The 71563-nt window shown below is 40.9% G+C and overlaps 3 protein-coding genes across 18 annotated transcripts in view; all 3 read left to right on the top strand.

Annotated features, from left to right (window-relative positions):
* Positions 1-18474: 18474 nt before the first annotated feature.
* Positions 18475-28987, top strand: LOC103701493 (GATA transcription factor 20-like). 2 transcript variants are annotated; one of them, XM_008783567.4, is made up of 7 exons: positions 18475-19265; positions 19389-19475; positions 19579-19691; positions 23568-23696; positions 24223-24328; positions 27666-27737; positions 28378-28987. In XM_008783567.4, the coding sequence occupies exons 1-7, from the start codon at positions 18849-18851 to the stop codon at positions 28393-28395; spliced, it is 942 nt and encodes a 313-aa protein (XP_008781789.1). In that variant the 5' UTR covers positions 18475-18848; the 3' UTR covers positions 28396-28987. The 2 variants fall into 2 exon arrangements, with proteins under 2 accessions (XP_008781789.1, XP_008781787.1); XM_008783565.4 differs by lacking the exon at positions 28378-28987 and adding an exon at positions 27889-28242 and having other exon boundaries at positions 18476-19265.
* A 1383-nt stretch (positions 28988-30370) lies between these two features.
* Positions 30371-45431, top strand: LOC120103917 (mannosyl-oligosaccharide 1,2-alpha-mannosidase MNS1-like). 4 transcript variants are annotated; one of them, XM_039128765.1, is made up of 14 exons: positions 30371-30679; positions 31237-31284; positions 31479-31667; positions 31759-31871; positions 35235-35300; positions 35490-35661; positions 36481-36570; positions 38397-38521; positions 38742-38807; positions 39045-39153; positions 39244-39342; positions 40933-41013; positions 41106-41276; positions 41438-44452. In XM_039128765.1, the coding sequence occupies exons 1-14, from the start codon at positions 30524-30526 to the stop codon at positions 41462-41464; spliced, it is 1512 nt and encodes a 503-aa protein (XP_038984693.1). In that variant the 5' UTR covers positions 30371-30523; the 3' UTR covers positions 41465-44452. The 4 variants fall into 4 exon arrangements, with proteins under 4 accessions (XP_038984693.1, XP_038984687.1, XP_038984684.1 ...); XM_039128756.1 differs by lacking the exon at positions 41438-44452 and adding an exon at positions 44779-45431 and having other exon boundaries at positions 30373-30679; XM_039128767.1 differs by lacking the exon at positions 41438-44452 and adding an exon at positions 44779-45431 and having other exon boundaries at positions 30558-30679; positions 31458-31667.
* Positions 45432-50225: 4794 nt separating this feature from the next.
* Positions 50226-71563, top strand: part of LOC120103918 — a 21816-nt gene continuing 478 nt past the window's right edge. Inside the window, exons 1-5 of one of the 12 annotated variants that reach the window (XR_005512741.1) lie at positions 50240-50721; positions 50845-50943; positions 53104-53178; positions 57935-58019; positions 71550-71563. The exon at positions 71550-71563 is cut by the window's right edge and continues 478 nt beyond it. Coding sequence is in view for 6 of the 12 variants with exons in the window: in XM_039128740.1 (XP_038984668.1) it covers positions 50495-50721; positions 50845-50943; positions 57935-58019; positions 58268-58321 (465 nt within the window). In the remaining 6 variants the exon portion in view is untranslated. Of the gene's footprint in view, positions 50722-50844; positions 50944-53103; positions 53179-55965; positions 57191-57934; positions 58596-66242; positions 66284-71549 lie in introns of those variants that run through there. The other 11 variants (XR_005512739.1, XR_005512737.1, XM_039128732.1 and 8 more) reach the window with 11 other exon arrangements.

Here is a 71563-nt window from a genome sequence, read left to right as displayed (position 1 = left end):
TCCTCTGCTCGGTGTCCGTTCTTTGAGGACGTCGGCAGAGAGAAATCCAAAAGCGGAATAGATAATGTAAAAACATTAAATAAATGGGTACCTTGTACCGTGTGCGTCCTTGCGCCGAGGCGACTGAAGACGCTTCTCTGCTCGGACTCCGTTCTTTGGGGACGTCGGCGGAGAAATCTAAGAATAGAATAGATAATATAGAGACATTAATGTAGAAACATTAAGTAAATGGGTACCTTGTACCGTGTGCGTCCTGGCGCCGAGGCGACTGAAGACGCTTCTCTGCTCGGACTCCGCTTTTTGGGGACGTCGGCAGAGAAATCCAGCGATGGAGAGCGAACCGAGCTCGTTGGCTGAAGCCGGCGGACAACGAGCCGAGCTCGTCTTGGTCTATGAAGACCGCATCCCGATAAGTCGGGGCATCTCGACGTCTCGAGGCATCCCGGCCGAGGTCGGGGTAGGAGAACGAGCCGAGCTCGTTGGCCGATGGAGCACGAGCCGAGCTCGTCGGTGGAAGTCGATGGAGAACGAGCCGAGCTCGTCTGGTCAGAGAGGACCGCAACTCATATCTCGACGTCTCGAGCTTCCCTATAGCCGGGGCATCCCGACGTCTCGGGGCATCCTGACCGTGGCCAGGATAGGAGAACGAGCCGAGCTCGTTGGCTGATGGAGCATGAGCCGAGCTCGTCGGTGGAAGTCGATGGAGAACGAGCCGAGCTCGTCTGGTCAGAGAGGACCGCAACTCATATCTCGACGTCTCGAGCTTCCCTATAGCCGGGGCATCCCGACGTCTCGGGGCATCCTGACCGTGGCCAGGGTAGGAGAACGAGCCGAGCTCGTTGGCTGATGGAGCACGAGCCGAGCTCGTCGGTGGAAGTCGATGGAGAACGAGCCGAGCTCGTCTGGTCAGAGAGGACCGCAACTCATATCTCGACGTCTCGAGCTTCCCTATAGCCGGGGCATCCCGACGTCTCGGGGCATCCTGACCGTGGCCAGGGTAGGAGAACGAGCCGAGCTCGTTGGCCGATGGAGCACGAGCCGAGCTCGTCGGTGGAAGTCGATGGAGAATGAGCCGAGCTCGTCTGGTCAGAGAGGACCGCAACTATATCTCGACGTCTCGAGCTTCCCTATAGCCGGGGCATCCCGACGTCTCGGGGCATCCTGACCGTGGCCAGGGTAGGAGAACGAGCCGAGCTCGTTGGCCGATGGAGCACGAGCCGAGCTCGTCGGTGGAAGTCGATGGAGAACGAGCCGAGCTCGTCTGGTCAGAGAGGACCGCAACTCATATCTCGACGTCTCGAGCTTTCCTATAGCCGGGCATCCCGACGTCTCGGGGCATCCTGACCGTGGCCAGGGTAGGAGAACGAGCCGAGCTCGTTGGCCGATGGAGCACGAGCCGAGCTCGTTGGTGGAAGTCGATGGAGAACGAGCCGAGCTCGTCTGGTCAGAGAGGACCGCAACTCATATCTCGACGTCTCGAGCTTCCCTATAGCCGGGGCATCCCGACATCTCGGGGCATCCTGACCGTGGCCAGGGTAGGAGAACGAGCCGAGCTCGTTGGCCGATGGAGCACGAGCCGAGCTCGTCAGTGGAAGTCGATGGAGAACGAGCCGAGCTCGTCTGGTCAGAGAGGACCGCAACTTATATCTCGACGTCTCGAGCTTTCCTATAGCCGGGGCATCCCGACGTCTCGGGGCATCCTGACCGTGGCCAGGGTAGGAGAACGAGCCGAGCTCGTTGGCTGATGGAGCACGAGCCGAGCTCGTCGGTGGAAGTCGATGGAGAACGAGCCGAGCTCGTCTGGTCAGAGAGGACCGCAACTCATATCTCGACGTCTCGAGCTTCCCTATAGCCGGGGCATCCCGACGTCTCGGGGCATCCTGACCGTGGCCAGGGTAGGAGAACGAGCCGAGCTCGTTGGCCGATGGAGCACGAGCCAAGCTCGTCGGTGGAAGTCGATGGAGAACGAGCCGAGCTCGTCTGGTCAGAGAGGACCGCAACTCATATCTCGACGTCTCGAGCTTCCCTATAGCCGGGGCATCCCGACGTCTCGGGGCATCCTGACCGTGGCCAGGGTAGGAGAAATAAACCTGGGATCATGAGATAACCAGGAAAATTGGTGAGCTTGAAATGAGTATGCAGACCATAAGTTTATTATGAAATGAAATTCATAGAATGAAATTCAATAGTTGAATAATGAGGGACCCCTTGGGGTTCTACTGGTGGTACACGCGGAGATTTTCAGAACTCCAGCTCCGCAGAATGGGAGTCCCATCTAGAGACTCCAATTTATAAGTTCCGGGTCGGCGGATGCGCGTGACTCGGTATGGTCCTTCCCAGTTCGGGGCCAGCTTCCCTTGCTCAGTTGGTCGGGAGGCTTTAGCTTTTCTGAGGACAAGGTCCCCTGGTCTGAAAGATTTGACTTTGACCCTGGCGTTGTAGTACTGAGCTGTCCTTTGCTGATACCTCGCCATACGAACTCGGGCGGCCTCCCTTGTTTCCTCGACTAAGTCAAGGTTACTTCTGAGCTGCAAAGAGTTGGAGCTGGCGTCGTGATGCTCGACTCTTGGAGAAGGAATCCCAATCTCCAGTGGGATGACAACCTCCGTCCCGTATGTCAGGTTGAAGGGAGTCTCGCCGGTGGGGACGCGGAACGTGGTCCGGTAAGCCCACAGGACATTGTATAGGTCTTCAACCCATTGTCCTTTGGATTTGTCGAGCCTGGCTTTGAGACCCTGCAAAATAGTACGGTTTGTTACCTCGGTTTCTCCGTTCGTCTGAGGGTGCGCGACCGAGGTGAAGCGGTGGTCAATGCCAAGCTCGGAGCAAAATTCTCTGAAGTGAATGTTGTCAAATTGGCGACCGTTGTCAGAGATGAGGATGCGGGGAAGCCCGAATCTGCAGATTATGGACTTCCAGACGAAATCCCGCATCTTCTGCTCGGTGATCCGGGCGAGGGGCTCAGCTTCCACCCACTTTGTGAAATAGTCGATGGAGACGACCAGGAACTTCCTTTGCCCGGTGGCCAGTGGAAGTGGCCCTAGAATGTCAATTCCCCACTGGGCAAAAGGCCAAGGGGAACTGATTGAAGTCAAGGGAGCCGAAGGTCGGCGTTGAACATTGGCGTTCCTCTGGCACCGGTCACATCTTTGGACGAAGTTCATAGCGTCCTTCTGGAGTGTCGGCCAATAATATCCTTGGCGTAAAATTTTGTGGGCCAATGCTCGCCCTCCCAGATGATTTCCACAAATTCCTTCATGGACTTCACGCATGGCGTAATCAGCCTCCGTTGGACGGAGGCATCTGAGGAGGGGAGATGTGAAAGATCTCCGATAGAGCCTTCCCTCATATAATATGTATCGGGTGGCGGAGCGCTTGATTCGGCGAGCCTCTCGTTCATCGGTAGGGAGGACTTCGTCTTGCAGGTAGCTGGTGAGTTCATCCATCCAGCTTGGCTCGAACTCAGTGCAGAGGGTCTGCTCAGGCTCGTCTGTACTGGGCTTTTGGAGATACTCTAGTACTACCGTTTTGGGAAGCTCGCTCATGCAAGAGGACGCCAGCTTTGATAGCTGGTCGGCCCTGAGATTCTCCGACCTGGTAACATGTTGAATGTGAAAAGAATCCAGGGTCGAGGTGAGATCCCGTACCTTCTGAAGATACTTCTGCATGGTCGGGTCTCTGGCTTCAAAGTCGCCCATAATTTGGTTGACGACGAGCTGAGAATCACTGAAGGCCTTTAAGTCCTTCACTCCTAGCTCTTTGGTTAGCTTGAGCCCGGCGACAAGCGCTTCGTACTCCGCCATATTATTGGAAGCGGGAAACTCGAGGCGCAAGGCTTGCTCGGCGACCACCCCCTCTGGGCTGGTGAGGATAAGTCCCGCTCCACTACCCCCCGAGTTTGAAGAGCCATCGACATGCAGAGTCCATGTCAAACTCGGGGTCGGCTCCGTTGGTGGCTCAGGCTCGGGCTCGACCTCGTCCGGTATGATGCACTCGACTATAAAGTCTGCGAGCGCTTGTGCTTTGATCGCCGGTCTGGATCAGTACTCGAGGTCGAATTTCCCGAGCTCGATGGCCCATTTAGTGATTCGGCCCGCACGGTCTGATCTCTGCAAGATCTGCTTGACCGGCTGATCGGTCAGTACGGCCACTGCGTGGGCTTGGAAGTAGGGTCGGAGCCTTCGAGCTGAGATGACCAGAGCATAGACAGTCTTCTCCAGCTTGGAGTATCGGGTCTCGGCGTCCCTCAAGACCCGGCTGGTGTAATATACTGGCTTTTGGAGTTTACCCTCCTCTCGGACCAAGACCGAGCTTACTGCTACAGGGGAGACAGCTAGATATAGATAAAGAAGCTCTCCCTGTTGAGGCTTTGTGAGCAGGGGAGGGGAAGCCAGTAGATGCTTGAGCTCCTCAAAAGATTGCTGGCATTCGTCCGACCACAAAAAGTTCTTCGGCTTCTTGAGGGCTGCAAAGAATGGAAGGCAGCGCTCGGCCGAGCGGGAGATGAATCTCCCGAGGGCTGCGACTCGGCCTGTGAGCCGTTGTACCTCCTTGACCGTCCTGGGAGGCGCCATCTCTTGGAGGGCTCGGATCTTCTCTGGATTGGCCTCAATTCCTCGTTGTGTAATGATGAAGCCGAGGAATTTGCCGGAGGTGACCCCGAATGCACATTTAGCTGGATTGAGCTTCATCTGGTACTTTCGGAGTGTGGAGAATGCTTCATTGAGGTCGGCTATGTGGTCTTGCGCCACCTTGCTTTTCACCAGCATGTCATCCACGTAGACCTCCATGTTTCGGCCTATTTGGTCTTTGAAGATCCGGCTGACCAGCTTTTGATAAGTTGCCCCGGCATTTTTTAAACCGAACGGCATCACTTTGTAGCAGTAGGTTCCCCCGTCGGTGATGAAGGCTGTCTTTTTCTCATCTTCTGGCGCCATGCGGATCTGGTTGTATCCGGAAAAGGCGTCCATGAATGCCAACAACTCGTGACCCGAGGTGGAGTCCACAAGCTGGTCGATGCTGGGGAGTGGAAAGCTGTCCTTCGGGCAGGCTTTATTCAGGTCGGTGTAGTCCACGCACATACGCCAGTTCCCGCTGGCTTTCTTGACGAGGACCACGTTGGCGAGCCACTCCGGGTAGGATATTTTCCGGATGAAGCCAGCCTCAAGGAGCTTGCTGACCTCCTCGGCTGCTGCTCGTTGTCGTTCAGGGGCGGCGCCTCGCTTCTTTTGTCGCACGGGCTTGCAGGTCGGCTTCACCTGAAGCCGGTGGACCATGACCTCCGGATCTATCCCCGGCATGTCTGCAGGCGACCATGCGAAGACATCCATATTGTCCCGTAGGAAGTTGACGAGGTGACTCCTCTCGTGTTCGCCAAGGCCAGAGCCGACCTGCACGGTTAGCTCGGGAAAGTTCTCTCGTAAGGGAACTTGAATTAACAACTCACCAGGCTCTACCCGCTCTTTCTGGGGGTTGACCCGTGCCTCCATAACTTCAGTTGAAGGCTGGTCAGTTGTTGGGGCAGGTACCTCGGCTGGTCGTCTTGCCTCGTGGGTCGCTAGGTAGCATCGCCTTGCCACCATTTGGTCCCCTCGAACTTCACCGATTCCCTGGCTGGTGGGGAATCGCATCAGCAGGTGGTGAGTCGAGACCACTGCTCGGAGGGCGTTGAGTCCTGGCCTTCCGAGGATGGCGTTGTAAACCGAGGGCAGGCGTATTACAAGGAAGCTCATACCTACGGTACTTTCACGAGGGGCGAGCCCGGCTGTGACCAGAAGGTCGATCTCGCCCTCTACTGGGACTGAATCCCCAGTGAATCCAACTAACGGAGCATTCATCCTCCGTAGTTGCTCTTTTGTCATCCCCATTTTACAATAAGCACTAAAATACAAAACATTCGCCGAGCTTCCATTATCAACCAGGATGCGTTTTATATCAAATTTATTTATGATCATGGAGATGACCACGGCATCATCATGGGGAGTTTCAACTCCCTCTAGATCATCATCTGAGAAGGAGACGGCTTCAGAGGTGCGCGAGCGCTTCGAGGAGGCTTCTTCCCCTGAGGCTTCCCCAGCCGAGGTCCCGCCTCGGATAGTGTTGATGACGCCGGCGATGGGCCTGTTGGCATTTGAACCTTCAGGCTGTGCTGCTCCTTCGGCGGGCTTCTTCCCTTCACGCCGGCCTTGCACAAACCGATCGAGCACCCCTCGGCGGATGAGTGCTTCGATCTCATTTCGGAGCTGGTAACACTCCTCGGTATCATGGCCGTGATCCCGGTGGAAACGGCAATACTTCCGGAGATCATGCCGGATTCTGGTGTCTGGCTTCGGAGGTGGGAGCCGGATGCAATCCCGACTCTCAATCTCCATGAGGATTTCAGCCCGAGGAGCATTGAGGGGAGTGTATTTTTCATACCTCTCCTCGGGTGCACGAGCCCGTAGTGGGAACCTTAGGCGGAGTGGTGACCTCTGCTGTGGCGGTCCCCTCAGTCGGGGTAGACTCTTCGGGCAGGGCGGATTCTTAGCTTGTCGCGGAGACGGGCTTCTGGGCTGGCTGCGCTCCTCGCGGCGTCTCTTCTTGGGGTTCTGCTCAGTCCCGCCCCGCCTAACTACCACGGCCTCTTCCGCCTTGGCGTACTTCCGCGCCCGAGCGAACATTTCGGTGAGGTCCGAGGGAAAACTCTTCTCGATTGAGAAGAGGAACCTGTAAGACCGGGATCCAGTCTTTAGCGCTGACATGGCGATTGACTGGTCAAGCTCCCGGACCTCCCATGTTGCGGCGGTAAACCGGTCCAAATACTCCCTGAAGGACTCTCCCTCCTTTTGCTTAATGTCTAGGAGGGAGTCGGACGTCCGTCGCTGGGGCTGGCTGGCGGCAAAGTTGCCAGCAAACTGTCTGCCGAGCTGCTCAAAGGAGGAGACAGTACTCGGCTTCAGCCCGGTAAACCACAGCCGGGCTGGTCCTCGGAGTGTCGCCGGAAAAGCCTTGCACATCATGGCCTCCGAGGCTCCTTGTAGGGCCATCAAGACCCGGTAGCTTTCCAGGTGGTCAAGGGGATCAGCCTTGCCGTTGTAGGGCTCCACCTGGGGCATCTTGAACCGTAGCGGAACCGGTTCATCTTCGATCTCCGGGGAGAAGGGTGACTTCGTAGTGAACTCGAAGTCGCCGTCACGTCCTGATTTTCTCCCGTGGAGTGCCTGGATTTGGCGCTCCAGCTTCTCGACCTTCTTGTCGAGTTCGTCATTCTGGAAGATCGCTGCAGCGGTTCGTTCGAGCGCAGGTTGCCCTGGAACCGACTCAGCTTCTGAAGGCTGTGGCCAGCCTCCGTAGCCCCTGGCTGGGTGCTCTCTCCAGAGGGAGGCCTGGACTTGGGAGTCCTGACCTCGAAGGGGAAGTCCGCTTGTAGGGGGCTCCGGTTGAACTGGAGCCGGAGGAGGCGGTGCCGTTGGGATGCCCCTGGGCTGCAGGCTTTGGACAGCGGTAGCCAGGGCCTTCACCTGTTGCACCAGGGCATCAAACTGCTCCGGCCGAACTTGATGAACTGACTCAGCCGGAGGTGGTGAGTTTCGGACGGAATGCTCAGGGCTGGGTGGAGGACGTCGAGAGGCGTTGGAAGCCCCTTTGCTTCTTAGCTTCATGGCAGCGAACTCGGTCCCTTCCTCTAGCGCCAACTGTTGCTGGAAATTGGACCCGGGGGCCGCCGCGAAGCCGGGGAAGGAGGAGCTCCGCTGCGGGGAGGGCGGACGGCGGTGCGCCGGCCGGCGGCGTCCTCCTGGAGGCTGTGGAGAGTGGGATGAGCGACGAAGAGGGCGTCCTATCCTATCCTGCAAAAAGAAGCCGGTGGCCGGGCTCTTCGGCGCCGGCCCTCCGATGCTTAAGTCAGAGGGGGCAAATATGTGGAGAGAGCAAGCCAGAGATATGTGGAGAAGATGAAGAGGATATTGTACTCAATTGTGTCTGTGCTGTTTACCTGTGTTCCGGTCCTCCCCTTCTTTCCTCCCAGGCTCCCTTTTATAGAGGGATTTTATGTTGCCCGGGAGGTGACAGGGAGTTTGTCCTCTTTTGTAATAATTGGGCACGATTTGGCCCATTAATGGCGTAGTGGAATATGAGGCCGAATCAGACCGGAACCAGGGAGTTGTCACGGTCGATCGGACCTGTTGGAGTGGTTGAACCGCCGGCCGTGGTAGGCCCGGGGTCCATGGATGGTAAGTGCATTTATTACCGAGTGAACCGGCGGTCAGGGAGAGCCATACGCTTTGATGGTTCAGTGATCCGGAGATCGTCTTGAGCCGTGTTCATTAAATGGCTGAGTGCATCGGAGACTTGAGGGGGTCTCATGCATTAATGGCAGGTCGTGCCAAATACCTGCGGAGATCTTATGCCTTGACGGCTTGGAGATAGCGGCAGGTTGTAGTGGAGTTATCAAGTCCCTCAGGGGGTTAGGCAGGGGTTGAACATCTGGTCAAGGCAATCGGCTCGGCAGGGGTGCCGAGCCGAGCTGGTCGCCCAATGGGGCGCCCTGTGGCGGGGTCGCTTCTAATGCTTCTGGTCGGCGCCCTTTGGTCGAGCGCCTTCTAGCCGAGCGCCTTTATTTCGCGCTCTTTCCTCTCTGGTCAGCGCCCTCTAATCGAGCGCTTTTCTGGTCGGCGTCCTCTGGTCGGCTCTTTCTAGCCGAGCACCCCTCTGGTTGGTGCTCTCTGGTCGGCACCCTTTGGCTGAGCGCCTTTCCGGCCGGCGCTTTTCGGCCGCGCGCCTCCGTGGCGGTATGACTTGGGGTTTTTCCCCCAACATGTGTAATCATCTATTAATTTCTTAGACGATTCATGGACACATACAAACATGAATGAAAAACAAATTGCCCAATTTTATTTATTAATAAGTGTCAAATTACAAATTTGTGCCCCAGATTACAAATATGCGTCAGCCACGTTGGCTTCTAGGGCATACTTCTAACAATCTCCCATTTGCACTAAAGCCAATCAGACATGTATTTAAGTCCTATTTTCTCAAGATGGACTTCTAATTTCTTCTGACTCAGCTGCTTAGTGAATGGGTCCGCCACGTTATCAGTAGAGTCTACTCTGCACCTCTACATATTTTTTTTCGAGGTAGTCGCGAATTAGATGAAATCGCCGCTCTATGTGCTTGGACTTCTGGTGAGACCTCGATCAATGAATGAACTTCCAGCCCTCCCCTGCTGGTCGGCTAACATATGGTGTCCCATGCCAATAGGTGGATACCACCTCTATCTCATCGCCGCCCCCAAATAAAACTACGGAACAACCCGAAAGACTTTTGGGTGTACTTTTGTCTCACTCCACTCCACTCTACATAGCTTGTACTTTTAAATTTTTTATTGTTTTATCAAAGCTCGATCTAACTTACGCATTGGAGAATTTTCTACCAAATTAGATCTGCCAACTTTTGGTGTTTTTTCTTTATGCTCGTGGATTGGATTTTTTTTGCTTCAGGCCGACCTTCTAGTCCAAAAAAATGACAAACCAATCCATCGTCATTCACCAATTCATCTGGTCTTCTCAGGTCGGTTTTTTTTTTTTTTTTTTGTGGCAACAATTTTAAACAATGACATTGTAATTCTTAGGACGCTCCACATTATCTTATCAAGATAAATAATATAAAAAATATATTATTATTATTATTATTATTATTATTATAGCGAATGCTTGTACCACGAGCATTGCACGCCACCTCTCTTGTATCTTCTTTTAAGAAAAATATTTTCAAAATTAAAAAAAAAATCTCAAAATTTCCTCCAAAAATGATGTGATGATCCAAAAAATGTATTACTTTAGATAATGAAAACTTAAGGGCAAAATAATCTTGTTACTTTCCAATTATTCTCCATTATTTCTAAACAGTTATTTATTTTCGTGTTTACTTTAATTTTAAAATTTGAAAAACTATTTGTTGAGACAAATAATGATTTCTGTTTTTTTCATGACTGGCCAATAACAGTTTTGATTGGTGACAGTTATTATGGAATAAGGAGATATTTAAATTGTTGGTTCCGGTACTGCATGGTGCCTGCATGACGTTTTCCTTTGGTCCCAAGCTTTCGACCTTTTAAAAGTCCTAAACGAAAATCTTTCTGCTCCAAAGAAAAAATGTTGGCGCAAAAATCAACTCTCTCGTTCACTGAATTGATTCACCCCAAATGCGGCCCAGTTTGGACCACAAATTGGTCCTGGGTTCCGTTTTTTACCCTGTTTCAGATGGCAGCTCTTTCTCATTTCTCTTAATTCAACGCGTCCCTTTCGCGACTATTCAAACGTTGGGACTTGGGAGGCGGCCATCAAACCACCGACCATCAACGCGATGCACCGATAACAAGCTAATTCACGAGGATAGAATGACATAATTGGATGGCCTCATGAGTACTTAAGTCTGATCTAATAGCCTTGGAGTTATCTTGAGCGGAATGCATGGCTCCCATCAACCCTTGATTTGGTTCGTGTTAGGTGGTTGTCAAATCCAACCATCGTGCATGTCAAACCTATATCATTCAATCTTTTAGATATCAGGTGCAATGGATTGACAAGGTTCATTAATTGTGAAGCTTGACATAACATTACTAATGCCTTGCATTCTACAAGGGATTAATGGGATCCGCGTGCCTTTCAAAGATAGGGGTTTTGTGTTCAAACTAAAGAAATGTTTGCTGGAGTTTTCAGCCATGTGTGGTTCGTGAATTATTTCTTTCAAGTTGAAATCTTCTATGTATGTACATAAGCTTCCAATAAATATTTTCATAGCCTTTTAGAGTTTGTTTCTTGATGTGGAGCTTCAGATGAATGATCTTCTTTTGAGGATAGCTGAAAACTTTCTTCTTTTTTATTTTCTGAAATTTTATCAGTTAAATTTAAAACAAATAAATTAGTCAGCTTTTAACTTAACTTTTTTGCATCATCAAAATCAATCATTTAGGTTCAACAAAAATAAAAAAAATGAGATAATTTTAAAAAACAATGTAGTTGGCTCCTCGACACCTAATTCTATATATTTTTGGAAATAACTAATTCCTTCACCAAGATGCTTTATCCTATCATTAAAAATAAAAACTAATTGCTCTTGTGGATACCTCGATCTCTTTAAGCCATTTAGTTCCATTGCATGTTTAAATTCAAAACTATTCTTAAAAGATACTTATAGGATCTTTCAGCATCAATGCAAATTTTTGGGTGGGGGGGATAATTGAGGGTTATCTTTCCAAGTAGAAAGAAAGAAAGAAAGAAGGAAGAGGGAGAAGAGGGAGGATGCTGGTTGGCGGTTGGTGGTGGGTGCCACTGAATGGCCTTATTGAAGATAAGACTTATTGTTGCAGGGACCACGAGATGCCAAAACCGGGAGCTGCACCAGCTGGCTGATGCTAACTGCCCGCGCGACGCACGAGTCTTCTGTGATCCCAGTTGAGGCCTCGTCAGATTCTGATCGGCTGGCTGACGTAGGGGCGACCTTTGATGCGATGTAAGAAATGTCGTCACGTCACCCTCACGTGGCTGACGTTTAGCGGATTAATAGCACGTGGGCAGGACGGCAAACCGGACCCACACGCGGTTGCCGGAGGATTGTGGGTCCCATCATGTGGACGGGACGCGCCGAAGTGCGCTTTAGGTCAAAAACTGGTCTCCTGTCTTTGAAGCAGAGCGTTTATAAAAAACTGTTTGCTGTTTGGTAACTACATTTCTAAAATGCTGTGGCACTTTAACATATGTTTGGAAAACAAACTGTGAAAGTACTTTTGTGTGACAAAATGGCCATAAAGTATATTACCAGTATTATATAACAGAGCATAATAAAATATAATATGTATTAATACATAAATATATGATACAGTATAATATTAATATAATGTAATATAATATTATTATAATACAGTACTATTTATAGAATAATAATTTAATATAATATTAAATTATTTAAATAACATATCAATGTATTATGATATAATGTAATATAATATTATATTTATAGTATAATATAATAATAAATATATAAAATATTATAATTATTAGTGTAAATTAATTTTTCATCCTTCTAATGACCATTATCTCTCTAATAAATAGAGAGAAAGGAAGAAGAAGATTGAGAGGGAAATGGAGAAAGGAAGAGGCGGGATAAGGATTTTGGGGAAAAAAAGTGTGATTTAAATGGGAGTATTTTGATCCAAAAAATAGCTTTCCGACAAAGCTGAAAACAACATTTTTGGAAAGCTCCCGAAAATTTTACCAAACACCATTTTTTATCTAAAAGTATTTTTAGAGGACCAGAAAGTGCTTTTTGGCCCTCCAAAAGCTCCCCAAATATAGCCTAAATTGTCAGAAAAAGTTCATCATTTAAGATATATATATAATGATTATATATATATATATATATATATATATATAAGGATACCATTTCTGAGGCCTACCTTTTTGAGAGAATTTTCCCATTGTAGCTCTGCAAAATTATTATTATTATTATTATTTTAAAAAATAAAAACTAATGTATCATAAATAATTATTAATTATAAAAATTTCAATTAGTAACTTGTTGAGCAGAGTTATTAAGTGTTAGCACAAAAGGTTTGAGTTGTGTACTATGCATGAGAGGATGATTGTTGTTTTTTTTTTTAACATAGATCATTGGATTGCATTTTGTACAGCTTTGATTACATTTTGAATTCATTTCTACACTTGTCTTAAAACAATTATTATATAATCTAATGGTGGATTTATATAAAGAAAGGTGAAACATTCTTTCTCGTTCAAAAGATACAACTTTTATCCTTCTCCTTTGGAGCCGCCTCCTATCCCCAGATTTTTAAAAGCCACCCATGATCTATCCCAAGATTTTTACATGCCACCTATAGTTTTTGCATTGCTGCGTCTCAAATATATCAGAATTTGACATGGGTGATGCATGCGAAGTCAGAGGACAATGAAAAATAGAGAGACTGCAACGTAAATATTGATTTTTTTTAAAAAAAATGGGCACCCCAAATGCTTTGCGAAATGTAAGTCATAATATTGTCCGGGGAGACGGGTAAGTTGCATTGCTTGCGACGTGAGAATGATTTATTTTGAACAAGTCTGGGGATGCTGTCAATCCAATCCCATACACATTGGGATTTCGGATCTAACTTTTATTCCATGTCCAATTCATTGAAGAATCAAATAGAGTTCAGATTAAGGTAATAAAAATAAGCATTGGATTCAAATTAGGTCTAGGAACCCAACGAATATCAAATGTTTTATCTTAAAAATTCAATCAAACTAAAACAATCCAGGATTTTTAAGAACTTTATTAACGAAACATTCAATGCATGTTTGAAAAATAAATTATGCCAGCAATTATCTAACAAATAATTATATAATAATGATTGCCTAAAAATTGAAAAGAGACACTTTCAGTCAAGTGTAAATACCATAAGATATTTTAACATATCATTACATTTTATTTTATGATCTTGTAAGCTATAAAATTTCAAATGTTAAGAATTTAGAAATTGAATGATATATAAATAACTAATGTTACATAATAATGTGTGTATATATGTATACTTATATGTACATAAGAAATCAGGCAATTACGCAACTTTTATTTTTTGGGTAGTATTTTTGAACGAGGTTCCGAATTATTGCATAATGGTATCAGAGCGGATTTAGTTACTGACTTATGTAGACTAGAGGATATTGTAACACGAGTCCATTTAGATTAATCACGAGTTAATTGTGATATTTGTAGTTGGATTTTAATAAAAAAGCACTAAAATATAAAATTAAAAAAATATAAATAATATATTTTAGCTAGTTTAGTTGGATGAGGTCTAAACTCTTGTAATCCATCATCGACCATATGTAACTTTGATCGGCTGAAAGTAAAAAAAAAAAAATATAAATAATATTTCTTTACCCTTTTTTTTTGATGAGATTTCAAGCTCTTGCAGTCCACCGGCCACATGTAACTCGATCGGCCAAAATTTTTTGTTTGGGAGACAGCTTAGCATGATCGATGCACCTTCAACATCATCTCAGCTGGACTGCAGTATGATCTGAAAGCGCCACTTTGGTCCCCATATTTGATGTACATAAATCACCGACTCCACACTAAAAGACAAGATGGGTGACGTAGAGAGATTCTCCAGCCAAGGACGTTCAAGTACGTGTCATTCCCAGATTTGCCACCACACAGCGGAAAACATTGAACCCAAAAAAAAACGTGACATTCAATGTCCGTAGTCTGACACGACAAGGACTCAAGATTCGGTGAATGACACAAAAAAATCGGCTCAGTGTGAACAAACGATTATTTCGTCCATGGTGTTGGGTAATCGAAAAACCGAGCCGCCCCCGAGGATCACGTTGCGAAGAAAGCAAAATAACTTAGAAGTCCTCTCCAGTCTTTCGAACTTTGCGACAAGCAAATTAAGGTATCTGAGCTAATTCCACCCATATTTTCCGGTTATCTTACGAGGGAAGAAGGACAAGCGGGGATGAAGATGAATTTTCCAATTGTTCTCTCTTCGCTAGATTTTTTTTTTTGGGATTGGAAAGAGGGACCTATCTGCACTTAGTCATAAACTTCTTAATATTTATGAGTGCATCATACTAGATTCAAACAAGAAAGCTTTGCCTGTCCAGCAAAGAGACATAACAATCGAATCAATTTGGTTCCTGACCAGTCAATGAGTTGTTTCAGTTCGTATCAATTGGAGCATTTGATAGGGGTTATGAATTGCTTTTGTATCAATATAGCTCGAGAGAATGCTAGTTATCATCCTCATCAAGCAAAATAGGGCTATTGCTTGGTATATGTTAAATATGCCCCCTTCTTTCTCGATGTATTGATGCCTTATTCTTTTGAGGTTAAAGATACATCGCTGCCTTACAAAATGGCTATAGAAGTCTTTCGTCTATCTATTGCCTCCTCCTCCTTCTCCTCCTATTCCTTATTGGTTATAAAATGTATTGCCTTTAATTTTTGAGTAAGTTTTGGGCACCATAATCAATCTATATTATGGAGAAATGCTAGGATGTTATCGTTGCTTGCTGCGTAGGAAGCACAAAGAAATCTTATTGCTAGAAGATGCACTATATGAAAAAATAGAGTTATTTAGAAATATATTAGGAACATTAAATAAATAAGTTTTTTGTATATTAGTTCTTAAAAAACTTTTATATTTTAATATTAATTATAACTTAGTGCTTATACATCTCTTACTGCTTATACATCTCGGAGGTTGGCCAGATAATAATAAAAATAATAATATTCTATTATATTCTTCTAATAATATTAATTTCACATCATATAGATATATTCTCTATAGTGTTCACACTTCGACAATATTTAACTTATACCTCTTCATTGTTGGTTCCTTAGTGGCCAAAGTCTTGAACTAGACAATGAAGCGAGCAAGAAGAAGCCAAGTCCAAATAGACCTGTTTATCAAGTGGGCTTAGCTCCATCCAAGATATAACCAAAATCTGTTAGGCCCAAGCCACATCCAACACCTACTTGGCTCAGTCTTTAGGCTTATTTTTTTAGGCTCCAGCTGATATTTACTTAGACTTTGAACCAGGTCTTGAACTTTTTTATCTGTTTATTTAAAAAAATATGGAATATTGAAGGAAAAATGGGAGAAAGGGAAGAGGGAGAAGAAGGAAGAGGACAAAGGAGAAGGAGGAGAACAAAGGACCGAGCTCGAACTGGACTTACCAAAGCCTGAGTTTGACCTATTTCGCAAGCGGGTTGATATTTTAGGCTTGATCCAGTGCACCAGACTTAAAATCTAGGCTCAAGCCCATCAAAATACTTCGCACGTGAGCAAGCGGAGCATTCTGTCCGCTCGTGAATAGAAGTAGCCCCAAGTCTCATTCACTATTAAGCTAAAGGGTGTTTTTTTTCTTTTCCAACCTTGGGTAATCGGTCAATGAAAATTATCGAAAAGAATGATTTGTATAAATGGAGAACTTTACAAAATTTTCATACAAATATGAAAAGGTAGAGATTACTATGCGTACATAAAAAAAATTTAGGGACTAAGCTAAACAAATCGTAAACAAATTTATATCCTATTGGTATGAAGTAACCAATATATCATTCTTGGAATATTATGACCGTCCCAAGTCGATGCAATTTACTGCATATTAGAATCATGGTCTATTTTGACTTTATAATTTATTAATTTAAATTTCTATTTATTTGGTTGAGTTGTAGAAATTCATAAAATCACTTAATTAATTGAATTGAAACTTTTTATTTTTAATATACTTTTTAAGTCTGCAGTCTCCATCTCCCTATTAGATCTTTTCATTTTCAAGTCTTACTTGTTTTGTCTACCAATCACCTCCCAAGAAATTCAGCATTCAAAAATCCAAGAATTATAAATTAAGAAACAACACGTTGAGGCACTCTATAGTCTTTATGGGCCCTCCTCTAAAATCAAAATGCACTTGAAGTAGTTCAAGCTTTGCTGAAGTGAGAGAAACAATGGGCATACCAACTAATTTAAAGAATAGAAGTGTATTAAAATTAGATGTAATATCATCACAATCAGTCTACTTTGCATATGATTGCAGGCATTTATGGTGTTTTTTTTTTTTTTTGCTAAGACGGATGGATCATATCTAACGAGTATGGATGCACCCAATAAAATGAAAATACAAAATACCTCGGAGTGCCAGGAGCAACTCTCCATCTCCAGCTCATTAGGTACTACTGGAGTTACTGGCTACATAAGCAGCCCCCCAGTTCGCAGCTCCATTATGGTGCTTTCTCTCATGAATTAAGGTCACCCCTAAGAAACCTACATCATTGAGTGACAATGAAAAGGTGGCTACCAGGCTTGGTTACCATGGAAGGGTGGAAATAACAGGGCTTTCCGGCTTCTGAGTATGAGGACATATTGGACGGCCCTTTGGGCAACCTATGGCACTGGGGCATTTTGCATCCCTAGTTGCTCCTCTTCATCCCCATCCTCTCCGTGGGTTGCTGAAACTTAATTTTGTTGGCTCGATCATGATAGGCGGCTTATTCTAGCGGGTTCGAAGAACTTACCAGCTGATTCAATCACTAAGTTTGAAGGGGATTCTGCAACGCTATATCTTGGATAGCCCAAAATTCTTCCCACAATTCTCTAATCCCTTGCCGCAGCAAATTGAACTTCTGATTTCCACACCTACTTCTTTCAGAGTTCATCATGTTTGCAAGAAATTAAGCAAACTCGGTGGCAGATTACTTATCTGGTTTGAATTCTTCTATTGATTCCAGATCTTCTCTGGATGCTGCTGGTTTACTTGACTTGCATCGCACTTGGTTTGGTAGTTATTTTCCTTTCCCAATTTACCTAAAAAAGAAAAAAAGAAAAAACGTTGAATTGGCCATCACCTCACCTCCATCCATTTTAATCATGCTCTGATATGCCCATAAAAAAAATCATGCTCATGATTAGATTTATTCGTGGACCTGCTGGGCCGGGCACCAGCCGAGCTTTGCCCAAAAGTTAATGCAATTTATTTTCGCTCGTGCCCAACTTGATATGGCCTTCGGGCCTATTTTTTAACCCTAAGCCTGCTCTTTAATCAGGCTTCGGGCTTCAAGCTTCTTAACCAATTTTTTCATTTTTTCAAATACAAATAATATTTAAAAATAATTTTAAAAATAATGCTATTTATGAATAATTAGATATGGCCTACAACCTATAAAATGTTTATTATCCCATTAAATTAGCCAATCAACAACAATTATCAATTAAGTCTTTAAATATGGGAAACATGAATAAACGCTATGAGAAAACAAAAATTAGGTCGAGCTGGTCGTTCTGGCTGGCCAGGCCTAAATTGGTGGCCGAAGCCCGCTCAAAAGCCCGGGGCTTGAGCGGCCCATTAACCGGCAACAAACAAGGGCATTCCCGTAATTTCCTAATAGAATAAGGAAGAATCTATTACAATTTACACCTCCAAATTTGCAATCGAGATGTATAACGTAAACCTGATGTGTCAAGGTAAGGTGTCAATCTTCCCATGGCGCGACGACTTACCGAACGGCAGTGAATTTTATGTCTCCGCATATAAGTTTCTATGCACGCGAGCGCACGCTAGGTCGAGTCGAGATCGTATGAGTACGAGCGGTGACGTCATGACATCTCGTGTCGAAATTTATGTGAGGACGGTGCCTTATAAGTTATAAATTGCCGATATAAAAGTTTTACGTGGGACGTCAGATCTGCCGTCCATGGGTGCTCAGAGCTCCACATGTTTCACTTGAATCCAGGAGAGAAGGACCCGCGCTAAAATGATCGGTCAAGATCTTTCTGAAAAATCCCTGGACGGCAGATCTGGCTTGTAAATTTCTATGAGTCTATCTTAATTATTCCCTCGGGCGGGCGGCTAGGTACGATCTGGTTTTAGGAAACGGGACGGCGGATCATATCAACCGCATACAAATATTTATAAGCGCATCTTCATGTAATATTCTTATGCCTACCTCTTGTGAGTCTTCTCCCCTCTATCCTGCCCAACCCCCGCTCTCTCTAATTCTAGGGTTCCCTATTCGCCGATCTCGGTAACCAATCACTGATCGCCCAATCTAGGATTTCTGCATTGGCTTTTCTTTAAACCCAGTCCGGAAACCTTGATCGAATGCGGTTTTGGAGGAGACTTGCTTCCGTTTTTTTGATTTCCGAGGAATCAATCCATCCCACAAATATATAAAAAAATCCGAATTCGGTCTGCTTTTTTGAATCAATCTTCAATTTGTTGATTTTTTGTTCATTTCTTCTATAAAAAGTTTCTAAATTGGGTAAAGGATCGAGAGTGAGGAGAGAGAGAGAGAGCGCTTTAGGGATGAGCGAAAACCCTAACCCACCAGTGGACGTGAAGCCGGCGGCCGGCGGCCGCTTCCCGGGCCATCACATCCATAAGCCGGTGGCTGCCCACCATGTCCTCCCGGTCGTGGCGATGCCGGCGCAGGTAGACGACGGCCGTGGAGGCGGCGGAGAGTCGCAGTTGATTGCCGCTGCCGACGCGCAGGCTCTCCAGCAGTACGAGGCGGCGGAGCACCACATCGGTGTCGGTGTACATGGGATGGAGGAGGATCGGGATGTGGCCGGGGATGGCGAGGGCATGGAGACGGATGGTCTGGTTGATCCGAGCAATATAGGGGACCCTCAAGCGGTGATTGCCCACCAAGTTGGTGGCAACCAGCTCACACTTTCGTTCCAGGGTGAGGTCTATGTGTTCGACTCCGTCTCCCCCGAAAAGGTGACATTTTTACCACATCTGATGTTCTATACTCGTTGTTTCATTTCAAAGGATCAAACCTTTCCAATTTGGGTACCCTTTGAATATCCCAAACCATTTACTGACTTCCTATCAAAATTTTAGGTTCAGGCCGTGCTCCTGTTGCTGGGAGGGCGCGAGATGAACGTTGCTTTAAATTCTTTTCAATCATCTCCCCATATGCATAATAGGGTATTCTTTTTTTATTTATTTTTTTTGACAAGCTTTTCCTTTGTTATACTGTCAATACTTTGGAAGTTTTTAATAGGTACTGTTTGCTTTTGATGTTCCACAGCGCATAAACTTTCCTCACAGAGTCGCATCGCTGATGAGGTTTCGCGAGAAGAGGAAAGAGCGAAACTTTGACAAGAGAATACGATACAATGTTCGCAAAGAGGTTGCCCTCAGGTAGGAGGACTTATCATATGATATAAGCACTGCTTTCATTTTGCATGTATTTGTCAATTCTTTTTTCTTCAAGCTACTTATTCCCCCCTTCCTCCTCCTCAAGCATCTTCATAAGCTGAGATTTACAATTATGAATGAAAAATTTGCATATGCAGAAGTTCACTTAGGCTATATTGATGCTGATCCCTGGGATCTAATACGTGGTTTACGAATTACTTAATAGCATGCGATTGGCTAGTAATTTGATTATGAAATAAATTCTGAGAAGCCATCTTTCAGCAATGGCTGTCATTAAATATATTAAATGGTTAGTAGCATTTTATTATTTGAAGAGCATGTCTCTCTATGATAATGTCATATATGTATGTATGTATGTATGCAGTTAGGAGGAGATGATGCTTGATATTAGGTGAACAACTGTTTACCAAGTATGAGGACACATATGGCAAGAAAATCCTATTATATATTTTTTAAAACTTTATGCTAATTATTAGGTATCTCATACTTTTACATGTCTAACTTTAGATTGATGTGAGATAAAGATTGTTGATCATCATCTTTCAAATCACCATCACATGCTTCTTGTGGTTAAGCTAGAAATTAGATCTTGAAGATTCTGATGGAATTCCCAAGTTGCACTTTGATGCAAACCGTATGTCTAGGAGGACAAAAATGCAAGAGCCAATACCCTACATGTTTATCTTGACGTTCCATGTCTTCATTAGGAGTCCTGATAGAGTTTTTGACAATATTGAAGACAGAAAGCTTCCTTTCTTGGAGGCATGCACCTACACACGCACACACACACTCTCTCTCTCTCTCTCTTCTATAACCATAATCATCCAGCTTTGTTCAAATTATATAGGTTTGGCTTTATAGATTGTCATCCGCCAAGCATTCCTCCCAAGCTTTTTCCATGTTTGCACAACCTCTATTCATGTAATTTTAGGTCTTTTCCTTTTTTTCTACACCCTTCAACACAAATTCAGTTACCACTCTTTGCTCAAGCACTTCAGATTGTCGTTGTATATGCTTATTAGTCATACCATATACCACTCCATCACTTTGTCTTAAATTAATGAAACTTCCCCAGCTCCTTCAGCATGCTTATTCCTTTCTTTAGCTGTCCTAGTTTTACTAGATGTCCAGCTCAACACAGTTGATGCAGGTCTTGAGCCTAGATGGAGGAGGGTTAATGTTAGGTTGACAATTAGTTGTAAAAAGCATGTTAAAACATAAGATGGCTTGGAATTTCTTATTTATATTATATCAAATTTCTGGGTTGATATGATTAGAAAATTTATGGCCTTGATGGCATTGTGGTTTTGTGGTTTCTAACGCACTTTTTTTTTTTTTTGGGGGGGGGGGGGTCTCATTGAAGAGCTTTAGGGTTTTAGGGACAAGTGACCGATATTTAGGAATTGAGTGGATTTGACTTTGGCTTAGATGGAAATTATCTTTGCGAGTTCTTCGTTTCATGAGAATAAATAATCAAATTTATAGTCAGACTATGGTGCATCTTAATTCTTAAATTTGGAAAAGGAGAGGTCTTGCATTTTTGGCAAGGTTAACATGGAAATCTATTGGATTACAGTAATTGGTTTGTTGAATGCTCATGGAGCCTATTGGTAGGATTTGAGGGATCAATGGATATACTTTTCTTGATGGACATGAAACTCTATGACAAACAGTGGTGACTATAAGAGAGGGCAACCAAGCAAAGGTTTTATCCTAAAACGTTTCTTAACAACTGGCCTTCCCTTTCCATATATTAGAGGCACTGGCCATTTCATACCAGATTTGACACTAGGGCTGCAAATGCACTAAGATGTTCGTGAACTTGCCAGGCTTGGTAGCTATTTCATTCGTACTCTTTTGAGTAGAAAATATGCAGAGCTTTTGTTACATTTAAGACTTGGTGTATAAACAAAGTTCAACCTAGAAAGAGATCGACTTTTATCGCTGAACATAGATTTGGTTTGTTTGCCAGCCCCACTGACATGCGAATCAGTACAGGTGAGTTAGCTCAAAGCCTGAACCAAGCTTGTAAACCTTACTTATATGATTGATAGCCAAAGCTTGGCTTGGCTTGTTTGCAGCCCTATTGGAGCCTTGGTTCTAAGTTTGATAGGCATGCAAAGAAAGGAACAATGCATAGTAGAGAAATGCATGGGTTATCACTTAAATCTGTTTGCATTATGGTTGCTGCAACAATAAAACATAAGCCTCTATGTTGTTTCTTTTGGGAACCTTTTCCCTAGTCCTAATCAGGGCTTGTTATCCATCTTCGTGATGCTTCACCTAACAGGCTGGATCATTCCCTTGAACGCCTTGTTTCCATTTTTGTTGTTATTTTCTACCTTCATTTTTTAATGCTTCAATTCTTAATTATCATTAAGTTGATAGTGTTTTGGAAGATGGTTGCTCAGAGATGCTGAAATTGCATTAATTTCTACCTACTAAAGAGGTTCTTGCCTTGGTTTAGTTTGGAAATTATGTTTTTGTTAGTTTCTAAAGGAGATACTTTCGTGGATTTACTTTGCCAGATAAAATATCGGCATTTCACCAACAGTGATATTCAACTAAGAGCGAAAAAACTCTTACATCGCTGATTTCATTCTTACATCAACTTGATTACAAGATGAGAACCATTCTTGCACTTCTAACAAAAGATATTGAAAAATGTTGTTACTTTAAAGAAAATGGATATCTATAGAGCTCTTTATAGATAACCATGAAAATAGCTTAAGCACATCCCCATAGGCTTCAAAACCAACACAAATAATAATCTGTAGAAAGGAAAATGGACTTGAAAAATTATTAAAGAGATTGCCTCTGAAATAAATCCAAAGGTTATAAAAAAACTCAAGTTAAAAGCTTGCTTTAAGATATTCAAATCAAAGAATTCCATTAGTGGGTCTTAATCTGCCAAGGCATTTGATTTTGAGTTGGAAACATACTTTGACCGGGAATCCTATTTTGAGGTCTAAAAGATAAATAAAATTGAAATATCTAATCTACCTTTGTATGCCTGAATGCATCGTCGAAATTGTAAAACTTGGTGACCCTAAAAGCTTTTCATAAAAGCACTCCGGTTTTGGACCTTTGCTGTGATTAATCCAAGTCTTTGAGTCATTGAATTCAGCAGATCCATGTTTCTTTCTTTTTTTATTGCATTAGGATCTGTTAAAGGAGCTTGGTTTTGTGAATACTTTTCTTTTTATCTTAGGTGTTTTCTATTAGTGATGTTCTTATCGAATGGAAGTTAGTGTCTTGTTAGGTTTGTTGATCTTTGATACTCTTATAATCTTTTGCATTGGGTTGATTGTTGTGTGAAGAAGCTGATAAGTGGATCTTTTCAAGCATAGATGTATATATGATGCTAGAAGTAATGTTTGTTAGAGAAATATTTACTTTTAATCATGATATGATGTTGTTACTAAAATGTTAAAACTTCTTCACGGGATTAGAGCCAGAAATGTTAAGATGACACTGAACTTAATACCTACTCTTCTTCAATAATAACTTATATCGCATTATAATTACCAATATTTGACTTCACAATCCAAGTCAATCATTGATTTGGTTATTTTTAAAAGATTAATGGGCACTGATTTTGATACTTTTTCTCAAGGCCTGTTGATATTGTGATTTACATTTTTAAGTTTTCTTTTTTCTCTTTTGTCATTGACTGTATTCTATTGCTGTCCATCTCTTATTTGTTACATCAAAGGGTCTTGATTTTTTAGAGGTATAGTTGGGCTTTACATTTTCTTACTATTGCATGATAAAGTCCGATGAGCATCCTTTGATGCCCTTTGATGTTACTATACATTTTCTATAGTGAAATTAGCTTCTTTTCCTAATTGATTTCAGGATGCAACGAAACAAGGGCCAATTCATATCATCCAAATCCAAGCCTGAAGATTCAACATCTGGTGTTACCAGTTGGGATACTACCCAGCAATGGGGTTCACAGGAGAATCGGCCGCCTGCAGCATCTGCGTAAGCTTTTGAAACATCATGCATCTTTGACTAGAATGTTCTTAGCAGCATCACAGATACGGCTAAACTGGGAGGTACACAAATATACTTAGACGGATTCCAGAATTATGTTGTATTTGTGGGCTTCCTTGGGCAAGTATCCATTGGTGGAGAACCAAACCTAAGCTGTTTGCTTGGATGCTAGGCGAGACCTGTCAACATCTGACATCAGTCTTGCCATTAGATTACATTTCATCTCCTGCTTCTAAAGTGCCATCCTGATGATTCACTAAATAATAATCAGTGCTTATATAATAGTCCCTTCTGAGTTGATCTTTTTTGTGACTTATGCTACTTTTTTTTTTTGTTTAAATAGGTGTTCTATGTGTTTGCATTCCTATAATTGCCTTTCGGTTTTATATGCATGCATTGTTTTGATTTAATTTTGGAACATCATAATTGCTTCCTTTTTTTCCTGATTTAGTGCATAAAAACAGTGTTATTCTTTCAAGGTCTGATCTTGAATTTTTTTTCTGTATATAATCAGATGCCATCATTGTGGCATTAGTCCAAAGTCTACACCAATGATGCGCCGTGGACCTGATGGACCAAGGACCTTATGCAATGCATGTGGACTAGTGTGGGCAAATAAGGTTGGTACTCTGGACTTTATTCTATATTTGTTCTGCTGGTAATCATTTTAAAGTTGACTTTCTATTTTCCTTTTTGCTCAAGTGTTACTGCTTTTCACTACTACGGCTTTTTTTATTGTTGCAATATGTATAGAGAACTTTTTCATGCATCTTATACTTCTCCAAAGTCCAAATTTGGATTCATATGTAGTGTCACCAAGCATTCTACTTATAAACAATTATTTGCTTTTTATAACTAGACTTCGAGCTGAATTTGGATAAAGCATTTTTGTCTTCATTCGTATAGAGCATTAATACATTGTTTATGACATCTTTATTATTAAAGCATGCATTGAGGTATTTTTTTCTAATGAAAGAGAATAGTTTGGGTAAGGCTTTGATTCAAAATGGGCCCAATTTGGGCAAGCTTCTTTAGGCTCGGTCTTGAAATCCAAAGCTTGAATGAGTTTCGGGCTGGTTCGGGCAATTCTTGGCACAACTTGAATGCATCTAGAAACCAAATCTTGACCGTAAAGCCCAGATCAAAGCTCGACTTAGTATGCTAGCTTGTGACCTAGTTTTCTATCCCCACCCTCATGGCGTGCCCTAGCTTCCTTAGACCTCACACAAACACCATGGTGTACCCTAGTTTCTTCAACCTGTACCCTATGCCTGTTCTTAACCCCATCTCTCCCAGTCTCTACCCTCTCTCCCTTGCCACCCCTACCTGCTCCACCGCCACCTTCCCATCCAACCCCCTCTTCCTCCATTGCTGCCACCTTCCCTCCACCACCTCCAAGCGTTGCCACTCTTTTGCCACATGCCCCCTCTTCTCCATTTGCTCCCTCTACCCCTTCCCCTACATCTGCTACACCCCCTCCTTCTTCCCCTTCTTCCTCGTCTTCCCCATCTCCTTCGCCCTCTTACCTCTGCCACCTTCCCACGATCCCCGATTCCCCTATCTCCTCTCTCTTAAAATCCTAATCCTAACCTTTTCCTCCCTCCCTCCTTCACCCTCCTCACCCTCGTCCCCCTGTGCTTCCACGTACTCTAGCCAAATTGGGCTTGATTCAGGTTGGTCTTGCTTGGGCTTGATTTGGGTCAGGCCCATTTAGGCTTTAAGGGCTTTGGGCTCTAATTGGGCTCAGGCCAGACCTAGTATAATTTTTCCGAGCTGAGGCTTGGAGCCCAAAAAAATTTTCAGGCCTCGCAAGGGGGTGGCAATAGGACCTGTCTTGTAGCTATCCCAAATGGAGATAGCGGGCAATAATATACGATATTATTTTTTTTGCTTTTTAGATGTGGAATTCCTAACTGTGCATATAACAAGATTGCTTGTTAAGGCGGTCAGGGCATTTATCATGTCGTAAAACCAAGTCTGTAAAAATTGTCATCACTTAATTCATATGGTCCTTTTGAAAAATATAAGTTACTGACATGTATCACTTGCATTGCATGTGGGATTGAAGAGATGTACGATTTTGATGCTCTCTGGTTGATAAGTTGGTTGGAATTATTATCACATAATAAGTCCTTGCTTAAAAATTCTATGATGGTCGATGTCATGAACCGGACATGCATATTGATGTTGGATGTATTATGATGACTATCAATTTAATAATATTATTTGGAATCGCCATCGCCATCCCTCAAAACAGAGTCATAAAGCGCATGAATTATTCTAGAATTTTCTTATTTTGCAAGGTATCATTGAACAAGCCAGTTGTTTATCAGATCCGGCTTCTTATGTAACATTTTTCGTTTTTAGTCTTGCATGGAGTCTTAATCTTTGTGTTTAGTGAAAGCTTTTTGTTAGTCGTTCTATTGGAGCTGTTATAGACATCCGTTGAAGTGTGGGGTACCTACGGGAACCCTGCTTTTTACTTTCTGCCTGAAGTTCCCATTTCATGCCTGAAAAAATACAGAGAATCATAAATGGGTGGCAAAAAAATCTTGATTTTTCTTGATTAAAGTAACCATATGCATAACCATAATCATGCAGCCTTCTCCCAACTATTCGAGGCGGCTTTATGGATCCTCATTTGCCAAGAATTCATCTCTCGGGTTACTTCTGAGTTGCTTCATGTCTTTCCTCACTACCTCCATCCTATTATCTTAGGTTTTCCATTTTCTGCTCCTTTTTTTTAAACCTTCAACACAAACTAAATTACCTTTCATTACTGGACCCCCCCCAGGTCTTCACTGTCTGTGCCCATACCATCGTATGATCTTATTTTAATCAAGTTTTCTTGGTAAGATCATCAAATGGTTGCCTCCCTTATTTAAACAACCCATATCTCTTGACCTCCAGATTGGCTATGATTTTTCCCAGGTTGATTGATCTTCACACCTTGGTACAATTGCTGTTTATTACCATGAATATCCTTGTTATGTTATTTGAAGAATAATGGGAAGTTTTCTTCTAACTGAAGACCTTGGTGAGGACAGGTCTAGGCCTTGCAGCAGAATATTAGTGTTGGCTTAAACTGGTAGAGGTTCCTTTTTTGAGTTTGGTTCGTTTGCACAAAGTTCCGGGTTCTGCAGACTCTATTGTGACGTGTTAGCATGCTATGTATATTGGAAAAGATATGTGCGCGCTTATGTATCTTTTTAATTTATGTTAGTACCATAGCTATTGCATCGACCCTTTTGCCAACTATTTGAGGTTGGCTTTATGGATCATCATTGGCCAGATATTTCTATTAGGGCTATGTATGATCTAATATCAATGGATATCAAAATGGATTAGACTAGCAATAGAAGTTAGTATAGGTATATGCTGCAAGTATCTAATTATATTTTACTGTTTTAAAAAAAATCACACATAAATCTGTAAACATCCATAACCATAATGCTGGAACATGGAATAATTTAACTAATACAAAAATAAGCCTATTGAAATTTAAATTCATAAAGGCCATCTATTTTCCATAAATGTCTCTCAGGTGTTTCTTAAAATACTTATCCTTTTGTTATATGTGCTTCATAAGTCGGTCTGTGGTAGCTAAAGACTATGGAGATATCTTTGTTATATTTTGGAGTTTTTCCTGTAAAAGCAGGATTCTTGAGCTACAAGGATTCAAAATAATTCTATGGCATTTTTCTCCTTTCGAGTAGTGTTCTCTATCTGCTGGCATTTGATGGGTTCTTGATAAATTGATGCACTTATATGTGGGTGTTGGGCCTCGGGGTTGGTTTCCCTACTTCCAGTTGACCAAAGTCCTGCTAGCCAATTTTCCTTTTAAGTGAAGGGAGACCTAAATTTTTCTGAATGCTGGACTGACTGCATGTATAGAGTCTCTGACTGTCGATAACTATGTTTGGATGCATAATATATGCACTTTTTTGGGACCTGCAGGGAATAATGAGGGATCTTTCAAAAAATCCATCTCCAACCATTCCAAATGCCTTAGCAGAACCCAAGGAAGGGGTAAGCTGTTTATTGTCACTATACAGTGTTTGTAGATTTACTTTTTCTTTCCGTGGTCCTTTCTATGTTTGACATGTTCCCTATTTTCAGAATCACTGAATTAGTTTGCCTTTCCCATTTTATTTATCTGAACTGCTTTCCCCCCCTCCAGAATAATTCTGCTGAACCAGGAGCCGCACAACCACTTGCGATGACTGCCAATGGTCATGATTCATCATGAGAAATCCTGTGCTTTTGGCATTAGGGATTCCAATGAAGATATGAATATTTAGTTGGGGAACTTGCCCCTTAATGGCTTCTCAAGATTGTAGATTATTATCATACATGTATGTACAATATTATCAGAAAATTAGATATAGAATTTTTCTCTGTTTTCGGTGATCCTTAAGACTGTAACTTTGATAACAATTTAATTGTTGTGGAAAGATTCACAGTCACACATCTAGTTTCGTCAAACCTATATGTGACACTTCACCTTGTTTATCTGAGGTTAAAAACTACCGTACTAGATCTGTGATTCCTTTCATGAACTTTGAGGGGCAGATTGCTATAGTATGGTCATATTTATTGGAGGGTATTATATGGTGGTGTGTTCAGTAGAGAATAAAACTTTGAATTTATTTGCTCGTATGGTTTTCAGGATTGCATCATCAAGTAATAATGGAAGTACCCGATAATTTTCTTGAAAGGTGCAGTTGCCAGTCACAAAAACTTGTGACTGTAAATCAGCTACAACATTCTTTTCTTCTGAGAAACCATTCCTCAATTGGGATAGCTGTCAGTTTTTGATTTGAGATATTATCTTTGGACCAACTATAGCAGAACTCACCATTGGTGACTGTGTTTGTTGCTGAATGCTTTGTGCGAGACCAAGCTTTGTGCGATTCATGGAGGGTGGAAGGCAGCTAACTCTTCCGAGATAATGGATGGTAAACCAAGCTTCTTGTGCGAGACCAAAATAGAAGCTGCTTGTCTTGTCAAAATTTGCGGTTTGGTGAAGCTGATCTACTATAAGTGTGGTATAATTCGGTGGCAAGGTACTCAAAAGGAAAACTAATGTGAAATAACATGCGACTTTAAGAGCTAGTTTAAGGGATTGATGTAGGATGGTAATGGGAATGATATGTACTATGAACTATGTTGATGACATGGTTGGACTTCAGGCCAAAATCTGTACTTTTTAAGTTAGATATGCTTTGTTCTCGTACAACTCAACATCAATTTGATCATGAAAGGAGCATATTGCTATAGATTTAAGAATTCTTTGTGCCACTCCCATGCAGTATGGACCAGGCATGAGGAAATTAGTTGCCTATTTGATTGTTTGATGCAGATTAGTTGCCCATCTTATCCATTGGACGTGTTAAACAGCATATACATGAGGGATTTGCTGCACCCTGTATCTTATCAATCTTAGGATGGGATATGAGGCAAACGTTTGCATGGGGCAATCAATTGAACAGCAAGCATCAAACCTAGTCCTATGTCATACATTGGTTGATTCTTATGAAGCCTAAGTAGACCATAACTTAAGAAAAGGGCCCATTTTCGCAGGTGGCAATCACTTGACCAGACCATCAGAAGTTTTTTCCGGCTTCTGCAATACCTAACTGTAATGGCTAATCAATCATCACCTAATGATATGAGCTTGAAAGTATGGTTGCAGTCTTCATGCTGAAATAATCAGGGCGCCATTCTCAGATACTTTGTCTCGGCATTCTGAAGTAGGCTCGTATGGTAGACCAACTTTTTTATCTCTTTTTTGACGAGGACCAAGCTGATTGCTAAACAAAAGATGGCTCGTAGATACAGATTCTCCTCCGCCTTGGGTTCTGTGACTTTCTATGGGTAAGTTCGAGGTTGTACGGATATTTAAATACGGCATTGCACTCTCACATATGGGATGTGTTTTTTAGCTCTTAGTGCTTTCAAATGTGTGCGTCGACAGCTTTTCCTGACGTAAATTAATGTGTCGGTTAATTCAGGTGTGATGTCGGAAGTGGAAGTTGTTCCCACTTTGGGACATAACATCAGGAAGCTGGGAAAGCGCCGAGCATCACCATTGCATTCCAGGGTCTAAATTAACAGCTATTATAATATGATGAAGGCTATTGTAACAGCTTCATGCCGAAACAATTACATTAATCTCATGTACTCTTGGATAGCCTACAAGTCTTGTGGACTTTCAAGACAGTTCGGAAATAAAATGGGAGAGATATTTTGGAGCATCACGCACATTGGAGTTTGGGGTTTGTTTTCAGTAATATTTTGAAAAATATTATAATACATTATTTAACATATAAATAATGGCACTTATTTTTATTTTTTTATTTTAAGTAAAAATAATTTTTATAATTCAAAACTTTTGCATCAAAATTTTCTTGTACAGTGTGATAGCGATTATTTCAATAATACAAAATTTGAGGTGATGCTTTTTTTTTTTTTGTGAAAAAAAAAGCATTTTTGAAGTGGATAATGGCTGTTACAACGGTCACTAAGAGTGGAACGCCGAGGGCAGATTTTAATCCCGCATAGTAAGATTTTATGCGCGAGTCCCGATACTCACTTCGTATCTATCAAGTTGCTGGTGGCGGTGGGCCCTGGAGTGGACTACCGGAAAGCGTACTCTTCTCCCTCCGAAGCCGAATTCGTTGCAGATATTGGACCATCGGCGCCGAGTTGTGGCCTCTTCGGTCCTTTGCCCGGAGGAGAGGAGTTCGCGAGGGAGTGAGGAGGACGATTGCTAGGGTTCCGATTAGGGTTTGGGTTCCGGTCGGCGGGAGGCGATGGCCCGGAGTCGATCATCTTCTTCGAGCTGGTGGCGGTACCTCCACCCCTCCTACTACCTGAAGCGGCCCAAGCGGCTGGCCCTCGTCTTCATCTCCTTCGTCTTCATCACCTTCGCCGTTTGGGATCGGCAAAGCCTAGTCCAGGAACAGGAGGTATGCCCCGATCTTGCCCTTCCATTCTTGAATTTTTCTCTGCGCTCTTCATTTTTCTTCGAATTTTCGATTTTTAACTAGACTTGAAGTGGCTGACGTTTTCTGTGGAGTGTTTGAGTGGCAGATCTGTTTGCCCATCATTCATCCACTAGAGACGCCTAAAAAATCGTCTTTTTTTATTGATTTAGATCATCTTTTCTATATTTTGAATCAGGCTATTACTGACAGCAGAGATAGATTAGTTTAAGGCATGGAGAAGGGTTAATCACTACGCATTGATAAAAAGTTTCTTTTTTGACCGACATTTTAATCTTTTCACAGATGTTATAATAATTCAAGTAAACTCGGATCTTTAGCTAGCTGTCTTATGTTTGTGACCTGTAGGGAATTATCATTCAGATGCTCTGCGTTAGTCTCTTTAGTTTTTTGAAAACTACCAGCTTTCACTTCCATTGAAATAGTTCGAAGAGAGTATTACAAGATTTACATAGTTTAGCAGATTTCTTGCTTCTAGTGAAAGGAAGTGACTATGAAGCTCAATATGATCTAATGCGCAGGCTGAGATTTCAAAGTTGAATGAAGAGCTGATCCGGTTGCAAGATCAGGTATAAATATAATTTATTTCACCGTAAGTTATCTAGCAATTTGATTTATCCGTTGTTTTCTTGTGTTATTTCAGTTTAATTAACAATTTGTGAATGCAGACTGTATGAACAATTTATTATTGTTATTTTCTTCATTGTTCTTTTGAGTAATAAGGAATTTCCCTCTCACTTAGAGATTTCTAATTTCCCCCTAGTTGAGGGAAGTAAAGGGGAATTTGGGATATTTAGGTGAACGCATGATTCATACAAATGATAACAAAATCATCAAAGATCTTGTCGACATTGATCCTATCAACGAGGAGCGTAGAGAAAAGGTGAAAGAGGCTATGCTTCATGCATGGGATTCTTATGAAAAGTATGCATGGGGCCAAGATGAACTCCAGGTTTGTCATATTGTAATCTTTTTTCTGAAAACTTAATTAGTTGAATCCAAAATGCTGCTGGCATTATGTGATTTTTTTCTTTTTTGGCCAGCCACAATCAAAGAATGGTGTCAATAGTTTCGGTGGTCTTGGAGCAACTCTTATAGACTCTCTTGACACACTGTACATAATGGGCCTAGAAGATGAATTCCGAAGAGCTAGAGAGTGAGTTATCGCCTTGACATGACAAACTAGTCTTTAGACTTTAGCACATCAAATGCACATAGACATCTCCTTTTATATGGGGTTTTTCTTACGTGCTTTCTGATTTACAACAATTGCGTACAAAAACGTTCTCATTGTAGTTATATTCCACACTTTTTCTCGAGTTCATTAAGTTTACAAAAATATGTTTTATGCATGATTTCTTCCGATCAATATGAGAAATTGAAACTATTTTGCATAATTAATAGATAAATTTAAATTGTGATATACATTTAGATTATGATTAGTAGGGAGCCACCATTTGTTTTGGTGGCCCAATGGATCTCATAGGCAATGTGACAACATGTTGGCATGGCTCATCTCTAATTTGGAATACATGACCTGACTTGACTAAGGCCAGGTTATTTGTGGACCGATAGCTTAGTCTAGTCTTATCTGAACTAGGGAATGTATTTTATGTTTTTACAAACATTTGCGTCTTATTGATATGTTTCATATGCTGAAAGCAATCTTATGTTGTCTTTATTCTTGGTGGACTAAAGAAACTAAGATCCTAATTGGACTCCCACAAAAGGAAATAAAAGATAATCATGACTTCAAATCTCTAGAGAAAAAAGAAAAAAAAAAGAGAAAGCTAGCAATAACTTGCTGACTGTATATAGCTGTAGTGTCTGTCTAAATTAATTCTAGACTGACTAAAAAAGAGGTATTTGTTGGCTGATTGCTAAGATCTGCAAGCTGCAACCTAGATTTTTCTGAGTTCCTGCTTACAGGCAAGATAAAAATGGGGCAATGCTGGTTGGCACAGACTGGCATGTGGCATGGCTAAGTGCCAGCTTGTGCAAACCACGGGCACAACATGCGATATACCATGTGAGTGTCAGGCTGGTACGACAAGGCATGTTGCATTTTTCAAACTTGATTTTGGGCTTAACTGGTGGCTGTTACGTGGAGCTTTATTAGCCGATCTGCTGTTTTATTAGGGAGACAACCAATTGTTTTGGTTCCCTATGCCTGCCACTTCTAAAAGAATTGATCAATGTGCACAATCTTTGTATATGTTGCTACAATAACTATGTTCTGCAAAGGTGCCATAAAAAAAAACACTTCATGCTACAGTAAGTAGCAACTTTCTATAATATTGGAAACCTACTCCCTGTGTTCTTGCTGAAAAAGTACCCTTCCAGATTGGTGCAGAATCTCTTAGAAATCTACTGTTTGCCTTGATAATTTTGTCATATTCACTTTAGCATTCTGTCTCCACAGTAAAGAAATAGCATCATAAATCATTTGTAAGAACTTATTTCCCAAAAAAGGAAAAGAAGCCCTTCTACTTCCTCTATCTTAGTTTGCTGGCATGCCCTGCAGGCAGGAGTTTTAAAGGTCAAATTTGATGATAGAGTTAGCAATGTAATGGCAGGTGTGGACTTTGTTATTAGAGATTATTGTGTGATGGTCAAGGATTAAGTCCCAGTGGAACATTAAGAAGGAGCATTGTCCTAAGTGTCAGGAACGGGCAGGTTGATGGCGCATCCCGTTCCATGGAAGAATCAGGATGACCCTGTCCCACAGGATCTGAATCATTGCTAATGATTGCAGGTTCTGTTTGGTTAAGTGCTTGGTCCATAAGGCTGAGCCTTGACGACCCTTGGGAGGGGAGTTGTGCTGCTATTTTGATCTATGGAGCTGCTGGCTTATGGGACGAAGGAGACTCTTTTACTGTTATATCTTGGATTGGTACAAGGGAGAAGTCACAGTTACCTTATCATCTTCTCCTTCCTGATATATGGAAATTGACATCTCTGTCTATGTTCCCCGCCAGTGACATAGAGAGGGAACCAGGTGGAGGATTGGACAATGCAAATGGCTGATAGGAGGTCTTTCATTGGGAACTCTTTGTGCATCCTACCTCTCAGATCTGAAGACTTGTTATTTGCTGATGCTACAGGCTGTTCCTTTTCTGGGGATCATAAATCTATATCTTCTACATAAAAGAAAAAGAAGAAAAAAAAGTGTCACCTCTTAGCTCGAAATTTAGAAAATTCTGATGTCTGAGTTCTGAATTCCTTTCCTATTGGATGTTTACTAACTCAATAGAAATGCTTGAAGTATAAAAAAATAAAGTGCTAGAGCTAACGAGCTGGCCTGGGCCAAGTTTTGGGCTGTTTCTTTTCTACTCAATCACATCACAGGATGTTAAATCTTCTCTGATGATAGAATGGTGCTTCTTAGTCCACTCAAATGAGTTGAGTCTTGAGCTGAGTCAGCGCAAGGTTATATATGCTTATGTGAAGTGGCTAGTTTATGAGCTTAGCTCATTTATGAGCTGGACTTAGATAAGCGACTCAAGTGCAGCTTGTGTTCCAATTGAATGAGTCATTTATCATGCCGAATCCAAACTGTTCATGAGTGACTCAGCTGATTTGCAGCTCTACAGATTATCAACCCTTTTTGTAGTAATTCAAAGGAGTCTATAGAAGTTTTTAAGGATTATGAAATTTGGTCGCGCTTTTTCCATTTTATACTTTAATTGATTGCTGATAGCCTTGCTGTATAGCCCTGTAACACTACGTAATTCATTGCATTCAACTTCAATCATCATTTCAATTTTTCTCTTATTTATCCCCACCAATTTGGTTTCTTAACTTGTATATGAATGGATTATCCTATCTGACAGTGCAACTTTGTTTTTTTGAAACTGCTCAAAAAAGCATCATGTCCATTTCTGTGTATGAGTTTGCAAGGTGCTCTCAAAATCTCTCTTCTTAGTGAGGAATAAAACCCTTTAGAGCTTCAAATGACTTTATGCTAAAGAAACATCCTGTTAGTTGTTTGCATACCTTTGTGATGTGCTCTACCATGCAATGCATTATAAGCAAGGTACGCCATACCGGCCCGTGTATGGCCCGAATCAGATGGTACGGGGCATAGCGTACTGTACCGTGTTTGGTACCGGTACTCGGTATGGGTGGTGTGTCGATACTCGGTATGCCAAAAAAATTTCGTACCAAACCGTGCCGACACGGTGCTAGTGTGGCACTGGTACGGGGTTCGGTACTGAGATAGCGAACGTTGATTATAAGACTTCCCACGGGCACATCACATCACATAAAATATAAATAAATTAAGCATGGATTTATGCTGTCTATTTGGTCTGTGCATTATAAATCCTAACATAATAGTATAAGACATTTATTAATATCTTATCACTTTTTCAGGATTTGTTAACAACACGCACTCTAGTGTCCATTGATCTTATATCAAGTATCCAATACTTCAAACTAGAGATTGTGTATCTTACTCTATAATTATCAATGCAGTTTTAATATGCTTATCTAAGTTACGATTCCTTCTTTATGGCAGATGGGTTGCAAACTCTTTAGATTTCAACAAGGACTATGAAGCTAGTGTTTTTGAGACGACCATAAGGTTGCGTTATAAGGTTTAATTTTATGGTTCTCTTCATTTCATAGATATCCTAAATGTTATTCTAAAGACTTCTGACAGTTTTGGGGGATAGGGCTGTCCGTTGTTTATTTATTTATGCCATATCATTATAGGGTTAGCCTACTTGGCTAGTTATTCTAAAGATGTTTGTATGCCTATGTTAAATTTCAGAGTTGTTGGTGGACTACTCAGTGCATATGATCTATCCGGGGATGAAATATTTCTTGAGAAAGCTAAAGACATTGCTGATAGGTTGCTACCTGCATGGAATACACCATCAGGGATCCCTTATAATAGAATCAACTTAGTTCATGGCAATCCACATAATCCTGGATGGACCGGGGTAATTTATGAACATCCTTGCTTTCCCTTCCTATTTATTGGTTCTACTCGCTATGTACAATCTCTTTATTGATTTGAATGAACTGGTCATGTGGGTCATGGGATTGGTTTGACATGGTATTGGTTTGGGCCTAGCTAAGCTAGTTTTTTCTGTTTTTATTTTCTAACTACTTTGAGATAAAATCTTCCGGGGTTTCCTTGGTGGAAATGTAACAAAGTGCATCCGACACTGCATGCTGAGTTTTAGTTAGAAGGATTTTCAAATATCTTTTTGATTATGTAGTTTTTAGGATTGTGTACAGATTTTCATCCTCAGATCTTGTTCTGTAATCTTGAATCTGTTGGCTACTTCTAATATTAAGACATGAAGTTTCCTGGAAAACGGCTTCCCTTGTTGATGGTCTCTTTGAATTGGATACTGCAGGGCTTTAATAAAACATTCATAATTACCATTAGCAAAGTACAACATCCACTAAGAATTTCTGAATAAACATACTAACCTTTTTTGCAGCATGATTAGCATAGAGTAGGAGTCCAGAGATTATTTCTTTTAGCTGTTCCAAGTGAAACTTTTTATTGTCATATTCTAGGCCACATCTGTTGACTGTTAAAACAAACTTCTTCTACTTGTTTTTTTGCACATTTTCCTAGTTATGATTGCATATCATATCATCTTTCTTATTCAACTTTGTGACATTGCTAGCCCTTTCCAACTTGCTAAGACTTTAAATGGTGGTTATCATCATGATTTAAGTCTCAAATATTCCAGTGTTGTGGATTAAATTTTTATTTATTGTGCCCACCCTTCCTTTTCTTGCAGGGAAACAGCATCTTGGCAGATTCTGGCACGGAGCAGCTTGAATTTATAGCTCTATCCCAGAGGACAGGAGACCCTAAATACCAGCAGAAGGTATTTCCTTTATGCTCTAGCAGTCTAGCTGGTTCCAATAAGTTATTATTGCTACTAGATTGTCTCTGGAGGCAGGCAGGCATGGGCTTTGAGTCATATATGTGTGCTGGGTTTCTATCATGGTCATCAGTAGATCTGACAATATTTTTCCCCATGTTCCATTGATTTGCTGTAGTGGTGCCTCTTCATATTGCATCCATAAGTCAGTGACTGCTACTAATACTTGTTTTTTTTCCTACTGCATTAGATGAGATCTTTCTTTATCACCCTGTCCTCACCCTTGTAAAGCAAGATCTTTATATTATTGATTCTGTGACTTGGGCTGGGGAGTCATGGGACCTGAAAATAATGTCACAATTAGCTGAGATTTGGATTTTTGTATATTTATCTAAATTGTTTCATGTGACTTGAGATTTGCGTCAGCAACACCACTTGAATTAAAGAGATGTGACTTCTAATGATCTTGATCATCACGTGAGTAGGTTCAAGGTTGATTTTGCCACGAGCACAAGAAATTGCTATATAACCACATTGTGGGAAAATGTCAGGGCTTGAAAAGAGTATTAGAAGGGGTAAATTCCTTTAACATACTATTAAAATGGTATAATTTCAATTTAAAGGAGATAGTGGCTAGCTATGATAGCTAGATTTGGCGAGCTTGTCTGTGTCACAATGTCTGACACACGTGTCTCGTATGCACATATTCTTTGTATAGATACTAGGATGCTTGATACATTTTTAAATATCCATACTTCAAGATGTGTACCCTCCATGGTATGCTGAATCGGTCTGTACTGGCCGATTCAGCCCGTGCTGGACTGGTCCGATACAGCGGTGGAAAACGGTTCCGGCCCCACTACAGAGGCATACCAGTGCGAACCGGATCGATTCGCACTAGTACAAGTCCGATACCGCATTGTACCGGTGCGAACCGATCGCAAGCGCACGGAAAGGTGCCCGCGCACGTGGGGCAATGCGCCCGTCGGGCGGCATCATGCGGGGTGCGGAGAAATGCGCGGGGGAAGCGAGCCCGCGCGCAGGGAACTATGGAGACCGGCTCGGGCTGTACCGAACCGGTCCGGATCCCCACCGGTATGCCGACCGGTACCGATTCGGCGTACTTTGGTACCCCCGTGTTGCCTTTTTAGATTTTTGGGAATCCAACTTACCAAACACCTGTCTGTGTGGCTATGTGACTCCCATATCCATGTTGACCCTGTCACAGGTATCCAGAATAATGTCATAAAATATTTAATTTTGGTTTATAAAAAGAAAAGGCAATTTCTTATAGAGCTTTCATGATCTTAGGAATTTAAATGCATGTTGAATCTAAGATGCTTAAAGTTTTGAAAGGGTCCTTTTGACTTTGTTGGATTGAGAAGGATGTATGGTTCAATAGTTTTGTTGTCTGGAAATAATTTCCTGATTATAGGAAAACTGTACACCCCATTGACCTATAGGGGTCTATGGTGGAGGCACAACATGATAGGGAAAACAATGCCCTGGATGCCTAGATGAATTGTTAAGCTTGAGCTAACCTTATATGCATTCCAGCCACTTAAGCCAATCTTATTACGGTTCTTGATTTATATTTGGATCCTTTATATGTGAAGTATAGAAATTATTTATAGATCATTATGTTCTAGAATGCTTTGGCTATCAGGTTTCTGCAGAGCTTCCTTTCAAATAGGAGTCCATAGATTTGTGAAGCCATCTGTCCGACGCATGCTTTTCTATGATGATGCGGGATGTCATTTTATTTAAAGACCCTCAAGAAGATCTCAACATTTTTTGATCTCTTTTATGAGTATCATTATCTTTTTCAGGTGGAGAATGTAATTATACAACTTCAGAAGACATTTCCAAGTGATGGTTTGCTTCCAATCTTCATAAATCCTCATTCAGGGGCAGCATCATACTCAACAATTACATTTGGTGCTATGGGTGATAGGTAGTCCCAATTTCTTAACTATGATGTTGCCGTGCTTTCCTATTGATTTTGTTTCCAGGAGATGGTTCTGTTTATTTTTCCTGTTAGGTTTTACTTGATCTGTCTTTTTCTCAAGGTCATATTTGCATGCCTTGTTCTAATTGTAATTTATTTCCTAAGCCATTTATCGGTGTTGATCCTTGTCAAAATGTTATTAATTTGAATATTTTACAAATTGCAGCTTCTATGAGTATTTACTCAAAGCCTGGATACAAGGAAACAAAACTGAAACTGTGAAGCATTACAGGTGAGATCATATCATTATTTTCCATTATCAGTTCCCATAATCCCTGTGGTAATGAAAATGCATTGACATATCTGCCTCATTTTAATTTTTTAGAACCTTGCATGTGATCCTTGACTGACACATAATACTCCGCTGCACAAGATATTTTTCATTTCTCAAATGGCATTCCTGGAGTTGTGGTGCCTAATAAACCAAAGTACCATGCTTTCTATTTCGTTTTTTTAAATTTTAAAACAGAAAAATGTGGGAAACATCCATGGAAGGCCTGTTAAGCTTGATCCGGAAGACTACTCCATCTTCTTTCACATATATTTGTGAAAAAAATGGTGGTTCTCTGTCTGACAAGGTACCTTGTTTTGGTGAATGGTAAGTTTTTCCTTCTGAATGACATTCACTATTTTGGATTTTAAATTGCTTGAGTTTCCAATATTTGCAGATGGATGAACTAGCATGCTTTGTTCCAGGCATGTTAACCTTAGGATCTTCGGGTTATGGCCCAGAGAAGGCAGAAAAATTTTTATCGCTTGCCAAGGAGGTATATTTTTATCATTCCAGTAGCATACACATAGAATTTATTCAAGTTATCATTAAAAAAAATTTTAACCACATGTGGTGCTCATTTTCAACTATACACAACAGCCTGCCTAAAAGAGCTTAGGGATGTATGAATTTAGTTATTCTACTAAGTTTATTTCATCTTCTTAAAGAGATACAGTCCTTGGGTTATTTCTTGATAGGTCAAATTGTACCTCAGACATCACCTTGCCAGCCAGTCTCCCACTGTTTTCTGTGTATATACTTGGTCTCAACAATTTAAATTGGTCATGTAGCCAAAATCTCCTTGAAAAAGAACTCTTTCTGCTGGTTATACAACCCTGCCTGTTGTACCATTAACATCGCATAGTGCATCTGACTCATCCTATGCTTGTTTCATGTCTTGTTGGAGAGTTATATACTGACCTTTGTGGCTTTGTTTATAATGAAAAACTCTACTCTCTGTATGTCTTGTGTATGACTCTGATCAAAGTAGGCCTAAATCAGCCTTTCCACATCACCTCTCAATGAAACTCCAAACTAGCTTCTTCTTTGAGTACAGTTTTAGCTGCATCAGTGTTCATTTTGGGCCACCCTTAGCAGGTAAAATTCAATTTTTGAAACTATATGTTCTCTTATGGTGCATAACACTTTTCATGATACTTCCCAGAGAAGATATGTACTACTCTTTGTAAAACAATTGAAAGATGCCAATGCATTCTTATATTTGCTCTTTGCCTCAAAAATCCACTGATTTATTCCAAATCATCCATACCTTATCATAGCTTTTTACTCCAACAACTTGAGAGATTCTTTTGCTATCTGCAATACATATGGCTTATCTCCTCCCATACTTTCAAAGACTGAAAGCACTAAGTAAATAGGTGTTCAGAATAGTTGTCCTCTAAATTAGTCTACTAAGTTAATTGCAAGCAGATATAACTAGAGATGTTAGAAGTGATTGTATTCAAACTAAGTAACCAAAATCTTCTACCTTGGGTGCTTGCCTTTGGAATCTTAACCCCCCCCCCCCCTCTCTCTCTCTATCTATCTATCTAAAAATCTTAATTCACTGTCACATCTGTTTCAGATGCCTCCATTCTTCTCATTAATTAAGTGTCAGACATTTTTACAATATATTGCCAAAGTGAACCCTAATGTTGTCACAGCATTACCTTGAACCACATACTATAGACTTACTTAATATGCAGCACAAAATGGCTCAATTTTGAAAATTTTAAAAGTTCACATTCATTTAATAGATGCTTGCAAGGCGATTCCTCTTAATTTGCTTATGTTTGATGCTATGCTTTCCCACCCCTTCACCCGAACCCACCTTCCCTCTAACTCTTAATTCAAGCAATGAAAAAATAAGAACTCAATTTATACTGTCTTATAAAATTATCTGCCAAGTATCAAATGCTTTTGACAATTGCAGAAGTCCATTTTTTCAGCCTTATCTCATCCACATTGCTTTATTTTTTTATGATGTCTGCATATGTCTCTGCATCCTCTTGTTCTGTTACTGCAGTTTTAATCTAGTTCATTGTCTTTTTCTCTTTCTTTAATTAGAAGGTTTCTTCTTATGCAGCTTTCTTGGACTTGTTATAATTTCTACCAATCAACTTCAACAAAATTAGCAGGAGAAAACTACTACTTTTACGTTGGAGAGGTCAGATAATCTTTTGCCTTTAAATCATTCTTTCATGTAGTAGAATCATGATAGATTGCGTTTTTGTATTAAACATTGGTACATAAATGCAGGACATGGGCATTGGCACATCATGGAACATACTAAGACCAGAGACTATTGAGTCACTTATGTACCTTTGGCGTTTCACTGGGAACAAAACTTACCAAGATTGGGGCTGGGACATATTCCAAGCATTTGAAAAGAATTCTCGCATGGATTCTGGTTATGTTGGACTGAAGGATGTAAGTACCCCACCTAGCCATAGATTTCACCTGCTTTCATGTTGGTTGTTGGCATGGTTTACAGTAAACAATTGTGTTCCTTCTGGATGGTACTCACCATGCTTGGTGGTCCTTCAACATGAATGTTGACCTAGTGAAACATCTGCCCTTTTTTGTGCCAGAAAAAGATGACAAGAGAATATTATTAATGCACAAAAGAGTCAACCCATACAGTCGGAAGATCCAATGTCACAAAACCAGGTGGAACTTCCTTGATCTGAGCTTCATAATCATCCAAAGTTAAGGCATACTTGGCTAACAAATGATCCACCTCATTACCAGAGCGAGGGAATTAGGAGAGCAAAACTACACGAGCATCTTTAACGAGAGAACGAGAATCTTCAAGAAGAACTCCAATCTCATTATGAGAAGTATTTCTTCTGTGCAACCTCTACATTTTACCCAAGGCATCTCCTTCAACCTTGAAGCCATGGAAATCAATATCTAGCCCAACTTCAATGCATTCTCTGACTGTTGAAGCTTCAATAGTTTTGCTTTTGAAATATTTCTGCATTCTTAGCAATGGATGCCAAAACTTTTCATCTTTATTTCTACAAATTATACCATTTCCATCACAACCAGTTTTATCATTTAAGGCTCCATCGGAATTTACTTTTATTTTGCTAGATGTTGGAGGCCTCCATTTCTCTTTATCTGAATCCTTCCGAACAGACTCTCTTTAATCCTGTTGCTGAGTCACATAACCTATGCATTCCTCCACCAGTGCATAAGCTTGATCAACCACTTATGTTGGATGGGGTAATCTATCATTATAAACCATTCCATCCTCCCCTTCCAAATGTTCCAGCACAAGCCAGAATTTTCCACAAATAATCCTCATCTTTGATTGTTCTATTCTCTGCAGCAAATTGGACCACCATAGCTCAAATGACTGAACATTTAAGAATCTATTTTATTAGTCCATATGCCCCGCTGCTGAGTTTTATCTATATGCCTACACTTGCTGTGCTTCCTTGCAACCTTGTAAAAAATGGACACCTTTTTTGAAACATATACATGATTTCAGTGGTTTACAGTCATTCTGTGGCTGCAGAAGATTGGTGCACCTTTCTGGGGATCGTATTGTGTTGCTGGCCAGAAATTAATTCGGATGCACGTCCAACTGTCCTTTATAAACCAAACACCACTCAGTGCATTTCAGATCTGTAATTGTGTCCGAGACTGCCTATTTCAAATCAGGCCAGGATGGATATGATGGACTTCATGGAGTCGCTATTCGCACATATTTACCTAGCCTGATTACTTAAACGTATGGATCAGCCGAGTTAATTAAGTAATAATCAAGCTGGGCACTAATCCATACTTTAGTTTTTTCTAGTTGCCTAGGCAAGAGTGCTGCTATATCACCCCGGTGCATCCTTGGAAAGAGAGAATCCATTTTTGGTGGGATTGTGGAGTTAGGATCAGTGTGTAGATTTAATTTTTCCCTCTGTGATTTTTCAAAAAATGGGATTTATAGCCTTTTTCAGGGTTCTTTTGGGGACACAACATTTTCCTGTAAGTAATTATGTCTAGATGGATATATCCATTTTTGCTCAACCTGTACCTAGCTTGATTCCTTCATGTGGTCTGGAGACCAGGTCATCATCATATGGAGGTGCATCTCTCATTCAACTTGGCTTATAAGACCTGTATTTTCCAATTTAATGCTGGCGATCGTATGACTATCGTTTGTGTCTGACCATCTAGCATAGTCATCGTCTTCTCTAAATAGCACTGCACCCTCTGAAACTACATGACATGTGCAATGGGCATGATTTTAACTTGTTTGTTCTACATACTTCCTATTACTTTGGATCACTGGATGCTGTGTAATCTTTTGCTTTTGGCTTTGTGTATTTTGTAGCTTGATTTTGCGGTAAATTTTTATGTTTAGATATCTTTATACCTCATTATAAGAGCCCCCATCTGAGCAACTATCAAGTTTGTTTTCACTGCCATTATAGCTACTTCCATTCATGTCTTTTCTTCCTCAATGAAATGAGCAGCTCAAAAACATAAAGCAGAGTTGAAAGCTATCCAGCCTAGTGTTTTTTTTTTTGACACATTCAGGAAATATCATTGGAATTTCTTTTTTATGTTCTTGAATTACCAAGATAACCTTGACCTCTTCAATTGACTGACTGGATCTAATTTGCTAAGACAAATTATAAATGTCCAGTATCAATTGCATAATTCTGTGTTATGTTCCTGAAGTGATAATGCTGAAAAGCATAGTGATCGGGGAGCAAAAAAACATAGGAAAAGGTGTATTACTTTGCTTGGCACATTGGTTTGGAGGTTGTCGAATCCAAGTGGGATAGATTCCTTTTTCGAGGAAGGATATGGTGGTTAGGTTTCTCAGATTGCCTCCTCTATAGAGGCAAGGATCAAAGGTTGAATAATTTCAATCTGTATTTTAAGAGTTTAAGGTTGGTAGGTGATATTAAAGTGTCGGGAGGTTTCAAGTTTGTCTGGGTGTCCTGGAGACTGCTTTCAAAGATGTACTTGCTGCTAATGAGAGGCTGAAAAGTTATGGTGCCTGTCTCTTAGAATTAATTTGACGGACTGGAGATTGAGGAGCGCTGCTTGCTGCTTGTGCTCTTACAAGCCTACTGCATTTTCACCTAAGAGAATTGAGTAGAAATGGTGGGGGTGTGAAGCAAAAGGATGACCTCCTATAATGACCTCAAGAATGGGGTTTAAATTGTGATATTTAGGTGCTGGCTTGAAGCCCACTGTTTTTTCTTAATGACATCCTGGGTGCTTGTCTTCCTCTCGTGCATAGGAAGATCCTCACTTGTGACAAGCTGATTAAAAGATGGAAGGAGGTGGATAGCTTTTGTGGATTGTTTTAGGTTTGAAGCAACTCTTCACTTATCCTGTTGAAACATTGGAAGAGAATTTGGCCAACTGCGACACTCCTTGATTTTGTCATGACTCCTCCTAGACAGCAGCTGAAGATGTACCAGTTGGGGAGACCAAATAAGATGCCTGATCCAGTTCGTTGTTTTATTGTTGATTGGAAAAAGTGCAGACTAAATGTTTCTGGGGAAGTCAGAATGTAGTGGTGCCAGTGGTTCCTTTTTTCCCCATTAGGTAGAGTGACTTGTTTTTTGAAAAAAAAAAATGGAGGCAGTGTGGGGGGGGGGGTTGGGGGGGGGGGGGGGGGGGGGGGTGGAGTTGGTAAGTGGGTTTTTTAATAAAAAATTATTCTTGGTTCATTTGTATAAGTTCTTGGTCTGAAGATTGTTATTTCTTGTTTCAAGTTGTCTTTCTCATTCATATTATTAATCTAATTGACTGATGCTAAAGAAAACCTTCTACAAAAAAAGAAGAAGAGAGAATCACAATCAGAATTTAGTAAGGTGGCTACTCATTTTCCTAACTGTAACAATTGCTGAGACAGATGAGTTCAAATTTTGCATTGAATTAGATGATTTGTGATATTGGGGTCGTTCAGGTTAATACAGGTGCAAAGGACAACATGATGCAGAGCTTCTTCCTTGCAGAGACACTCAAGTACCTTTACCTCTTGTTCTCTCCACCATCATTCATCTCCTTTGATGAATGGGTTTTCAACACAGAAGCCCATCCTCTGAGGATCATTCCTCGAAGTGATAAAGAAGAAGGCCTTGGAGCAGATAGAAAAGCAAATGCAAGACTTGTCACGAGGCCATTCAGCAGAAAGCATGGAAGAACTGGATATAGTTGAGCATATTCATGTAGGATTTTGAGAGGCACATCTCATTTTAGCTGTGTTTGATTTACGTGATTCGCAGTTTATCAGCTGGCAGAGACCACAACCCTGGAAAGACAATCTACATGATCAAATGAGGGGCTGATGGGACCTGGTAACATTATAGTTATATTTGCTGCAAGAGGATGGCATCATTCACAATTATGTGATACCAAGCTTATCGCCAATCTTCATTTGAAGGATATATTTGGGTCTTCTGAATTCTGATGGAAGGTTTGAGGTCAGAGTATTAGACTCTGTTATACTTCTCATTTATATTTTTTATGTTATCATTCAGAGACATCCAAAAAACAAACAAAACACAAGCATAACTAAGCTTTAAATTTAGATTTTAATGCATTTCATTTCCGGACTGACATGGGCTGTTATCAATTTGCATGGTTCCTATAGGTTCTATGCTCGTGATCTGCTATAATATTTTGCCAGATGCTTTCCATTTTATTGGATAAAATAAAGGACCTGTATTTCAAATAGCAGGGAGGCAATAGTTTTCTTAATGAACTGAGAGCTTGTTTTCTAGTACAAAGCCTGCTACCGTTAATTAAGGGAAGCATGTATCTAAGGTCTAGAGGGAGACTACCCATTAGAAATATTAGAAATGAATAGAAAGAAATTGCTTTCTTTTGTTTGACTGCTTGGGTTGTATTTACAAAGGAAATATTAGAAATGAATCTTGTACTTCAAAAAAAAAGAAAATAAAAATAAATTAAAAGCAGGGGTTTCAAAAGCCGAGTGTAAGGATTGTATTTACATAGGAAATATTAGAAATGAATCTTGTACTTAAAAAGAAAATAAAAATAGATTAGAAGTAGGTATTTGAAAAGCTGAGTATAAGGTCCATCACATCAGATGGCCTGGACTCATCCGCCCGTGTGGGTACCATGTAATCTCGCGGTCCCCACTAAATCCACAGATCGGTACCTTGCTTCCGGACGAATTTGGAATCTTGACGGCAAGCGTGGTCCCCCAAATTGAAGGCAAAAACCTCACTCTTCCCCGTCTCCAAGGCTCTCCACCTGACCTAGCCTCTAGTGAAGACTTGATCACCGAGCCACTAAGGTGGTAGCACTGTTGGAACGGGACTTTGGTTTCCACCGGTGCGGTCCAAGTTCAAAACACGCGGGCGTCGATTAAATATAGATATCGGATGCTCTCCGCCTTGGACATGCTCGGTGAGAGTGCTTCTGGTCCAGCTGGTACTAAGGTGGCACTGGAGTGACGTACTTACATATGGGGTAACCCATGGGTCAGAAAGGGTATGAGCAAACTTTTTACCCACATCGAACATTTCCTGGTAGAAGGGGGGCATAGTGAGGGTTGCTGCACGGATGAGGTTCTCCTCTCCCTCTCTTTTTTTCTTAGGAAAAAAAAAGAAAAAAAAAAGGGAGAAGACTTGATCACCAACTTTGCATCTCAGTGGCCATGAATGGATCCTTGGTGTCCCTCCCGACTTGGTGGCCATGACTGGATTCCATGGTGCCCCTCTTCCTCTGTGGCCATGATCAGCGTTCTAGGCCTCCGCGCCCTTAATCCGGCCGCTGGTGTACGGCAACTCCAACCACCTGTGTCCCGTGGCATATCGCACCACCATGACTACAATCGGTTCAGGCTGGACCGGACCAACTGCACCACCATTGCCTCCTATTTATGGCCTTGACGTTTCAGTACAGGGGCCTGTGGCTGTGCTGATGAAGCGAGTGGGGAGAGGAGAGGTCCTCAATGGGTTGCGGTCTGTTCAATCATTTGGTTCCAGCTCTCCTTTAATCAAATCAAGTTCATGAGCAGAGGAACTTGCTATGCTTACAGTGCAGTGGAGCATTTGATTGCAGAGGTTGGGAGGTTGCTATATGAGTTCAAGAGCTGCAGAAACGATGGCAGTGTTGCTGTAAATAATAAGATCTGGTTGATCGCTGCTGCTGGCTATCATACATACGTGCGATGAGGCAGCCATCCCTCGACAATCAATGGGCTATTCAAGCTGTTGCTTTGAGCCTCAAAGCTCCTAGGTTTGTCCGCTAACCATATCTCCCACCTATTTCAACAAATCTAACTTCTCATGCCCAAGTTCCATCCTTATTGATCTTTTTTAAGATATGCATTATGTTATCTTTTGCTTCTGCTTTCATTGTCTGAGACCAGCGTCACATTCATTTCGTTCTCTTCTGTTTGGCTATTTTAAAAGCATGATTTAGTTTCACTTCGAAGTTAAAGTGGATCTAGACCGCTTTAGCTTGTTGAAATATTTAGCTTCGGCGATGGTGAAACCTATAAAATTTATTTTTAGCTGATGTCCATTCTTCTTCGCTTGGTCATGCTTTTCAGTGGTATGGATTCAAAGGTGGTGAAGCTCACTCAGAAATCCCTTCCAAAGTCTAGAACAAAGACCTTTGAACTACAAGGAGGAGAAAGATGAGCATACCTTCTGTGCCGGATACACTTCAAATTCTGAAAGAGAGGCATAGACTTTAAAAGTCAAGTAACATTACAAGGTGAAAAGAACGGAAGAAATTTGACTTAAAATGAAATCGCAGTACTCTGCTAGTCTGAATTCATAACTTTCTATCAGGGTGCTTTGCTTAAATTGAGGAGGAAATGGAGTGGGTTCTATCAAAATCTTCATCATACTGAACACGAACCGATTCATCCTCTCTCTTTGAATCAAAACCTTGGTGACAAGAACCCAGCAATGCTTCATCGACTCCATGGTGTCCCGCTGGCTTATCTTATGCTCGAAGCAACAACCTTATGGAGTTGCGTCGAGCCTCCTCTCCCGAGTCGATGAGGAAAGTGATTGATCGAGACTCCAACGTTATGACCAGACTGATGCATGGAAATAGTTGCTTGAAGGAGGGAGATGCCCCAAATTCATGCTTATTTGAAGTCGGAATGCATTCCCCATACAAATCCACAAAATTTTGCAGGAGAATGTTCCCTGGCAACCAGAAACCATTCCTCCAATCATGATGTCATAAATTGAGTGCAGGAGAAGTGAGAGAACTGGGAATTGGTTAGTGATACAAGGGACTGATCAAATTGGAAAGAGAAGACTAGCAAGAGTAATAGCAGAGCCAATTTGTGGTGGTGATCATGATAGGCTACCCCCACCCACATAATCCTTAGGAAGCTGGAAAAAAACCCAGAAGTGTGGTCTTGATTGATGGCAATAAGCAAACACATCCCAACTTCATTAATCATCTTGCCAAAAGCATCAAAATTGAACTTTTGATGACCCATTGGGGAGAAAGGTGAGTCTGGCTCATGGGATCTTCATTTTAATGATAGCTGATCTGACCAACTTCAATAGCACTGATGAAGAACCAGAGAATGTGCTAAAATTAAGGTTGCATGTCGAAATGACAACAGATGATGAGCTGAATGCTAGAGATCTCAAGAGGAAACTTTAACAGGAGCTGCCAAGCAAACTAAAGAAACCAAAAACAGCAGAAGAGTGATCTTGATCTAACATCAGTACCAAGGAGGATGAAGATAATAGAGACGACAAGGAAGATGGTGTACCAAGTCATCTGATTCGAGCTTCTTGAATCCATGGGTGCATTTTTTTCCTGGAGACCGGCCCCTACCGGCCACGCTCAATGGTGGTGAGCTTTTTGTCAGAAGTCCCTCCCAGATTCGAAACATGTGGGTGTCGTTTAAATGTGGGGATCAGATGCCCCCCGCTTGGTCTGTCTGGTGGTGCTGAGGTGACATACTCACATATGGCGCAACTTACGGATCGGAAAGGGTATGAGTAAATGGATGGCCATCCTGTCTACCCGAACATTTCTTGATGGAAGGGGGGCCCAATGGAGGCTGCTACGCGGGTGGGGTTTCTCACCTCTCCACTCCCCCCCTCCTTGTGCATCGATCCAATGGTCGTGGATGAGATAATGGAGGTTTCTGGATCCTCTGAAGGGCTTGTTTTAGGAGTGGCTGAGGGCTGTTTTTAAAAGGAGTTTGCTAACGGTCAAAAAGGGCGGGAACGTGAGACAGGATGTTGGGTTAAAGGTTTGGTCCTGCCCAACAGTATTTTTCTGGAGGCATTTTAGTCCTATACTTAGTATTATCTATTCTGGAAGTATATCATATGACCTAAATTACCACCTTCTATCCCCAGGTACGGTTATATGTATTACTGTTGGAAATGATTTATGTTCTTTTTTCCATATTTATCTCCTGCATTTTACTGATAAACCGTCACTTTTTTTTGTGTTTAGTAATGAAATTCTCTAAAAAAATATTGCATTCTTATTAATTTGTTCATTGAAGTAGTCAACTTGTTTTTAGCTTGGCTGATTGGCGTTGCTCTCAACTTAGGTAGCTCCAAGATTCATTCTCTAATGGTAGCCATCACTCCCATATATCTGTAACAACAACAACTACTATTACTATTTTGTATTATAACTTATTTTTTAATTGCATTCTAAATAAATTGCATAAAATAAATAAATAATACGTGGGTTAATAATTAACATTCTTCTTATTTAGGCTTGTTTTTGAGAGAGGTTCAAGATTTAAATGTTGACAGTGGTACATTACACCTATATTGTTGAATAAGTTGTAGAAAGTAAATAATAAATATTGTTTTATTGACAGGAGTAGAAGATAGCAGCAATATATATATATATATATATATATATATATATATATATATATATATATATATATATATATATATATATATATATATATATATATATATATATATTATTATGGTCATCCCTAGATATGGCATAGTTGTTTGTTATACTTGGTCGAATTTTTTACTCATCTATATATATATATATATATATATTATATATATTTATAAATTATAAATATTATGGTCATCCCTAGATATGGCATAGTTGTTTGTTATACTTGGTCGAATTTTTTACTCATCTTCCATTGAGTTTGAACGGAGTCAGGACAAGTGCAGACATAAATTGGAAACTTACATCTAAATCTATCGCAAGGGGTTGAATTTCACATTTTCCCCCCCCCTTAAATTTGAACTATTCTCGGCAGCGCCACTGCCGGAACGAGTCCAAGCTCAAGGGTTAAATATAGTCGGTGATATGTGATAGTTCATTCCTCAAGTTTGAACTAGTTCCGGCATTGGATTATTTCTAAGGATCCCCTGAAGTCTTCGTATTAAATTGCAGTCCCTAAAATTTTGGCAGAACGGAAGTCCCCTTTTATATACGTCCTCCCCTGCTCTTAAGAGAGAGGGGCTGAGGGAGGGAGCTCGACGAGTAAAGAGTTTCCGTTTCCTTTCCCGATTCCTAGGGTATTCCACCGACTCCAATCGCGGTTCCCATGGCGGAGGTGATGGACATTACCGCTGAAACCCTACGTCGCCGCCGGGACCGGAGAGGAGGGATAGCTCAGCCGGAACCCTCCACCGCCAAAAATAAGGGATCGTGGCTCAAGGGAGTGGCGGATGACCACTACGACTCGAGGAACCGTCCGCCGCCGACGCCGCCTCTCGGATCATCGAGGATCGAGTGCCTCCGGCGGAGCCCACCCCGTTACGGCAACCGTGACCGTCGGCGCTCCCCCTCGCCGGTTACCACCGCCGGGGACGATCAAGCGGTCAAGAAGGGATGATGGTGGGTATGATAGGCGCCGTGGTAGTCCGGTGAGGGGTTTACGGTCAGAAGATCGAAGGTGAGTCGAGAACTACGGTGTAATACATCAAGTATCGCGTTTCCAAGAACTCAGTTCTTGGGGGTGATTCTGAAACCAATTTTGTAGATAAATTTTCTCATCGTTCTGTCCGTTTGCTGCTAGGAATGACTATGACGAAACTAGTTTAAAAAAGACTGCACGGTCTGCGGGTGCGTCGTTCATGAGGTGGTTCTTGAAACAAATTCTTTGTTATTCTTTGTGGTATGTTTTGGTTATCTGTGAGGCTACTCTACTGTATTACTTGCTTGTTCTTTTTCAAATTCCAACGGAGTCCTGTTTCTCCTCCATCCAGTTGCGCTTCTGTTCTTAGTATGCTAATTGCCTTTGTCTTGTGTTATGCTTTCGGAATTGCATGTCTTTGTTCGATCAAATTTCAACATATTAGGCATTTTTGTTTATATTCTTCAGCATCTGGTGCATGATTGTTTAGGTTTCCTGGTTCCGTCAAGCACGCAAGTTTGAATGTAGTTTCTTGGTTAGCTTATTGACTTAGCATAGTGTCAAATGCACCTTTCTTGTTGGCCTATACTTTTTAAATTGGTCGGTGTGAAAGGTGGATCAATTGGTTTAAGAATATGGCTATATCTGAAAAGACAAAAAACAAATCTAGAAACCTAATGGTGTTTGGCAGTTAAATCTTGACAAAATTGTGTCTATATGTGTTTGTAGGGACGTCAGTATGTCAAATTGAACACATAACCATATCCATTTATATTAGCTATATCTATATTTGGTTGCAACTGGGTATAGATATTGCATTGGATTGGATATAAATAATTCTATTTATGTCTCTAGAAGGTTATGATGATTTTTGAGAATAAGAAGATTATGACAATTGAAAGCTTCTATTTGTGATATCATTTCAGACCTGTATAGCCCTTTCAAAGGTTTAATTTTAACCGCCCAAGATGGCTTTATGATATTAGCAAATGGATTCTTAAAGTAACTACTTTCTTATTGTTTATCTTTTTTCTTTTCCTGTCCATTTCCCCTCTTTGACGGAACACTTGCTGTGCCGTTGTCATCTTTATACAAGCCATCTTTTTCAGCTTTCTTATACTTTCTTCAGCTTCATCTTTTTTTCATGCTAATAGTGCAAAATATTTGCTTCATGGCATTTTAACATGTGTTAGTTTTTATTTTCTTAATTATGTTACTACTAGATCTGTTTTCCTTTTTTTCAATTTAATTGACAAGCTTATCGGACTTTGTTGATGGCTCAAGCATGAAAAAGTTTGCTCTTTGCCATGGCTTATATAGTTCAATCATTGCCCTCATTCCTTAATATTGTGTATCTTAACATTTTTCTTGTTTAAGTGGTTACCATTTTTTTTAGTTTGTTGTGTTAGTATATTGTTTTCTCTTGTTTCCTCTCTTTTTTCTTTTCATTTTTGAACGTCTTTCCCTGTCTACACTCATTGCATGCCCTGACTAGAGCCTTTTGTTCCCTTGTAAACTTCACGTTAATAGATTCTACTAGCCTGAAGCTGAAGAGGTTGCTTTATGTGCTGAAAAAGGGCACGATGTGCATTCCTCTTTCAGCCATTTTATCTTGCGTGCATCACCACATTCTGGCCTTGTAGCAAGGAAGGAGCCAGGGGTCATTATGTGGGGCAGTTGCCATTTCTATAAAATTTTAACTGTCTTCTATTATATACATCATGTGCTTTATAATTATAATAGGAGCACTTATTTTTATAACTTTAGAAATTAGAATACATTGATCTAGTAGGAAGTGTATCCACTTTCTATTTTATATGTTGCAGCTGTGTTCTTTTAATACTTGATATATTTCTGAGCAGATCATACTTATGCATCAGCAGGAAAAAAATCTTATGCATCCATGGAAAAAAGGAATATTTGACCTTAAAAAACCCAAATTTTGATATTGGCTTCTTTTATCTCTTTCCTCCTTTTAAAATGCTGAAGTTTAAATTTAGGATTTCCTGAGTCAATAAGTCAATTAACTGAGTCAAATTTTGAGGAGATTAGAGTCATTTGGATCACAATGCTTCGGTGAAAATGCATCTACTAGCCTTGTTTATGTTGAATCTCCTTAAACCATTCTAGGTTTATTCTAAATTTATTTGTGAGGAATCTGTTGTTCTGCATGATAGTGAAGTCCAGGATTTCTGCATGCTTTAATCAGTTTGCTAAGCTTTTGAATGTTTTTGGTTCTTCTCAATTAGATCTGTGGAGTTTATATCTTGTTAGTTATTTGGAGAGTTTACATCTTGTGAGTTTTTAGGACAAAGTTTTCCAAAGATATAGGATTTGCTTAACATATTATGTAATGAGATCGTGTTGCATTCCATTTGAGATTGTTTCTGCATCAGCATGTTGTAACATTAATTCTTCCAGGAAGGCTTGATGCCATACAAGTGATTTCATCCAAGAACTTGAGGATGATATACTGCCAGCTGAAGTAGAGAATAGGTAATTAATATTGAGAATTTTCTTAATCTTAACAAAATGCATGAGTATTACAGATGATATTAGCCATCATATTCATGCACTTGAGCTCGATAATGGTGATTTGGTTCCTTGGTTATTGAGCATTTGATAGGAACTTCAGCTTTATTGGTTGTTAGTTCAAGCATTTTTCTGACTTTGTAGGTACTCAAAATACAGATTGGATACATTTGCAACCCAAAGCATGCTTATTTTCAGGCTTATAAGGAGATTGTTACAATTTGCTTTCCACTTCTTTTTTTCATTCTTCTTTTCAGAATGTCATTTCGTTTTAATTAGTACTCTGGGCCGGTGTAGGTGAAAGATAAATATCATCCAGCTAATTTGCGGATGGTTATGGAATGGTAAGCTGTTGGCAGGCATAGTCGATGAGAATAGATAGACTAAATGCTGAAGAAATATTGGATTTGAGAAGTGGCATTAATCATTGCCACCTTGATGGTGCGTGCACACAGGCACAGGGGCAAAATTTCATATGAAATCAAATGTTTATTTGGATTTCTCCTATTTCTTTAACAATTTTTCAGTTGCTTTACTCAGTTATACCTACTTCAACATAGTAGCCCATCTTATATTTGCTGCATTTACATTATACAGAAGGAAAGGGCATGCTAGGACTGCTGCAAAGAAATTTTTCTTTACTTAGAGGTGGAACTTCGGACCTGCAAGATGTTTATCACAGCCTATGCTTGTACGTGCACATTTAATGTCTAGCCTTGTTGGGGAAAAAATGGACCACCCCACAAATACAATCAGAGCACGCGAATCCGACGACAGGCATGACCCCGATAAGCATGATCTCGGCATGCACGACTTCGGCAGGCATGACCTCAGAAGGCCGAGCTCAGAAAACCAACTTCATAAGGCCGAGCTTATAAGGCCGAGCGCGAAACGCCCACATAAAGAAGGGAGCATCAAATCCTCCATATTCGGAATCAAATCCCGCAGTCTTCGCCACCACAGCTGTCAAAATTTGAATAACTACTATCTCAACCGATTGCCTGCTAATTTGAACGCCTGTGCCATCTAAGGTAACCTATTTAATCCGAGATATGCGCAATCGCAATCAAGGGTGAGTAACCGTCACACCCCCTCCTATAAAGAGGGGGAACGCTGGCGAGGCAGGGCGCTTCCTCCAAAAAGAGGGACTTTCTCCATTACCTCCCCGGCCATTACTTTTCTCCATTACCTCTCTCCATTACTTCTCTCTATTAATTTTTTTTTCTAACTTAAGCATCGGAGGGCCGGCGCCGGAACCCTCGGCCACAGGCTTCTTGCAGGTCCGCCGAAGACAGCCATCCGCCGCCGCACCACCAGCCGGAGCTCCTCCTCCTCAGTCCACGGTCATTCCCGGGTCCAATTTCCAGCAACAGTTGGCGCTAGAGGAAGGGCCCGAGTCGTGATCATGAGACTAAGGAGCAGTGGAGTCTCTTATACCTTCCGGCATCATGCACCAAGTTCTGGACGCTCAGTCCAGAATCCACCACCAAGACCTCCGGCAGATCAAGTTCTACAAGTCCAACCCGAGCAGTTCGACGCGCTGGTGCAACAAAGTCCAAACGCTAGCCACTGCAGTCCAAAGTCTGCAACAAGTGGAGGCCCCTCCTGTGCCTCCTCCACGGGTTTACGTTAAGCGGAGGAAGAAACTTTCTCCCGAGCCATCTCGAATCAGGCACGGCTCCCGCTGCAACGACGTGGGACGTGGGGGGAACCAGTGAGAAGTAGTAGCCCGAGTCTCATATCAACAAGTTGGAGGGGAAGAGAAATAAAAAATGAGATCTGAAGGGAAAAGAGTAGGAAAGTTATGAAGTTTTAAAATGGGATTGTAAGCCTCTGTGGCAAAGGGTACAGTGTCTGTAACAGAGGACCCACCAGATTCTTCCCATTAAATCCCATTGCCGTTCAAACTCTTCTCTTTTGTTCTGCGATCAGGACGAAGGCTACGTGTCCCCACTTCCCTCGTTCGGATCATCAAGGCCTGCAGCAAGTAAGAGACCAGCATGTACTCCCTCCTCATGGGTGTAAGTCCTCAGGACGGCGCTCAGTCGCCAGGCCAGGAAGGCCCTTTTTGGTAGCAGGACTAGATCCCGCATCGAAGGAACGAAACCATGCGGGGGCATGGTACCTACACGGACCCTCCCAGAGTGGACAATACCTCACGATGCAAGGCCGACCTTCGTTTTTCGTGACCTTAACGGCTGGTGCTTTCACTAAGAGCCGAGCTCAGAAGGCCAAGCTCGAAAACCGAGCTTAGAAGCATGAGCGCAGAACGCCTCCCCCAGAAGGTCGAGCTCAGAAGGCTGGTGCCGAGCTAAGTCCTGAGGGACTTCGAAGCTCGGAAGCCATCAAAATATCTCCAAAAGGTACAGGACGCCACTTTGGCTTTAAATAATTTCAATATTTTACCTATTTTCAGGTCGGAGAATGCAAAAGAAGACTTACGAGTATCTCTATCTCCAACGTTGCCCCGCTCTGAGTGGGGGCGCACGATCGCCAACGGATGAGGCCCGTCTCCTGTATGTATCTCCAATAATGCCCCGACCAAGCTCAGGATGCTCGACCAAGCTCGGGATAATCCGCTGAGTCGACCGCGAGCTAAGGTTTCCTCGACCTCGGGAACTACTCGATGACGCCCCGACCAAGCTTGGGATGCCCCGACCAAGCTCGGAACGCCATTTCGACACCATTCAACGCCCTTCGACGACATTCAACGCCTCCTACGACAACGCGCCCCGATCTGAGTAGGGGGCACCCTGCTGAGTTGACCACAAGCCAAAGAAGGCCGCTGAAGTCGACCTCGGAGCAGAGTCGCTTAGCTCGGCTTAAGGCCGTTAGCTTCGACTGCACGAGAGGTACATCCTACTTGGCACATACATCTCCATAGACATTTGGCTATATTATAGGACGATCGACGATTGGACTACTTCCTTCGCCCAAGCCAAAAAACAGCTCGAACTCGGAAGTTGGGGGATAGTGTTGGGGAAAAAATGGACCACCCCACAAATACAATTAGAGCACCCTAATCCGACGACAGGCGTGACCCCGGCAAGCATGATCTCGGCATGCACGACCTCAGCAGGCATGACCTCAGAAAGCCGAGCTCAGAAAAGCGACCTCATAAGGCCGAGCGCGGAACGCCCACATAAAGAAGGGAGCACCAAATCCTTCATATTCGGGATCAAATCCCGCAGTCTCTGCCACCACAGCTGTCAAAATTTGAATTCCTACTATTTCAACCGATTGCCAGCTAATTTGAACGCCCGTGCCATCTAATGTAACCTATTTAATCCGAGATATGCGCAATCACAATCAAGGATGAGTAACTGCCACACCCCCTCCTATAAAGAGGGGGGAACGCTGGCGAGGCAGGGGGCTTCCTCCTCTTTCCTCCAAAAAGAGGGACTTTCTCCATTACCTCCCCGGCCATTACTTTTCTCTCTTACCTCTCTCCATTACTTCTCTCTATTAAAAACCTCCCTCTGACTTAAGCATCGGAGGGCCGGCGCCGGAACCCCGGCCACAGGCTTCTTGCAGGTCCGCCGGAGACAGTCGTCCGCCGCCGCACCACCAGCCGGAGCTTCTCCTCGGTTTGCGGTCACCTCCGGGTCCAATTTCCAGCAACAAGCCTCAACTTCTTTTGATGTTTGATATGTAGTAGGCCTGGCCAAACAGCTTTATCATTTGCATTGATTATTGATTTGAACTCTGAGGATGAACCAGATGCTGATGGTGAAAGAAAAGGATACTGCAGGGATCCAGAAAAGGAAAATAATCTGCTTTTCTGCTGTCCCCAAAGCTTACCCAATTAATTCCGAACCTTTGGCAAATTCAAGAAGGCACTGTGCAGACTCTGTAGGAAGCTCTTTCATGATCCTGAATTTGTTCGTAAATATCAGCTTAAACGCCCCAACCTTGTGATGGAGCTGACCTCGATGATTTATGAGGATGTGCATTTGCATTTTAAAAACTATATAAAGTATGTCTTTATAACTTCTTTCTGCCTCTTTAAATAAACAAAATGCTGAAGCCTTTAGAGGATCACATGAATGCATATATTTGTCTCTTCATTGCAGCGATGTAGATGTTCCTGGTGGAACACCTCTCATGCAGCAGTCTGCTTCTGCTGGATTCTTATTGTTAAAAGGGACACTTTTATTTGCATCAAAAAGAAAAGTAACTGTCATGCATGCACTACTTTTGATGCCACAAACATAATCTGGTCTTTGCTTGCATGAAATGTTATAATTGAATATCTGCTCTTGCAATTGGTCACCTTCTGTTTCACATCACATGCATATGCTTGTATCTGGATAAAAGCATGATTGCAGCTCTTTGTGGCTTTTACTGCATGGATGAAACAGCTTTTGCACTCATGAAGTTGCCTTCTACTTTATACGCGATGCATATGTTTGAATTCACATAATAGAAGTTTATTTTGCTATATCAATCATCATTTTAAAGTACTAGAGTGATTCCACATATGCTTTGGAGGTCAGGAGAGTACAGAAACGGAAAGTTGCAATCTTGATTCATCCTTAGCTTTTGCTTTATAGCCTTATAATGGTATACTTTTATTGATTCAGTGCCTGGTTTATATGGATCTTTTATAACTTTTTCCTGCTTGCGCCTGTTTTATTTGGATCTTTATTTATCCTTCTGCTTAGGTATTTATTATTATACGTTCTTCTGCTTATGCATTTATCTTCATAAATGGTGTCAGGAAAGGTGCAGCATGTGGAGGAATGAAATTGCGTGGTTATGTTTGCCATGGCCATGATTCAACATCAGTTGCAGTTATGACACAGGTGATCGCTGTTCACAATAACAGAAAGATTTACTTTATCTTTAGAATGTCTCTCCTCTAGAAGAGGGATATAAATAAATAAATAAATAAATAGAGATAATCATTCGAACTTATTTGCTTACAAGTTGAATACTGACATTTTTCATGATATGTTAATGCTGAAGTTATCTTTTTTACCTCGAAACTGCTAAATGTTATGCGGGATGGTGCTGCCGTTACTTGGTCTTCTTATTGCTGGAGCATCCTTAGTGGCGGTTGGTACAACAGGAATTGCTACTGATGAGCCTGTCAGTTCCATCATAGCTGGTAGTTTACCTGGAATGGGATGATGTCCTTGTATCTTGATATTTACTTTCTTATCCAAATTACTTAATTTTACATGCTTCCAATCAGGGAAAAAATTCCTATAAAAATTATCAATTTGGCTAGAAAATATAGAATTTAGGAAGCAATTACCTGCAAAATAATAAGTACTTAATGAGTTCTTAAGCCTGATTATCCTGAAGAATCATAAGCATATGCAATTCAATGATGAAAAGGCTTGAACTTCGAAATAAAATTTGAAATTAACCTTGTACAAAGTATCTTTTTTGTTTTATTTAAGCCTTATATTTTCTCTTTGAAGAAAAGAAGATGAAACTTTCTGGAGACAGATAGGAAATCCTATAATTTGGTGATGAACAGAAAAACTTTAAGTATGCAGTGATTCTAGCTAGTATCCATTAGAAGCTTTCTTGTTTTTTTTTTTTTCCTTTTGTGGTCAATATCCTCATTGATGGAAATTTGGACCGTGGAAGCAATCTTGATGAATTAGTGGTTTTTCTTCCCCAGTGACATGACTAAAGGTCAACTCTAAAGGGCCTTCCAGCTTGTTCTTGTATTCATATAAGACAGCATTGCAATGAACCATGTCTAGTAATGGGACAACAATGGAAATTTTGGGGGAAAACTGACATGTTCAAGAAGGTAGTAGTAACTTAGCTTTATTGTTATTTATTCATGTACTATCCCCTGCACTAGAACAAGTCATTAGACACATTCGTAAAGGTGGAGCAATGATGGATAGTTTGAATACTGTTGTGCTGGCTTATGTTGATGTGCATCAATGGTTGTCATAAATCAGGAATTAATCATTTCTAGAACCATACTTTCATCAGAAGAAAGTTGCGAAATGTAAAAGGATAAAAAATTAGAAAGGGTTTTAAAATAGATTAACCCTGGAAATTGTTAAAATTGTTTCTTTTAATATTAATAAGGTATTGTGATTTTTCTTTTTCTTTTTTTGTAGAGGGGGGGGGGGGGGGGGGGGGGGAGCTGGGGTAAAAATATGTGAACAATAGAGAAGAAGTGGATTAACTTACTGTTTCCACATTGAAGCTTCTAGGAGAACTTTGAAACCTAACTACTATAAAGTCCTTCCTACTAAAACTTGAAGTTTAATGTTACAATTAATGGTACATTTTTTTGTTATCTATTAATTTGTGAAAAGCCTCTCCGGAATGGTACATTGGGTAGATAAAATATCTGTTTTGTCATCACAAAGGTGTTCTTTTAAAAGGTTTGCTGATTTTAACTGGTCATGGACTTGCAGTGCATCATTTAACATGGTAGATGAACAATATGTAAGAACTACCACATAAAATTTATTTCATTTTATAATGAGTTTAAAAATCAAATGTTGATTCATTGTTCAAAAGGAAACATTTTACACCTTGTTTTGATGTTACACACGTCTAGCATGCATTACCTTGTTTATTTCATTTTATTATTATAGCTCTTTATTACATTTATTTCAAAATCTAGAATTATATTATTAAAAGTCATTAATTAACTATTCAAACATAGGGCTAAATCTCTTGAAACTTGTATTTGCAGAACAAATTAAGCAAACAAAACTTCATAAATGGCTTTTTTTGATGATCATAGTTCAATCAAACCCAAAAATTTTAGTGGGTCTTCTTTTTAAAGGTGTCAAAGCGAAGTAAAATATTGGGTAACCACATTAGGGTTGATCTCTAGCATAGAATTTTCTGATCCTAGACTGTCATCTGGATCAACCTCTCAACTCTCACCTTGTCCTCAAATTCTGGATCACCTGGCTCTCACTCTAAAACCCATGAAGAAATTGAGTTCTATTGGCGCCAAAGGATCTTGCTAATTCTCCATATGATGTATGTCTTTCAACCAAATCGGTTAAGAAGCTTTGGGGTGCTTTTGAAATGGAATATGGATTGGATGATGTCGGTCTTGATCGGTTCAACGTATCCAAATTCCGTAAATATGTTATGGTGGATTCTAAATCTATTAGTATCTAAATTTATGAATTTCAAGATCTTCTTAGAAAGGCTGAACGGATAGGTTGTAAATTCTCCGAAAATTATAGAGTTCAAGCTTTGGTTGATTCTCTCCCTCTATCTTGGTCGAGTTTTTCTCGTAAGTTAAGTCATAAGCAAGGTGACTTAACCCTATCAGAAGTTATAGACTCAATCAAGATCGAAGAAGAGCATCGATTTAAATATAAGCCTAAATCCGATTTTGGACCCAAGATAAATTTGATTAAATTAAATCATATCTATTTCAAACCTTGAGGAAAATTTTGTAAAAAAAGAAAAAAGCCTAGAATTCTTCAAACCTAAAACCCAGAATTCTTCAAACCTTGTCTCTTCCTCCAAACTTCTTGGAAGCCATAACCATCTGAATTAGAAGCTAAAAGGCACATCTGCTTTGTGTGCAAGCAGACAACTCATATGCCGAAGGACTGCTACTATAGTAAGACTAAACCATGGAAGAAAGGATCACCTAAATCTCAATTGAATATATTTGAAAATGGTTTTGGATCTTCTTTCAGGTTAGAAAGTCAAAATCCTATGGCACTCCTTATCTATTCTTCTTGTGGCTGGTGGCTTGTTTCTGGAGCTAATGTACATATTTGTTTTGATTGTCCCGGGTTCTCCACCTTTTAGGAATCAAGTGGAGGAGATGTAATGCTTGGATCGACTCCTCAGCACAAGTGTTAGGAAAAAGGACGAGTGGACCTCAAGATGACATTTAGGAAAACTTTAATCCTTTATGAAGTGTTGTTCGTCCCTAGTGTTAGGAGGAACCTCATCAGTAGATCTCTTCTTGTATCTAGAGACTATAATATTACATTAGATTCTAATAATCTTATGATCATTTGTAATAATGAGTTTGTTAGAAAAAGCTTTGTATCTGAAAGTCTATTCAAATTAAGTGCAATTCCTAAAGATTCTAATAAAGATCTTTCTTTTATTCTAAATTTTGAATCTTCTAATATTTGGCATAGTAGGCTTGGTCATATGAATTTTGATCGGATCCATCACATGACTAACTTAAATTTGATCCCTAAGATTCATGATCAAATGTGAAATATGTGTTCAAGCCAAAAGTACTCAAAAATCTTTCAAATCTGTTAATAGAAGTTCTAACCTTCTTGATTTTATTCAAAGTGATGTGTGTAACTTTACCAAAATTCCAACTCAAGGAGGAAATCGTTACTTTGTAACATTCATTGATGATTTCTCTCGGTATTGTTACGTATATCCAATCAAATCTAAAATTGAAGTCTTAGATAAATTTAAAATCTATAAGGCTGAAACTGGAACCCAAATTGAAAAAAATCTTTAAAAGATTTAGGTCTGATCGAGGTGGAGGATATACGTTCAATGAAATGGCCCTATTCTGTCAAGAGCATGAGATCATTCATGAGGTTACTCCTCCCCACAGTCGAACAGTGTAGTAGAACGAAAGAACCACACGCTAATGGACATGGTTAATTTAATATTAATCAGTTTGTGTGCATCCGAGAACTTGTGGGGGAAGCTTTTTTAGCAGCCTGTTACATTCTAAATAGAATGCCTTTTAAGAATAGTAACAAGACATCTTTTGAACTCAAAAGGGTAGAACTTCTAAATTAGATTACGAAGTATGGGGGTGCCTAGCTAAAGCAAGTAAATCTGAACCTAAGAAAAAAAATGGCCCTAAAACTATAGATACAATCTTTGTAGGGTATTTCTTGGATAGTAGTACAAATAGATTTCTTATAATAAATTCTGAAATTAGTGACATCTTTAATAACACTCTCATCGAGGCTAGAGATGCTGTTTATTTTAAAAATGATTTTTCTTTTAAAAACCAAATAACTAATGAAATTCAATTTGATCTATCATCTAACCCTAGCCTTGTTGAATCAAAGATTTCTTGTGATTCTAGAAAGAGGAAGAGGTCTTAACTCTGATCATGGACCTTCTGAACCTAGAAGGAGCACAAGGACTAGAAAAGAAAGGGACTTTAGTGAAGGTTTCTTTACTTTTCTAGTTGAAGGTGAACCTTCCACATTTGCAGAGGCAACGTCATCACCTGACAACTCTTTTTGGAAGGAAGCCATCAACTCTGAATTCAACTCAATTATCCAAAATCAGACATGGATCATAACTGATCTTCCTCCAGGTGGTAAACTATTAGGTTATAATGGGTATTCCGTAGGAAGCTTAGACCTGGTGGATCACTAGAAAAATATAAGGCTAAATTAATGTCTAAGGGGTATAACCAAAAACAGAGTTTATATTATTTTGATACCTATTCTCCTATAGATAGAATCCCTATCCTTAGAACCCTTATTGTTGTTGCTTCTATTCATAAGTTGATCATTCATCAAATGGATGTGAAGATTGCGTTCCTAAATGGAGATCTACATGGAACATCTTGAAGGATTTTTTATAAAGGTGCAAGAAAATAAAGTTTGCAAACTTGTTAAGTTCCTATATGGTCTAAAATAGGCACCTAAACAATGACAGAAAAAATTTGATAAAATCAAACTTTTCTTTGGTTTCTCCATCAATGATCATGACAACTGTGTCTATTCCAAAATCATCGATGATGATTGTGTGATCCTTTATTTATATGTCGATGGTATTCTGATCTTTGGAATGTCTCTTAAAATCATATCTGAGATCAATAATTCTTTTCAAATGACTTTCACATGAAAGACTTAGATAAAGCTGATATCATCCTAGGGATAAAACTGATTAGATCCCGTAAAGGGCTATCTCTCTCTCTCTCTTGCTCATTCTATCAAGAAAATAATTCAAAATTTTGGTTACTCTAAACAAAAATCTGTATCTACTCCTTATAATTCAAATGTCATCTTAAAAAGAATTTAGGTGAACCAGTTGATCAAATCAAATACTCTCAAATCATAAGTTTTTTTTTGTATGTGGCAAACATGACAAGACCTAATACTGCCTATGTTGTAGGAAGACTAAGTAGATATACTCAAAATCCAGATCAATCTCATTAGTTAGTTGTTGAAAAGGTATTTCGATATCTTAAGCAAACCTTTGATATATCTCTTTTACACTGGATATCCTGAAGTAGTTGAGGGTTATAGTGATGCAAATTGGATTATTGATTCTCTTGTTCTTTAATCAACCATTGGATATCTCTTTCTTCTCGACGATACTGTCGTTACTTGGGGATCATCCGAGCAAACTACTATATCTCGAAGCACCATGGAGGCCGAGTTGGTTGCTTTAGATACCATTTGTGCTAGATTAAAAAGCTTATCTTAGAGCTACTTTTAGTCCCTAAGCCAGTTCTGGCTATATCTGTAATAACCCCAAAATTTTTTTTTTTATTTTTTTATATAAAAAAGGGATAGAATAGTCCTTTAAAATTGATATAAGGGGTAAAATTGGAAGGAATCAAAAGTTAATGGCATAATAGTAGATGCGTTGAAGTGTTAGGGGCAAAATGGGAAGGAATCAAAAGATAATGGCATAATTGCAGATATATCGAAGTGGCAAGGGCAAAATGGAAATTTAATAATATTAAACAAAGGGTGAATAGTGTTTTGATGTGATTTAATTAGAGGGTTGTGCTGTCGGTGGAATGAAACCGAGAGAGAGGGAGTCTCAGGCGTGAAACAGAGAGGAAAGAAAGAAAGAAAAAGAGAAGAAGAAGAAGAAAGAAGAAGAGGAAGGGGATTCGAGAGGGAAAGGGATCCCGGTTGCACTTCCAGCTGAAGGGAAAAGTGTAGATCTCCTCTCCTCTACGCAAGGACCTCGATTTCCAAAAAGAAAAAGGTAAATATCCATCTCTATCTAGTCTTTTGATGACATTAGGCTATACAAAGGGTGAATATAGTCTAGAGGGGTCGGATAAGGGTTGTAGAGGCGGTTAAAAGAGGAAGAATCGGATTTTGACAAATTTTTCCGGCACTACGGAAAAACTGTGTCGAAGTCCCAACTTCGGCGAATTATTTAGGGGGTCAAACGACCTCCGATAGCAATGCATGTTACCTCTTTGGAATCCCCTATGAGTGTAGAATGTTAGGTAAAAATTTCATCAAATTTGGAGTCTGGAAAGTGGATCAAACCCGAGATGAAGTAACCGGCTGTCGGTCCGGGTTACTGTTCATCCGGGTGGAAAATAAGGAATTTCATGCTATAATAGAGTATTAAGCCTAGATCAAGCTAAAAGGGAGCTTGTACTCATGCAAGGGAGTCCCTAATACACATAAATGGTGAGTTAATTAATAGAAAAAGAAAAAAGAAAAGAAAAGAAAAGATTTAGGGAACGGGGGAGTTGAATTAATTAAAGTCCCCTATATTATAATTGGCACGTAGATTATAGCCCTTGATACAAAACTAAATGTATTGTAAATGCATGTCACAGTTGGGCAAGAAGCTAGGGAACAAGAGGAAGAAGTTTCCCACTGCCTGCTGTAGATTTTTGGAGGCGTATCAGGGCTGTGCCGGATTGACAGGTGAGTGGGAGTCATGTACTTTGCACCATGAGCATCCTTAATTCATTTTCATGAATACCGCCAAGTGTGAATTGATTCCACTTGTGCATATTGATTGATATTGTAGTAGATTCCTCTATAATTTTGTTTCTCCATACTTGATTATCTTGTGCACGCATTTGAGGGAACATTGAGAGGAATTACGAGGGGTTGATGAGTAACCAAATTGATTCCGAATTGTGAAATAACTTCTTTTGTAAATTGATTTCATTTCCTCTATTTCAAAGACTTGTGAGTGGTAGCTTTGATTATACTCCTTTATGAGTAATTAAATTGAATCTGAATTGTGAAATGACTTCTTTTGTAAATTGATTTCATTTCCTCTATTTCAAAGACTTGTAGAGCCCTTCTCATGGTATATTGAGTTGCATTGTACTTCCGTGATTCCTCACTCCCAACCCTGATGTTAGTTATAATTGGGTCGTGGCCGAGTGAGTGGTAGTCTTGATTATGCTCCTTTTTAGTAGAGTATTGGAAGGGTGCATTATGTCATTTATGCATGGCTTGGCAGTATCTGCAGGACACCTATAGTCGATGGGGTTGAACATCGGCCTTTGTGCACATAGTAGCCTTCTGGGTGGGCGGAGCCCAGTCCCTTCCTAGGGGGGACACGGCCCTAGGCGTAGGATCGGCCGGTCCTACGACTTATATTCTGCTTGCCGCCGGGCATAGTAAGACCCCGCGAGGTGCAGTATGGCTTTCCGCGGATGTAGAATTTCCGCGAGGTGCCGTTTAGTATGTAGATGTGAGATGGATTTCTGTTCTGGATACTGGCCAGCATTTATATGATCAGTGTGGTGTCTTATCCTGCATATGCATGTGACAGTAGGGAGTTGTTGCTGGTTCGCCTTGGGCGTAAAACCCACCTCCCGATAGCTGTCTAGCATTTATGTTATCGGTATGGTGTCTTATCCTGCATATGCATGTGACAGTAGGGAGTTGTTGCTGGTTCGCCTAGGGCGTAAAACCCACCTCCCGATAGCTGTCTAGCATTTATGTTATCGGTATGGTGTCTTATCCTGCATATGCATGTGACAGTAGGGAGTTGTTGCTGGTTCGCCTGGGGCGTAAAACCCACCTCCCGACAGCTGTCTAGTGATGATTTCAGCATATTGACACCTGATTTGTATGTTCCAGCATTATGATCTGTTGAGCATATTCATGAGTAGCATATATGTTTACTTGATTATTCCATATATGCTTCAGATGAGTTGATATTGATTGTGGTGATATTGATGATTTACTCCATATTCTCTATGTTGAGATCATGTTCATCTTGTTGTTGCTCTTGAGATTTCATCTCGAGCCATGATTATATTTTGTCTCATGTGCATAGTACTCTCTACTCCACTCACTGAGTATTTATATACTCACTCCCCAGTTTGGTGTTTTTGATTGCAGGGCAGGTATTGTATAGAGAAGAGCAGGATTAGAGATTGCCTGCTAGCTGTGCCGCTCCATAGTATAGTATAGTATAATCTAGATAGAGGTTTATACATTTTGGTGTATTATAAACCTTCTGTTGTATATAGTGTATAGTTATAGTCATAGATCCTGTTGTGGATATGGGTTTGACCATGGATGGATTGGAGAGCAGGTATATATATATATGTGCAGATCAGTTGTATGCCTGTGATGATACATGTGTTGTCCAGGTTATATTGTGACGGATTATGTGATTGCTGCTCTGACAGGTAGTGTGTTGTATGTATTGAGATAATCCTGACAGATCACTATAGGAAAAGTGATCATTTTGTGCATGCATCATGCCAAATTTTTCAAGATTTATTGATGATTGATAGGTAGTAGGGTTCTACGCGGTGGCTGGTGGCCTTATGCCTACCCGCACCCTAGGATCGTCGTGGCGGCTCGCCGGGAATGGGGCGGGGGTCGTGACAATATCAATCCATTATAATAATAAGGCTATCATAGAACCGACAAATCAAAAGAATACTAATAAAAAGATGAACAAGCTTATCCGAATTCGTCATAAATATCATTTTCTTGGAATTTGTCAAGTTTGAGAAAAACTTGGCAAATCGATTAACCAAAAGTTGGTCTAGGAGTAGAGTCCTAGAATCATCGAGGGAGATGGAGCTTAAGCCCACTATATTATTGGAAAGGTTGAGTTGTACTCTTAATGAGTCCATGACAAGAATTCTGCAGGGTATTAGGTCACAAATATTTTTGGAGGACTCACCTATGTAAGAATTGTCGCATAGGCCATGATTAGGGGTTTGGGCTAATCCTAAAAAAATTCTCACGAAAAATCAATGTACTTCGCGCAAGGACTATACTGTATGTGTGATAAGTAGAAGTCTGTGTCAAATGACCTACTTCAAAGTCTAATCTACTATGGTTCCTTCAAATAGATACTATAACAACTATGTGTAACAAAAATATATATAAATATATTTCTAATTTGTTGCAAATATATATATAACATTATATATAACAATTACATATTTATAATTTAATTTTGACTCAAACTCAAGGCCAATTTACACATCTATGACCTTGTAATTTATTGTAGTCTATATTCTAGCCACGATGATGGTTTTGATAAACCTACATAATATTTTAAATATAATTTATCAAATTGCTATATTACACTTCAAGAGCAATTAAGATAGATAAACAAATTATATCTGCATGTGTTATTTTTATGATGCCTTCGAGAGCGTTGTACAACAGCAGAGGATGGTGGAATTGGTAGAAAGTTCGGATTCTAGAGTGAGCTGGTAGGTGAGAGAATTAAATATTCTTACTTAGGGGTGGCAAAATATGACCCAACCCACTAAGCCGACCCACATTCGATCCGTCATAAACAGGTTCGGATTTGACCTAAATAGGTTCGGGTCGTAAACAGGTTGACCCGTTTATCCTGTTTATTAATTGGGTCGGATACAGATTTTAGTTGTTGGACCCATATAACCCGTTTAACCTATAATATTAAATAATTTCCTAATCCGTATCCGGTATCTCTTACAAATCATGGCCACAGTGTTTTCCCCTTTGGCCTTTTGATTTCCTAATCCGTATCCGGTATCCCTCTCATCGTCACCGCTCGCATCCAGTCCCTGTTCATCATCACCTGCAAATCCGGTATCTCGATCGGTGCTCTCGTCGTCGTCGCTCGAATCTCTCCGAATTTCTTCTCTTTCTCATCGACGAGATAGGGTTTGGAGAATTAGGAAAATATAGGGTTTTTCGGGCATGAGGTTGGATGGATGAAGGATGCCGGAGCTCCGTAGCGGAGTGCGGAAGGGGCGAGCGCAGGCAAACCCGATAGTCCAAGTCGAGAGGCTGACCGTCGCCAGGAGGAGGGCTCAGCGATGGCGGCTCGGTGCGGCGCTGCAACGGCGGCACAGTGGCGGTCACGGCATATCTCGAGGCGGTGGTTCGACCGGTGAAGCTCCGACGGTGATGCTGCAAGGCGGAGGCCACGGGCGGTGCGAGGTGGCGGCTCGGGCGTAGCCGTGGCGAGGGAGGCTGATCGGGGAAGAAGATGAGCAAGATTTTTTTTTTCTCCTTTACGGCTTTACCCTCCCGCCTCTCTCTCTCTCTCTCTCTCTCTCTCTCTCTCGTCTTTTCCCCTCCCATCCCCCCAGCCCTCACCCTTTTCTTTCCTTAAACAGGTCGGTTCAGGTGACCTGTTTATTAAACAGGTCGGGTTCAGATTGTAATTCCTGATTTGTTTAATAAACAGGTCGAGTTCAGGTTTATAATTTTCTGATCAGACTTGTATTTGACCCGACTTGTTTATGCTTGACCCGACCTGATTGCCCCCCTTATTCTTATTAGTCCAATTTGATGAACAAATTTAGCAGGTAGTAACTAAAAAATGCCTCTAGTATATTTACAGTTTTACATGCAGGGCTCGTTTGGTTCACGGGAAGCATTTTTTCTCCTTGTAATATGATTCTTGAAAAGCAGATTCCTAAGAAGAGAATGTATGGAAAAGTACTTTTGGCATGTTTGGTTAACCATGGGAAAGTGAGATTTTCAGAGTGCTTATGTTTGGTTGACTATCCACTTTCCTCGGAAAGTTATGTGTAATTCCTATTATACCCTTAATAAAAATTAGGTCTTTAATGCCTCTTTAATGCTGAAGGGTTTTTTTAAGAAAAAATAAAATGGAGTGATTTCCAGCTCATGGAAAAGTAACTTTTTTATGTTTCTCATGGGAAATACTTTCTCATAAAATATATGGAATCATATTTCTATGAGAATACAAATTTTTCATCTCTCTCCTTTGAAAACTCCAACCAAATAAGAGGCATCTCATTATTTTTCCGTTGACCACACTTTCTTTCCTTCTTTTTTCGCGAACCAAACGAGCCCGCAATAAACTTTTGGGGAAGAAACCTGTCCTAGAAATGGGAGGTCCTTTTTTTCCACAAGTTTAAGATTATTCTATTGGGGTAGTGTGAGGCTGTCGACTGCAGAATGGGGTTTGGCCGCCCTGCTGGTGGAAGGTTGTGGGGACCAAACTCAAGCTAAGCAATGGCCTGGCTGCTGCTCCACCCACAATCCTGCTTAAACCATTTGAAGCCAGATGCATCCATTTGCACATTTGAACAATCTCTTACAAGCCAATGAGCCTTCACACCGTGTAGCATGGAAACCTAGATATGAGTCGATCAGTAGGTTTACCTAAAATGTGGTGTGTGAAAATTGTTGAAGAGGGATTGGACCCGGAGTGCATGGAAGAAGATTACGCCAAATATCTTGGTTATTCTATTGGGGGTGAAGTCTTCTCCCGCGGAAAATTTAGACTGAAATATCAATTAGAAGAACTTTCATCGTAATGGATCATAGCTGTTACTTTTGGAAATGGCTGTTACAAACAAAGTGGGAGTGCAGTAGCAACGACAATGACGTGTTTGAAAAATCCAGTTGGGTTTGGCTGGATATTTTTATTTGATTCATAGAGTGGGCAATCCATTGGAGTAGGCCGTATCAATCCAATACCTTTCTAGCTTAAATCCTCTGGAAGAAAAAAAAAATTATGAAGATATTTTTTTTTTAATTCATGGAGGCTAACAGGTCTATAGGTAGGATTTAAGCTAAGATTAGAATGGATTGTTAAAAGAATATGGGATGGATAGGCCAACAAATCTGATTCCTATAAAAAATTTAGCCCAATTTTACTGAATTTTTTATTTGATTCATAGAGTGGGCAATCCATTTGAGTAGGCCCGTATCAATCCAATACCTTTCTAGCTTAAAACCTGTGGAAGAAAAAAAAAATCTATGAAGATATTTTTTTATATTCCTACAGGCTAATAGGTCTACAGGTAGGATTTAAGCTAAGATTAGAATGAATTGTTAGAAGAATATGGGATGGGTAGGCCAACAAATCCGATTCTTATAAAAAAATCTAGCTCAATTCTACGGGATTTTCCAAGCACTCTTTTAAGAGCTGTCCAAGACCAAGAGATGGAATCAGACATTAGATTTGGAGCAACATGATAATTAGAGGTGAGATTTCTTTTCTCCTTTTTTTAAGTGTGTTTTCCAGAAGTTTTCCATGCTTACCATAAGGTTGCTTTTGAGTTCCAGCTTTTATTTTTATCTTGACATCATACATACATACTTCGGATCAAGTCAGACCGAAGTATTCTGCAGCCCATGTGTTCACAAGCTTTTAGAGTGTCATCCACGTTCGTTGGGAACCTTTTTATCGTGTAGTCGCAGAAATATTAGTTTACTACACAACTTGGTGGCATATAGAATATTCTTCCACGAATCCTTAGAGCTCTGCGGGCAAGCTATTGAGCGCATCCTCGTGGACATAGAGATATTACTTTACTACGCACCTCGCTGGCCTATAGAATATTCATTCCTCCACGAATCCTTAGAGCTGTGAGGGCTAGTCGTCAGACGGACTTGTTCCCTTATTCCAACTTTCACATTGTTCTCCTTTGTCGTGCTCCGGATGCAACTGCCTTTTCCCTTTACTTCTTTATTTCTATGCGACTACTCTTTCAACATTTTCTAGTTGATATTGGAGAAAGAGCAGCAACTTGTTGTTTTCGTAAGTGCAAGCGGACAGCCAACAAAGTCGGTCGCTTTTGATTTTTTTTTTAATTAGAACGCGCCTCATGCTCGGATCTCGAAGGGCGGGACACAATTGTCAACGTACAAGACGTGGACATTAGCACAGAAGGTAATTTATCCACTTTGAAATTTATATTTATTTATACTATTCTTTATATTAAAATAAAGAAGACAGATGAAACTTAAGCAAGAGTATATATGATAAGTCTTTTATTTATTAGCGCCAAACACTCGCAATAAGCTGGTCGCCATTTCTCGTAGTGAAATTGCGCAAGAACTTCCAGTGAGTAGCGTGGGAAATCGAGAGTTAGAGCATATGAAGAAATAGCAGCATGACATAATCAAATAGATGAGAGCGGATGAACGCGACCTAGCGATACTGTTTCTGTTTGTAAGCTCGGATTTGGTGACCCAATGAGTTCTATTTTGCATCTACCATCCGCCTCCTAGATATTAAATGCAATGTCGAAGTTTGGCTCGTGAATCATGCTTCTTCTCTATTACTTTAATTATATTTTCAGCTATTTCTGGTTTATTTTGCTTCTTCGTACCGATAAGTTTTGACTTGTAGCGTTGATGCCTAGCCTACAAACAATTCAAAATTCACTAGGGATTTGATTGCTGCCATATAAATTTTCCACGCAGAAATCTGGCATTCT

Source organism: Phoenix dactylifera, chromosome 1 (genome assembly GCF_009389715.1).
Source record: "Phoenix dactylifera cultivar Barhee BC4 chromosome 1, palm_55x_up_171113_PBpolish2nd_filt_p, whole genome shotgun sequence".
NCBI classification, from domain to species: Eukaryota; Viridiplantae; Streptophyta; class Magnoliopsida; order Arecales; family Arecaceae; genus Phoenix; species Phoenix dactylifera.
This window is presented reverse-complemented; position numbering and strand designations above follow the sequence as displayed.

Coding starts and splice junctions, on each gene's coding strand:
- LOC103701493 (XM_008783565.4), top strand. CDS start 18,849: ATGAGCGAAAACCCTAACCCACCAGTGGACGTGAAGCCGGCGGCCGGC. Junction 19,266..19,388: donor ACTCCGTCTCCCCCGAAAAG/GTGACATTTTTA, acceptor TCAAAATTTTAG/GTTCAGGCCGTGCTCCTGTT. Junction 27,738..27,888: donor TAGCAGAACCCAAGGAAGGG/GTAAGCTGTTTA, acceptor CCCCCCCTCCAG/AATAATTCTGCTGAACCAGG.
- LOC120103917 (XM_039128756.1), top strand. CDS start 30,524: ATGGCCCGGAGTCGATCATCTTCTTCGAGCTGGTGGCGGTACCTCCAC. Junction 30,680..31,236: donor GCCTAGTCCAGGAACAGGAG/GTATGCCCCGAT, acceptor TCTAATGCGCAG/GCTGAGATTTCAAAGTTGAA. Junction 39,343..40,932: donor TTTTATCGCTTGCCAAGGAG/GTATATTTTTAT, acceptor CTTCTTATGCAG/CTTTCTTGGACTTGTTATAA.